At 35.4% G+C, this 72089-nt stretch overlaps 1 protein-coding gene across 3 annotated transcripts; it reads right to left on the reverse strand.

Moving 5' to 3' along the window:
• Nucleotides 1-6506: 6506 nt before the first annotated feature.
• Fam174a (family with sequence similarity 174 member A) lies at nucleotides 6507-34684 on the reverse strand. 3 transcript variants are annotated; one of them, XM_070030942.1, is made up of 4 exons: nucleotides 34086-34684; nucleotides 14836-14970; nucleotides 9554-9599; nucleotides 6507-7051 (listed from the first exon to the last, which is right to left on the reverse strand). In XM_070030942.1, exons 1-3 carry the CDS (start codon nucleotides 34517-34519, stop codon nucleotides 9587-9589), a joined length of 582 nt encoding a protein of 193 aa, XP_069887043.1. In that variant the 5' UTR covers nucleotides 34520-34684; the 3' UTR covers nucleotides 6507-7051; nucleotides 9554-9586. The 3 variants fall into 3 exon arrangements, with proteins under 3 accessions (XP_069887043.1, XP_069887044.1, XP_069887045.1); XM_070030943.1 differs by lacking the exon at nucleotides 9554-9599 and having other exon boundaries at nucleotides 6513-7051; nucleotides 34086-34679; XM_070030944.1 differs by lacking the exons at nucleotides 6507-7051; nucleotides 9554-9599 and having other exon boundaries at nucleotides 14832-14970.
• Nucleotides 34685-72089: the final 37405 nt, after the last annotated feature.

Below are 72089 nucleotides of genomic sequence, written 5' to 3' on the forward strand. Positions count from 1 at the left end.
CAGGAAAACTAACAATAAATGCTGGCGGGGATGTGGCCAAAAGGGAACCTTATTACAATGTTAGTGGAAATACAGACCAGGAATATTTCTAGGTAGAATGTTAAATGTGTCAATTGCTATCAGATCCCTAGAAGAAAATACAGAAAGAATGCATTTTTAAAGACAGTATATAATATTTTATAGAATAGTAGAAAAAGAATGCAGTGCTTACTGTGTTCTAAAATAGAATACTTCGTGATCCCTTTTGCTTCCTAAGAAGCAAAAGTTTTCTCAAAATAAGAAATAGCCTCAGGGTAAAACTCAATCTTCTGTATTTCCAGTAACATAAACATCAGGGTAAAGTTCATTTCAATAGTGCAGTTGGACAGTACTTTTTGGGTGCCTCAGAAGCATTTGTGGAAGACCAAAGGGGAGATGGCTTCTGTGCATATCAAGGAGTGTTTCCTAGACTTTCTCCACAAGATGTGAAAAGCTTTGGCGAATCTCAAGGCTGTGATCCTGCAACATCAACACTAATCCCCAAGACAAGAGAATCTTTGTGGGAAAAGTCCTGAGGATAGTAGTAAACTACAATAAGACAAATAAGACAAATAAAAAGCATAGAAACAGATCATCCATAGAGTCACATACACACAAATACAATATTGAGAACTCAAAATGTATTTCAGTAAGCTCAGATAGGTTGTTCAGCAGCAGACATTGGCTATCAGTAATGGAAAGCAAAAGTGTTCACTTGTAGTAGCTTATGCCTGACTCTGTAGGCCACTAGGAGTAAGGGATCAAGGAAGTGGTGACAGGTGCTCCGCTTGCAGTATGGAGGACACAGATAATAACTGAGTCTTGCACATGTCAATATCACTAGAAGAGCATAGTTTAAGTGTTTCCATCACACGAATGTGTAATATCTAATATTAGTTATTAGAGGTGATAATATAAGTTTGATTGCTATTCTATATTATATTTAAAATCTTTTTTTGGGGGGGTCCAGTTGTGGGGCCTGAACTCTGGGCCTGGGCGCTGTCCCTCAGCTCTTCAGCTCAAGGCTAGCACTCTACTACTTGAGCCACAGCGCCACTTGCGGCTTTTTCCTTTTTGCTTATATGGTGCTAAGGAATAGAACCCAAGGCCTCAGGCATGCAAGGCAAGCGCTCTACCACTGAGCCACCTTCCCAGCTCTATATTTAAAATCTTAATGTCATTTTGTATCCCATAAATTAATGCAACTGTAATTTATCAAAATGCAATAAAAGAATTGCTATAACTGACACTCACTTCCTGTCAGAATTTTTTTGTTGATTTCAAATACTTTTATTATCATGAAATATTGAGGGTGTTGATTGTTTCTTTAATTAATATTTCTCCTGTCATCTTTCCCGGAACTTTAATTTACATACTGTAGTCTTCAAACCAGTGCCATCATGGATTATAATTAGGAATACATTGAAGAGGATTAGCCTGTTTTGCATATATGGGGATTGACACCCCAAGAGTAAATATTTCATGTGTGCAAAAATGGGAACTAGAAATTCTGTGTCTATACATGTTGCTCATCATGTGATCAATTAGGGCCTAATTTTCTTCTCTCCACTGCCCATTAACCTCAGGGTGATTGAATAACAGAATGTAATGACCTTCTTCATCTCTTCTCGCTAATTTTAATTTGAAGTCTCTTTTATATGATATTAGGATTGCAACTCCTGCCTGTTTATGGGGGCCATTTGCTTGGTAGAATTCATTCCAGTCTTTCATTTTCAGAATATGTTTTTGTGGGCAGCTACAAGGATCTTGCTTTTTGATCCAACTATACAGTCTATGTTGCTAAATTAGAGAGTTAAGTCCATTAATATTGAGAGTTAGGACAGAGAGGTATTTGGTAGTTCCTACCATGCTATCCACCTTCTTGGGGGCTGTGCCAACTGAATTCTTCCTATGATTCTAGGATTCCCTGTTTGGGTGCTGTTTCTTGGCCTTTATTGTGCTCTTTTCGGTTTTCTATGTGTAGGATATCTTTAAGTATCTTTTGTAGTGCTGGTTTGGTGGAGATATAGTGTTTCTATTTTTCTTTGCTGTGGAAGGTTTTTATTTGACCTTCTTTTATGAAGGAGAGTTTAGCTGGGTACAGTATTCTTGCTTGATAGTTGTTTGTCTTTAGATCTTTGCATACATCATTCCAGGCTTGTCTTGTTTTCGTTGTCTTTGCTGAGAAATCTAAAGTTATTCTAATTGGTTTCCCTTTACAGATTATTGATCTTTTTATCCTGACAGCTTTAAGGATACTTTCCTTGGTCTCAATTGATCCTGTGAGGATTATAATGTGAGGATTAAAATGTGCTGGTGGGATGTCCTGTTCTGGTCTGGTATATGTCTAGGACAAGCAGAAAAGGTCATAAGCTGTGTTCATATGACCGTATAAGTTGATACTAAGTGAAATGAACCCCAAGATAGGGAGACAAGGCCTTTTATCTTTGTTGCTGTTTTGTTTTTATTTTTTTGTTAGTCATGGGGATTGAAATCTGGGCCTGGGCACTGTCCTTCAGCTCTTCAGTTCAAAGTGAGTGCTCTACTGCCTAAGCTACAATGCCACTTCCAGTTTTCTAGTTGTTTACTGGAGATAAGAGTCTCACAGCCTTTCCTGCCTGGGCTGGCTTTGAAGCATGATATTAGATCTCAGCCTCCTGGGTAGCTAGGATTACAGGAGTGAGCCACCAGTGTCCAGCTTGTTGCTGTTGTTATTAATGTACTTAAAATGTACTGTGTATTTTTTTTTATTTTTTATGTTCTTCTCCCATGGTATAACCCATTTTCACTGTATTTGATTCTGGTGCCCTGCATCATGCATATACATTTTTTTCTAATTTGGGGAGGGGTAGGGAAATAACAAAAAGCTGAAATAAGGATACAGGATGACCCATCGTAACAATAAGATGTACAAGACACTGTTGAAAATGAACTTTACACCTTCGGGGTGGGTGGGAAGTGGGGGGGAAGGGATGGTAGGGGATAAACAAAAGAGAAGGTAACAATGCTCGATAGGAAGTGTACTCATTACCTTACTCTTGTAACTGTAACCTCTGTACAGTATCTTTACAATAAAATATATATTAAAAAAACAGAATGTGACAAGGCTAATGTTTTCTAAACATTTGAAATGACATAAGAGGCCTAGTTTTCACATTCATTTTAATTCACTTTTGACTTTGGCTCCTCCTTAAATAGTTTGAAAACTTTTTAAGGGTTCCCTTTGTAGAAGTCATACACTTTTGTATTGGATCCTCTTGGTCCTTCCTGGTTCAGCTCTGCCAGTGGAAGGCACCAATTGGTAGTCTACATCTAAGAACAAGAAACAATAATTTTTAAAAAAGAGTATGTCCAAATTTAGAGAAGGATGGTTCGGTTTTTTATTTGAGAAGGATCGTTTTGCATGAATAAAAAACACATTCAATGAGAAAAAATAAAACATAAAACAAGGTGGGTAAGAGCAAATCCTGGTGCTGAAGGACTGACAGCCGTGCATAGGAAATAAAGGATTAGAAAAAGACCAGTCTAACCTGTATTCTATTCTATACTTTTTTTTTCCAGAAAAGAAAAGAAAAGCAGAATTGTGCTTCTTGAGAAATTTCTTGAGCAAATGTTTCTCAGGAAGTTATTGCTACTGCTCAAAACATTTTGGAAGCTTTCCCTATAAAAAGAAGATGGTTCATATGATAGTTCTATTTTTATTTACTTATATTTGTGGAGCATTCTCAATCAGTACGCACCAACAGATGAAAAAAGAAAATTTGGTTTATTAACTATGTGTATGTGTGTGTGTTCTTCAACTATGAAGAAAAATGAAACATGTTGTTTGAAGGATAATCAAAGTTGAGATCATCATGTTAATCAAAACAAACCAGGCTTGAAGAATCACATGATTTAACTTGTGTGGGGAATTTATATCTTAAAAATAATTGACATGAATGAGTCAGGTACCAGTGGCTCCTAGCTTCTCAGGAAGCTGAGTCTGAGGATTATGGTGGACAAACAGATTGGGCAGAAAAGTCTGATACTCTTATCTCCAATTAACCATATACACACATACACACACACACACACACACACACACACACACACACACACAGAAAGAATAGAAGTGGAGTTGTGGTTCAAGTGGCTGAGAATTAACCTTGAACAAAAAAGCACAAGGACAAGAACCCAGGCTCTGAGCTCAAACCCCAGGACTGGCACAATAACAACAAAAAAAATTAACCTGCAAATAAAATGGGTCCAATCTAAGGACTAACCAATGGGATTGGACAGGGAAAGTACAGAAGAATTACTCAAAATGCATACATAAAGATGTCATTATGAAATCCACATTAGAAAATACTTTTATTTCCTTCTCAGAAAGTTTTACCTTTGGTAACTTTAACTTCCAGTAAAGTTTTGATGCAAAAGTGAATTTAGAAATAATAGCAGTTATTCAATGAACTTCATGTTAGGTATTGGAATAAATTCAATAAAAAAATACCTTCTCTGTTGTTGATACATTTTTATTTTTGATAATAATGGGGTTTAAAGTAAATAACTTGGCAATATCTAGGTAGGCCCTAAGTACTTATTGATTTACTTGTTTATTAGGAGGTTCTCACATTTATTTCTGGCCTGGCTTGAATTCTGATCGCCTTGAGTAACTGGAATGACAGAGGTACCACCATGCCCAGCTTTTATTGAGATGGAGGTGGGGAGGGGTCTCAAAAACTTTACTTGAACTGGCTTTTATCGTGATATTCCCAATCTTTTTTTTTTTTTAACTGTATTTTTTTTTGTCTTTTCTTTTTTGGTACTGGGGATCGAACCCAGGACGTTGCACTTGCTAGGCAAGCGCTTTGCCACTGAGCTACATCCCAGCCCGATATTCCCAATCTTGACTCCCATGTAGCTAGGAATTACAGGTGTGAGCCACCATACCCAGTTCTGAAACAATTTGAAAATATGGTAATTCAAATATTAAGAATACTTATTAAGTCATATTTTCAAAGGACTGGACTGCCACCCTGATAACCATTTTTTGTAATGATTGGTATTTGTGTGAAGAAACTTGTTGGGAAGCAGCACACATCCCTCTACAGTATTTTCAGTTTTATTATAAAAATGAACACATCATGAAGATTGTCATTACATCATTAAAAAAAGAATCTTGACTTCTCTTGGAAATTAAGAATTAATGGAAAAAAGTACATTTCCTCTTAGTAAATGTTGAATAGCATTCATCCTCTGCTAACACATGCTCATGTGTGTAGTTATAAAGATGAACTGATGCATTTGTGAAAGCCAGCTGGCATGAAATTTGTCTTTCAGTTTTGTTGAGGATTGAATTTAGGGCCTCAAGTGTATAAACAAATATTCTGCTGCTGTTTGGCACTTTGAAGAGACAAATAGTATAAATTTTGTCCTACAGGATTCTTGCCTAGTTGAATACTGGAGCCGACTTAGGATTTGATTTGGTCAATAAAATGAATATAAATTGACATGTATCCATCTGAGGCAGAAGCCTAAGAGACAATGTACAGTTCTTCGTGTGGATGGTTTCTGCTGAGACAGTGTTCAAAAGGTACAGCCTTTTTTAAAGAGCAAAAACAGAATCTATAAACTCCATGGATGGGTGCAATGTACAGCCTTGTAACCCACAGTAACTGGAAAATTTTTTGTTGTTGTTTGGTTTTTGTTTTTGTCAGTCTTGGGGCTTGAACTCTGAGCTTGGGTGCTGTCTCTGACCAGTTCAGCTAAAGGTGAGCACTCTACCACTTGAGCCACAGTGTCACTTCCAGTTTTCTGGTGGTTAATTGGAGATGAGTCTCCCGGACATTCCTGCCTGGGCTGGCTTTGAACTACAGTCCTCAGATCTCAGCCTCTTAAGTAGCTAGGATTACAGGAGTGAGCCACCAGCACCTGGATTGGAAAGCATTTTTATATGTCCCAACTCATCCACTGAAACACATTAATGATTTCAGAGATAACGAAGTTGGTATCTGCTTACGGCTTCTAAGTTTTTAACCTTTATTTGCCTATCTCTAACATAACTGAACCAGAACTGTACTGCTTTGTCACTGTTTCCACAATTCATGTGTTTCTAACATAGCTAATAAAAAAAAGTAAACTTTAGGGCTGGGAAGGTGGCTCAGTGGTAGAGTGCTTGCCTTGCATGCCTGAGGCCCTGGGTTCGATTCCTCAGCACCACATAAGCAAAAAGAAAAAAAAGCTGGAAGTGGCGCTGTGGCTCAAGTGGTAGAGCGCTAGCCTTGAGCTGAAAAGCTGAGGGACAGCGTCCAGGCCGAGTTCAGGCCCCACGACCGGACCCCCCCCCCCCCCAAAAAAAAGTAAACTTTACTCTACAATATGTGTCATATGTTTGATGTGGAAGTTGCTAAAATGAAAAACATTTCTGACAGATTATTTTAGAAATCATAAAAATATGTCTTTTAATTGTAATTCTTTCTTGTTCAGATAAGTGTATCGTAGCCATAACACTTAAAAATAATTTAAAATCATTTATTATTTTGCATACAATAGCAGACATTTATTAATATTTTAAAAACCTCCAAAGAGCATTATAAATTTGGCTTCTTTTCCCCACATAACTGGGAAATATATTTCAACAAAGGAAAATTTTAATTATTTTTACACACCATTTGTTGTGGTTTACAGTTTTAAAATTACAACACAGCAAAAATAACTAATACTAATTGATTAGTACTTAAAGAAAAAAGTTTACAATAATATGGTAAGCAAAAAACAAAGTCACCATTTTAATATAACTGTCAAACAAATAAACTATTACAGTACACTTTACTTCAAGAATATATTGAGCTCATTACAGAGCACTTCTATACACAAATATAAAACAAAGTAATAGAATATTTACTGCAGCAGTTACAAATTAAAAGTTGTCATAATGTATACAAATTAAATACTCCCTCCCCCCTTGACATAGTGGCTTCTTATTCCTTAAATGTAGAAACTCTGCTCTTCATAGTAGAAAGCTGAAATCTTTTCATCAAAAGGCACATCTTATCTGTAAGGAAAAAATATGTAAATAACTTTTGAAACAAATATAAATACACTTACCTAATCAAAAGACTCATGCTTAATTTTTTCAGAATTAAAAAAAATTGTAATTCTAATTTTCAGGGAGAAATTAACTGCTATGGATAATTGAAAACCACATTATAGCCATAATAGTCACACTTGTATGTAATATTAATAAACAACTTTAATTGACTTAAATGCAGTAGTTGTTTCTACAACTTTAATAAATATAGTTTTCCAAATGATTCCATTTCTAAGGCTTCATTTCTAAGAATAAACTAAATGAGTAAGCCTGAAATGACAAAAACATGTGGGGTATGTGAAGTATGGTAACAAAAATTATCAATAAAAACAGAAAGGTCTCAATAAATGCAAAGGGATATGTTTGCTCATTTTTCTCTTGTTGCATAGTTTATGGTAATATAAAATTATATTTTCAATCACACAATTTTACAGACCTTAATTCTAATTATGCAACTTGCTTTACTATTTCTTAATTCAAATATAGGCTTTTAATAAAAGAGATCGCAATTACAAACAATTATCCAAAGCAAAGAATAGCCTAAGTTTTTTATATTTTAGTAAATTAATAATCTTTCATTATCATTATTCACAGCTCTTGGAAAAGCTTGTTTTCATGTTGCTGTTTAATCACTTATATTTAGTCAGTTATAGATCTCTAAGTAATTAGTGTAAGATATTGTATTTTAACATTTTCAAAAATATACTGAAGATCATGTAAAAAAGTAACATTAACAATCATTTTGCTAATGAATTAATGCAACTCAAATACCACTTCCTCAGTGTGATTGTCTAAGTTGCTATTCTTAACTCATATTTGTTTATCTTTTTATTTTTAATTAATTTTTTGTTGGATAAGGATAAAAAGTCCTTTTAGTGGAAACAGTTTGGGGATGTGTTAAAACACAGATATGATGGCTCAATTGACAGTAGCCATGCAGCCAGGACAGGACAAACATAGGGTATGATTTCAGATATTGAAAAGCTTCAGACTTTGTCATCCAAAGGCATCTGAACTAATAAGAGCTGCCCATCACTCCAGATGTGTAAAGGCATGAGACTTTTTTTTCCTGCTTATAGCTGTGAGGATTAAACTCAGACCCCTGAATATTTGGTAAGCCAGTTATTATAAAATCTGCATACTGTGATGTTTAGTTATTAATGAAGCAAAGGAAATTCTGTCCTATGGATTAATGTCCACAGAAGAATAAAACATGGGAAAAAAACTGTATATGAATCTTTTCTTTTGTTACCTGTTTAAATAATGACAAGCATGACATAGTCCCTAACAGCAAAATATCAATTTATCCTGCAAATAACATACCATTAGACATTCTAGAAAAAAATAATTTTTATAATGAACATTAGCATTAAAAAATTCCTACTTTTAATTACTCTGAATATCTTTAATGTTCATTCCGATAATATGAAATAATTCAGTGTTTTAGAAATGAGAACAACTTTCAACTAGATAATGTTTGATGAAAATCGTAATTTGGATTTATTCTTAAACAATAACATTACATCTGTTGTTGATTCAGATGTATTGATGCTAATGGCCAGAAAATGTTTTATGGCCAAGTAACCCTGAGCACAAAATATAATGAACACATATAATATGATATTACATTCAATAACCCAGAGTAAAAATAGCCAAAAAGTAAAATTAGAGCTTCAAAAAGTACATACTTAAGAGGAATTACTAGAGTAGCCTTCAAATGATAGACAGACTACCTTTTAGAAGCTGTTACTGTAATTTAAAAAAAATGTCCTCTGGTATACATCATTGTAAATAATAATTCTACTGTTTAGTGGAAGTCAAACATAATAGCACAGATGTTGTTTACATTTGTTGTATTTGTCATGAAGCTGTTTTAAACTTTTTTTAAAGACTGGTTACCATTTTCTCCAGCATTTTTCTTTGAGCAAAATAAAATAGCTGGGCGCCGGTGGCTCATGCCTGTAATCCTAGCTACTAAGGAGGCTGAGATCTGGGAATCACGGTTCAAAGCCAGCCTAGGCAGGAAAAGTCTATGAGACTCTTATCTCCAATAAACCACCAGAAAACTGGAAGAGGCACTGTGGCTCAAGTGGTAGCATGCTTGCCTTGAGCTGAAGAGCTGAGGGACAGTGCTTAAGATCAGAGTTCAAGCCCTACAACCACCACAAACAACAGCAAATTTAGCCAGCTTCTGCTGCCTCTGAGTCATCCATGAGTCAATAGGAACTGAAAACCCCATAAAGCAGTTCAAGAAACCTGAGCTTTATTTTAGTTTTGTGATTTCTTTGTACAAAATGTGTCAGTATCTAAATATAAACAAAATTAAGATACACATGGCACTTTCAAGAGAAATTATACTAATCAAGAAATTTACTTCATATGCTTACAAATTTTCTGCTTGTATTAACAGCTATATTTTAAGCATCATCAGTATATAGTCACTCCAAATGATAACTCTGGTCTTACCATCTTCTTTCTCAGGTTTGGTTTGCAATGCTGTCATGATCTAATTCTAGCAGATAAAATGAAAAAGATAAAAATAAGAAACAATTCTAAAAGAATGTTCTGGGTAAAGATAATGGAATTCTATGCTTCCATCAATAAGAATGGCATTGCCCCAGTGGAAATGGAAAGATTTGGAAAAAATTATACTAATCAAAGTATGACAGACCCAAAGAAACAAAGTTTGCATCGCTTTCTTCATTTGTAACAATTAGAATGTGCCTATAAATCTACAAATAAACCCAATGGGTAGTAAAAGACAATTACACCTGGATATGGTTAATTAAACAGCAGTCTAAACATTCACAGAGAGGAAAAAGGAGGATATTCTTAGGAGAGAATCACAAAGGCTCAATAGCTATGTGTATATGGTCATAGAAAATAATGTTTGTCAAAATAAATGCAAAGAAATGGAAGCAAGAAAAAATTTATTGCACTGTTTGCACTCCTCCTCCTCCTCCTCTTTTCTTCATTCTCTTCTTCTTTGTTATCTTTGGTTAATTCCTTTCTGTCTCTGTTTTATATTTCTGTACCCTTTGTCTTGTATATAAGTTTATCTCATTTAGGGAGGGGAAGGGGAACCAATTCACTGCTGAACTAATTCAGCAGTGAAACCCACTAGATACTATGTTGAAAATGAACTATACAGCTTGGTGGGGAGGCATGTCAGGAGGGGAAAAACTGGGAGAGAATATGGGGGGGGGGGTGACACTGTTCAAAAGGAAATCTACCCATTATCTGACTTATGTAACTGTAACCTCTCTGTACATCACCTTTACAATGACATTTAAGAAGAAGAAGAAGAGGAGGGAGAAGGAGGAGGAGGAGGAGGAGGGGGGAGGAGGGGGAAGGAGGAGGAGGAGGAAGAGGAGGAGGAGGAGGAGGAGGGGACAGGGGGACAGGGGGACAGGGGGACGGGGGGGAAGGAGGATGAAGACGGAAAAAACAACTGACCAGGTAAATCAGATTCAGCAAAGCAATCATCTTCTTTTTGGAATAATGATAAATTCCAAATTGCAATAAATTTTGTTTTCTAAAATCCTTTCATGTTTGGCTTTAATTTGCTCTGGTTGATAAAATATATGTCTAATATAATCAGTATAGCAACACAGACGCACAACCACAGTGCCACCATCTCTGGTGTAAAAGTGATGGTAAAAACTACTCCTTCCACTGTAGGGTATTCATAACAATCTTGACAAATGAAAGCAGTAATTTACAATAATATTACACCAGCACAAAGAAAGCCACATTTCCAACTCTTCTTCTACTTTCTTCAATGCAAGATTGTTCTCTGACTTGTTCTTTCACTAAGATAATTGCAATGTCACATTATTCATAAGCAGTATTTCTTTTCTATTACTTTTGTTTTTTAATGTTTTCCCAATCAATCTTTCTCCCTCTATTTCTTATTTGCTTCCTCTCTACTCCCTTGACTCTTGAAAGCAAGCCTGCTTGCTTGATAGTTTCAGATAGACTCCACTATACCAGCCACATACATGAGCATGATTAGATTTCATATATTACTAAAATAGTGCTGTATTTGTGTTTCTACATCTCGATTATTTCATTCAACATAAAGTCCTTCAGCCTCATACAAACTTCAGGACTTGTTTGTCTTTATAAGGCTAAGCTGCACAAAGTACATAAAAATGTTCAACCAACAGTTAAACTTTAGAGTTTACTACATGTATTATCATATCATTGCAAACAGAAATAATTTTACTTTTTCACGTATAATGTTTCCATTGGCTAAAAGTTACAATGTGAAGTTGAACAGAAGGAGCATCCTTGCCTAGCAACAGGTTCCTTAGTTATTTTCCTAGTTGTGACATTAGTGGTTTTTTTTTACAGTCATGCCCTTATAAATTTGTTAAATTCTTTTTTATTAAACCAGTTTCATTGAGTTTTTTTAAATTTTTATCATGAATAGATGTTCAATTCTGTCAAAAGTTTTCTTTTCTGTGTTTATTAAGATAACCATATGTATATTTTTCTTTGTTTTTATAGTGTGGTGCTTCCCATGGGTTTCTTTATATTATGAAATATCCTTGCATGACAGAAAAAAAAATCTCACTCTGCTATATAGTATCAACATTTTAATATCCTGCTGAATTTCATTCTTAATAGGATTTTATTGAGAACTTTTACATTTATGCTCACAAGGTATTAACTTGTAGTTTTTTTTCATTGTGTATCTTTGTTAGATTGTGGTATCATGGTAATACTAGACTCAAAATAAATGATAAAATGTTCCTTCATTTGCTTTTTCAACATGTTTGATAAGGACTGGTATTAAATCTTATTTGAATGTTGGACAAAATTCACCTGAGAAGCAAGCTAGTTCTGGGCTCTTCTTTGTTGTTGTTTTGTTACTCATTTGTGGGGATCAAACTTAGAGCTTCATCTACTAACAGGTGAATGATACCTCTAGCTCTGTTGGGGAGTTTAATTACTAATTCAGTCTTCTTTGTTATTGCTGTATTTAGTGAAGCTTTAATTTCTTCTTGATTCAAGGTTAGTGAGATTCATGTTACTAAGAATCTATTCATTTTTCACCAGATTATCAAGTTCCTTGGCAAATTATTATGCCTGAGAGTTTCTTGCTTTTTTATATTTGAATTGTCACCTGCTACAACTATTCAAAACTGGATAGTTGTTACTTTCTATTACAACCTTTAAAGAACTGCCTGAAATAGATGACCTGGAGTTGAAATTTGGATCTTCTTAAATTGTTAACTGTTTCATTTTTTGTATTCCCTTTCTGTGTAGGTATATATATAGGAGATACTTCATATGTCTCAAGCATATTTACTTATAATTATAATAGCTTTGCAAAAAATACAATAATAATGTAAAACGGTGATACTCCATTGCTGTTAAATTTAATAAGCACTTTCTTAGAGTAAGCCCAAGATTCTGTCATTGTGCCTCCAATTCCAAATTCATTTTGTATTATTCTTTCTTTGATTCTAATGCATAATCAATGATATATATTTGTAGTTATATATCAATATGTATATAAATATATAAATTTATATGATACATATTCATTTATATCATATATATTTGTATCTATATTATATATAATGACTCAAATATAAATCAACAAATGTATGTTTTCTATCTAAAAGCTGATAAATCAGTATTAGTCTTAATGAGTAGTCTACAATATTTTATAGATAATTTATACACATCAATGGGACAAAATCCCATGTTATAAACTTTTTATGAATTTTGATCATGGTGTTTTCATTATGACACTAAATCTTTGCTGGGTGCAGGCTGCTCATGCCTATAGTCTTTGCCACCTGGGAAGCTGAGAACAGAGAGGACTATGGTTTGAGGCCAGTCTAGACAGAAAAGGTCACAAGACTCTAGTTCGGTGCCATGATATGTGCCTTCTTTAACCTAGAGTTAGGTGCCACGATGTGTTCCTATCATCCTAAGCTACGTGGAAGACTGAAATTGGAGGCCCTGGATATTCCAGACAGAAAAGTCTGTGAGAAACTATCTCAACTGCGGGAAGTTGGGTGCAATGACACATATTTGTCATCCTAGCAACTACAGGAAGCCTAAAATAGGCAGATAATCATACATGTACATATGCTTAGGAGGGAAGCAAGATTCTATCCCAAAACTAACCAGTGAAAAAAGGTTTGGATGCATCCTTCAAAACGAAAATGCTTAAATAGAAAGTGAAAGTCCCTGAGACCCTAGTATCACCATGAGAAAGGAAAGAGAAAGGGAAAGAGAAAAAGGAAAAGGAAAAGGAAAAGGAAAGGGAAAGGAAAAGAGAGAAAGAATGAAAGAAAGGAAGGTTGGGCTGGGAGGTTGGCTCAGTAGTATCATGCTTGCCTTGCATGCATGAGGCCCTGGGTTTGATTCCTCAGCACCACATAAACAGAAAAAGCCAGAAGTGGTGCTGTGGCTGAAGTAGCAGGGTGCTAGCCTTGAGCTTTGAATTGCTGAGGGACAGCACCTAGGCCCAGAGTTCAGGCCCAGGATGGACCAAAACAAAAAAAAAAGGAGGGGGGAGGGAGGGAGGAAGGAAGGGAGGGAGGGGGGAAGAAAGGAAGGAAGCAAGGAAGGAAGGAAGGAAGGAAGGAAGGAAGGAAGGAAGGAAAAGAGAAAATTGGAAGAACAAGAGAAAGTTAGAAGAAAGGAAGAAGAAAAACAGAGACATCAATACAGAGATAGAGAGAGGGGCTGAGGTTATTTTTTGTTTGCCCAACCCCTACTATTAATACAATTATATGATTATTTTATTTTATTAAATAAATGCATTGCCAGTATTAATAAATGCTCCCTTTATACTTATAGTATTATATATAAGAGAAATGATGATAAATCATCCATTTATATAAGTATGTATGTATGTGTAATACAATAGCACCATTTTTGTTGCTTTTTACTACCAAGATTTCTGTAGTAACTGCATTTATATCTAATTCTGTATTCTAATTTTTTTTCACCCAAAAAATTCCATTCTACCTAATGTGCCTTTTCTTACAGGGTGTAATTTTAGTTGTCCTTTTCCTAAATTGCATGTACACTGAAACAAATTCTATAGCCTCATAAAAAATTTTATCAAAACATTTTTGGAAAGGTCTCAACCTTTAGTGTCTGACAAGACAATATAGTTATAACATCAGACCAGTGACTATATTCTGCTAAAAAGCATTATTTATAAATCAAATGATTCAAATAGAAAAAAAGAAATTAAAATCAAGCTTATCAACTTCATCCCCAGAGAAATGTATAATCAAGATTCTTCACATTGACAATAAAATGAAATTAAAAATGATTTTTTAGGCTAGGTGCAAGCTATTATTTCTTTTCTTTTCTTTTTTTTTTTTTGTGGGTCATGGGTCTTGAACTCTAGGCCTGAGCTCTGTCCCTCAGCTCTTCAGCTCAAGGCTAGCACTCTACCACTTGAGCTAAAACACCACTACCGGTTTTCTGGCGGTTTATTGGAGATAAGTGTTTCACGAACTTTCCTGCCCCAGCAGGCTTTGAACTGCAGTCCTTAGATCTCAGCCTCCTGAGTAGCTAGGATTACAGGCATGAGCCCCTGGCGCCTGGCGCAATCTATTATTTCTTATGTTTATTTCAACAAAGCAATGTGAATGTGAGCTACTAGATAGGTTTGTTAAAAAGAACCAAATAAAAGTTGTTAGATAAAATCTTAGATGGTACTTTACTTCATGTTTCTGGGATATCCTTCCTGATAACTAAGTATTTACCTTCTAGGATGATTGGCATCAAACAATGTGTTGTCATCATCCTCATCATCTTGTTCTAAAGGTGTCAACTCCATGTTTTCTATGTTAGTATCCAAAACTCCATATCTCCTTGTCTTTCGGTTTCTTCTTCTCATCCTATAAATAATTAAAAATGAATAAAATTATTTAAATGTAATACAGACAATATTTTCAGATTGTATGTATTTATTACAATTATCACTTCTGACAAATAGTTACATCCCAGGCAATCAATTTATTATCAAGGTTTACTTACATTTCATGAAACAAAACCTACATTGCTTGCAGGATAATATTTCTATTTCTTGACATACTGTTTTCCTTCTGTCAAAAGATTATGTTAGAAAATAATTCTCTAAACCTCAGATCAGGAAAAACATCTTCAATGAAGCCAGTCTTTGTACATATCCTCCATGCCTTCTGATGATATATAAAAGTACTCCACTTTGGAGCTCTGTGTACATGTGTGTATGATATAATTTATGTTTTGTGTGTGTATATGTATGTGCATGTGCATGTGTATCAAACTCATAACAACCTTGTGTATACATCAGAATAATTTGGGTATGCCCATGCTCAGGCCATAATTAAATCAAAGTTCTCAGGGACAGGAGCTAAGCATCACTAAGCTTGTAATTCCCACCTCAAAGTATAGAATTGCAATCAATGCCCAAGTCAACCCTTATGCAACAAGAAAAAAGTATCTATAGGAGATTAAAAACAAAACAGAACGTATTTCAGGAAGTGATCACAAATAAAACTCAGTTAAATTGTTTCACTTTGCTTGATGCAGTAAGGTTGATAAGTATTCAGATTTCAGAGTCAGCTGTACAGATCAATGGGAGTGTGAACCACTGGAACATGAAGTATGCTTTATGTACATGCATACAGGCAACAAATTATTAGACCATTATTAAGCATCAGACTCTATACTAGCTTCTGAGTAGTAATCAAAACTTGCAAAATATGACTAACACTGGGTAAAAACCAAGATAGTTTCCAGTAATCACTGCTATTTATATAGCTACTGGCTTAGTGGCAGAGTGCTTCCCTATCATGTATGAAACCCTGGGTTTGATTCCTCAGTACCAAATAAATAGAAAAGGCCAGAAGTGACATTATGGCTCAAGTGGTAGAGTGCTAGACTTGAGCAAAAGAAGCTCAGGGACTGTGGCCAGGCCTAAGTTCAAGCCCCAAGACTGACCAAAAAAAACCCAAAACAACAACAGAAAAGTGATGGTATAAAAACCAGTGATTTAATGATAGTCACAAATGGAATCATTCAGTCAATAATAGTTTAACTGCAAAAGCAAAGTAGCATGAAGTCTAAGGTGCTATTTTTATAAATGAGTAGATTGTTGAACAAGTATAAATATACATGTATGAATACCTTTACGCATATACTTTCTCCAACACACAGAACATGGAGATGAGAGATCTAAATTGTTTTCTGTATAAAGTATAACAAAATTTAGGTTTTGTGGTCCTTATATGGTCTCTATCACAGTATATGTCTTAAGGATTGGTGTGTGTGTGTGTGTGTGTGTGTGTGTGTGTGTGTGTGTGTGTGTGTGTGTGTGTGTGTGTGTGTGTGCTTTGCTTGCAGTACTTTAAAATATGCTTAACATACCCTTCACTTTTGACTTAACAGAAACATCAACAGATAGAATTTACTCTATTTACCAAGCTCAATTCAGACTTGTTAGTTAACAGAAAATCTGAGAACAGAAAAGGGCAAAAGTTCTGCCACTAGAAAAAAGTAATAAAAAACATAAAGAAGTTAGTTTTGGCCTTTTAGCACAACATGACTTGATAAATAATATTCTCCTTAATTACTTGAATAAGGAGTCATGTTCCTGTGCTTTCCTGGATTAAAAAAAAAAATGAATGTACAAGAGACAAGAAAACCTTATAGAAGCATAGGTTATGGTTATTGAGAATTACACTTCTCTTTTCAAGTCCTGTGCTTAATTTTCCAAGCTATATGGCATCCCAAAAATTCTGGCATTTTTAGTCTAAATTTTAGAAAAATTTAGTTATGTAAAAGCATTTCTGGAAATAAACTAGATTCTTTCAGGTCATATATATCAAATCATCCATATGCTAATACCATGAAATTGCAGTAAAACAGTAAGTTGGGAAATCTCAAAAACAGAGAACATAGAACTTAAGAATTTTAAGTTTAATAACAACTAATATTCTTTACTCCCAAGGTCATCAAACCTTCAGTGAATTCCTAACCTTCCAATAAATAGTCAAATTAACTGGCCTAATGAGACTATTTTCCCTTATTGTGAATAGAGTAATCATTTAACTTCCCTGGTTTGCTATTTTATTCTTTGTTCTAGCAAATGTTATTAGTATGCATATTCTTTAAATATTTTACATCCTAGTTTTATTTAATTATAGATGTAAACACTATCTTCCAAACAGAAATCTCTTTGAAATAAGACTACAGAAATAAGACTGCAGATACAAAGAATATTGTTAAACTCTAAATAAGTCAAATCAAATTAGTGAATTTAATATCATATACACTAACTTAAAGCAAACTTTAAAAGCCTTCGTATTATTAAACAGAATTTGAAGCTTATGTTTCTCTAAAAATGTCTTTCCTCAGACCAAAAAGATTTAACCAGTGATGGCTACATGGTCATGACAACTACTTGACTATAAAAACAACAAATAAAACCATATATATATATATATATATATATATATATATATATATATATATGTATACATATATACACACATATATATGGACATGTGGTAATTTCTTTCAAGGAAGTCTAAACATCATTAGGAAGCTTTAAAATCATTATGTTAATATAATGAACTGCCAGTGGAGTAAATATAAAATATACCTTAAAATAAACTATAATTTAAAGTGAAACAGCCAATTTTATCTTTCAAGATCCAGATTGCATTATTTTTAAACAAAAGAAATAGGGCTTTAAAATCCATGACATTTTAAAAGCAAAGTTTTTATTTTGCTTTATTTATTTTATTTTATTTTTACAAAATGATTTTTGTTCATGACACCCAAACTTGGCTATTCATGTGCTGATTATGTACACATAATTTTTATTGTGCACTTTCCTATCAGAAGTCATCCTGTTGATTCCCACTGAATATAGAAAGTTTTTATACAAAGTATGGAAGTTTGAGTGAGCCAAAAAAAGATGCTGAACAATCATTTACATTGAATTACACTCACTCATCACCAGGCATGCTCAAATGTACAATATTAATCCTATCTTTTCTAGGATGTCATTTCAGTGTCTGTCCTAATACAATGCAGATTCCTTAATGCTCCATTATATTCAGATTAGAAAGGACTATTTCTTCTCCAAAGGCATGTATAAGTTATAGTATCAAAATAAAATCACTGAAGTATGCTTGATAAAATTTTATGTAAAATTTCTGATATCACATAAAATAAGCACAACAAAATAAAACTCATTTTTACTACTCTATGAGAGAATACCAATAGATTTAATTTCCTGTAACATGCTGCATTTGATTTATATTTCTCTTTTCCTTTTAGTTTAATAGAACATCTATAGTGAATGTATTAAGTGTGTTAATATTATTTCCTAATTTATTCTATGGGACATGCAAGCCAGAGTTGGGAATAGGTAATTTATACACACACACACACACACACACACACACACACACACACACACACACACACACACACACACCTATTCAATATATAGTTAGAAATAACAAAGCAGTAAGAGATTAAATCATTATATATACATATATGTATATATATATATATATGATATAAAATAAACCTGAAACTCTTTTTTGCCATAGTATCATACGCAAACAGCTAATGAGCTAGGTTAGTTGTCTATAATTTTCATTTGAATTTCAGACAAACTAGAAACATTATAGCAAAAATTGTTTTGGCTAATTTGACATCTGTCGTTTCAACCCTGACTCTTAGTCCAATCTAGCAGGTACCACTTCAAGAAACAGAATATATTGAAATATGAGTATTAGTAAGGGTTAGAGTGAGCTATGGGTTGGATTGTGTCTTTCAAAGTTTTTAGGTTGAGGTCTTCACTCCCAGAACTGTAAAATGTGATATTATTATTATATTAGAGGTAGGGTCTTCACAAAGCTAATTAAGTTAAATTAGGGTCAATATTCAATTAGGATAAGTGGACTATATTCCATCATGGTAAGTGGTCTTACAAAAGAAATAAAAGGGAAGACCCATATGAATACTGGCAGAATATCACACTAACAGGAAGACAGGAAAACCAAGGAGAAAAACCTTAGAGGTCTTTTCCTCATCTCTCAGAATTAAAGAACCCAAGTACCTTGAGTTTGGATTGCAAACCTTCAGAACTGTAAGACAAAAATTTTCTTTTGTCTAAGCCCCTTTCCATTTGTGGAATGTTGTTACAGCAGCTCTAACAGATTAATCCAGAATGAAAGATATTAGAAAAAACATAGGTTATGATAGAAATAAATAGAGAAGGCAAGGTTTTACAGAGGCGAATGCAGGTCTGACACTCTGCCGTATGAACAGGTACAGCCCAGCAGTACATTTCCACATGAGGCCAATGTCATGGAGTTCTTGGTCAGGATGATCAGGCTCGGCTGTACTCAGTCATTAGTGCAAAAGGTCTATGGATTATAGTCCTGGCATGAAAATTTTGATGGATCCAAAGCTGTGACACCTGGAGATTGTCAGCCATCCATGCTTTCAGCATATTCTTCTTGTAGGTCTGACTAATGGATCTATTCAGCTGCCACATTCACAAGCATTGTTGATTTCTTGAGACATTAAAAGTCTCTTAGCTCCACTGCTATCATCTCTTTTCTTGATTATTAAAATAGACTCTTATTGTCTATTTTTTAGTGTGTATCAATATTCTGACTTGAATCCAAGGCCTCACACTTTTGGTTCAGCTTGCTTGCTTACAGTTGTTGCTCTTCTATTTGGCCATGTTTTCATTCCAGCATTTTGCTGGTTAACTGGAGATAGTTGTAGACTTTTCTGATTGGGTTGGCTTGGAACCTTGACCTTCCTAGCCTACTGAATAATTCAGAATATATGTCTGAGCCATAGAGCCTGGCTTGACTTGCCTACTTCCATCAGCTCTGCTAACCTAGAAACATCGTCTTCATCTGCTCAGTTACAACAGATGTCTATTCCTCAGCATTAGGTAATTAATCTGTAATATAATCTACAGGATTAGAACAGGACGTCTCATGCTAATTATCTCCAGATTCCCTTTGCTGTTCATTATTTATTCCACTTTCTAATTCACTTTCTTTACTGCAGTCACATAACCTTCTCTCAGTCCCATATGGTGGTCATCCTTTCTCCAACATTGGCATCACAATTCTCATATTCACAATATGTCTGTGTAATGCTTGTTTACCTTTTAGTTTTCAGGACAACAGTATCACTTCTTTAGACAAATCTTCCCTGATTTACCTAGCAAGTTCACAAATCCTATAGGATTTGTGCCGTTTGTCTTTCTTTCAAAGTATTCACAACTGCTCATCTACTGGACTATTAGTTCCATATATGCAGGAACAGTAGCTACTCAGAACTGTACTCTATGCACATAGGTTCTGCTATAGAATAGTTAATAGTTGTTAACAGAAACATAGAGATTAATAATATATTTTGTACTTTATCTGTAAAAACAAATTGTATTTTTATATGCAGATCTTCACCACTGGGATAAGAGAAGTGTATATAACCTCATATAAAACACAGCACAGCAAAACCTAAGGGAGCCACATGTTTTTAGAGCTTATTATGGATCTCAGAAGGTAAGCAATCCTCTTAGTATAGTATAGAACTGTACTCTATGCACATAGGTTCTGCTATAGAATAGTTAATAGTTGTTAACAGAAACATAGAGATTAATAATATATTTTGTACTTTATCTGTAAAAACAAATTGTATTTTTATATGCAGATCTTCACCACTGGGATAAGAGAAGTGTATATAACCTCATATAAAACACAGCACAGCAAAACCTAAGGGAGCCACATGTTTTTAGAGCTTATTATGGATCTCAGAAGGTAAGCAATCCTCTTAGTATAGAATATTTAAGTGTGGTAGAAACATATTCCTTCTAAGACCTTTAAGATGTTCTAAGTATAACTTAGATGACTGTCACACTCCATTCAAATTACTATTAATACTGACTTTATCTTGTGCTGAAGAGTTGTGTATTTCTCTTTGGGATATGTGAATTTACCATATTGTAACATAATTATCCTTTACTGTAAATAATTAAAATATATCCCTTGAAACACCAAAGTAGCTCTTCTTTCTTTTAAATTTTCTGCATTCCACATGGAACCACTTCCAATGTTAGGGATGTTTTTGCCTTCTTGTACTAGATAAAGTAAGTGTGTAATCTTCTTGAATCTCAGTAAAAAAATTATTCCACTCTGGCAGGAAGTGATAATATTCTCAGGAACTGCTGAGATGTGAGTGATTTCATGTGGAAGTCCTTATATCATTATGCTTTTGAATTCCAGTGGCTTCCCTTTCATAATTTTTCTTGGGTCCTGTCTACTAGCCTGACAGTTTCCCAGTTTTGTCACTATCACAAGCTTGACCAAGGTTATCATTAAATACAAGGTCTCCCCAATAAAATATTCTACTGCTGTTCAATAAAATGTACACAGCTAGCATCCAGCAGGGCAAAAATGTAAGCCTTTATCTGAACAAATAAAGCAGAAAGGACTGGGGAAATGGTTCAATGGTTCAAACTGCAGAGCGCTTATCTTAGAAGGAATGAGGCCTGGATGGAGTTCAAATCCGAGTACAGGCAAAAAAAAAAAAAAGAACAATGTAAAATATTTCATCACAGAGCACATAATCATGTACTGCTTAAGACTATTAATTTCAGTAATCATACACTGTTCTTCAATAAACTACATCCAAAACTTTATTGATGTGGTAACTCATTTGCAATTTTAATAATTTTAAATGCCTTAACATCAGGTTTTATATAAGCATAAATACATGTATTTTACACACATTTATCATACATCAGTTGTATACAGGTTTCACTGTTTCATTTCATACATGTTACAATATATCAAATTCAACCTTTGATTACTACCCACCCCTACTGTCTTCTTAAAACAATTTTAATAAGTTTTATTGTTCTGTTTTCATGTATTTTAATAAATTACACTTTATAGGATAGGATGTTCATATGGTATATTTATAATATATATTTAAAATATCTAAAATACATGATTATATACTTAGAATGTTTTATAAATACTAAAAATTTAAATATCAAAGTAAAAATAATAACATTTTATAATATATGGGTAGGCATTAGAAAACATAAAGTAAAATCTTCTAAACTATATTAAATTCCAATTTGAGATACAAGTCCAGTAAGAAGAGCTAATATTTATTATGCATTCCAGGGACTGAGCTAAACAACATAAAGGCATTACCTATTATAATTGTCACAATAATCTAGCCTATAAAGTACTTTCCTTTTATATACAAAAGACAGGGTTTGCAGAAAAGTAAAGATGGAACTAAAAATGGTAAAGCTAAGAATTATATACAAATAATTGACTGCACAGCTTTAGTTTTATAGTGCCTTAATAATAAATCAAAGTGGCTTTACTTTAAGGTCACAAAATAACTTGACAAAAAGTGTTGTCATCCTCAGTATTATGACCTCGCAATATATCAGAATATATAATTCGAAATTTAAATATATATTCTTGATCATCCATTTTTGAAAAACTAATGACTTGGCATCCATTGGCATTAACTAGTAAAACGATGTTGCTCTGATTAGTCCATGTCTTAGATCTGATTACTGTTAACAATATTCTTTTTGTTTAGTAACAATCCTTTTTTTTTAAATTTAATTTTATTTTATTTGTGAACATATTGTACAGAGGAGTTACAATTACATGGGCAGGATAATGCGTACATTTCTTACCAAGCATTGCAGTCTCCTCCTTTGTTTACCCTTCACATCCCTTCCCAGCCTTCCCCCTCCCCCCCAATCCCAATCCTTCTCCTTCCCCCTCCCTCCCCCCCCCACACCGACATTGTAAAGCTCATTTTGGACATGACAACTTGTACTTCTCATTGTTGCAACAGGTCCACTTGTATCCTTAAACAACTGGTTTTTCCCCATCTCCTCCACAAGTTATACTGACATCAAATATAGTGAAAGCAGGGGTTATACTGTGGGGGAGGGACATACAAAGCAACAATCCTTTTCTTACAGTTTAAAACACTCATATTTTTCATTTAGACAGCAATAAAGTCTAGCTCTAAGAAGTACATAATAATTATAATAATTGGTATAAATCAAACATCATAATACAATTTTTGTTTTGCCATTCATTGTCTACGCATGAGGAAATTAATTCAGACAAATGAAGTATTAAGATATGTCTCTTGTGGGTTTTCTAAGAAGATCTCTCTCCTTGATGTGCTTTCTTCCTGAAAACACCAAGATAGAAATAGGAAGAGATCTCTTTTCAGGAGACAACACAGTTGTGTGGAACATTTGTTTAACAGAGCTCAAGTAGCTTGCTCTACAGACAAAGATGAAGCATTCAAAATTCTTGATAATGCAAAGGCTCTGAATCAGTCCTAGTTGTATGCATAAAACTGGTCATTATATTAAAGCAATGTTTAATGACATACAATATTCTGTTACTTAGAGGTAAAACCTAAAGTAATAAAAGCATTTAGTAACTTAGCTTTGCATCACATGGTATACACACAAATTTCCTTCTAATATTCTTTATAAGAATCTTTAAGGTAAGTTCTACTAGAAAGATCACTACTCTGAATAGGTAACTCATGATTTCTGGGCAGCTTTCAACTGAAAAAGAAATTACTGGGCCACAGAAAATTCTCCCTAGTTTTTCATAGCTCTGTGTATTTGCTTGTTTCAGCTTATCAGATGGTCTCACTGACACCTACATCATCAATTACTTTCCATCACATCCTATGTGGTACACCAACTAGGATAATTTTAAAAACAGGGTCCCTTAGAGCCCTAGAATTCCAGGGTGGTATGGGCAAACAGTGCAATGTTACTTTTAGCTACCTTACATATTGTAATCTCACCACAAGATAGAAATATGTATCATTAGAGTAATCTAAAAGACATACTAACATTGCACCTATCATGTCCATTGTTTCTAATCCTTCCAAAGAAAATTTGCTATCAACTATTGTTAGAAGCAAAAATCTTGTTTTCTATAATGCAAACTGCTTACTCTTATACACAAAAAATTAGATAAAAACCTTTTCTAAAACTTTTTCTAAAACCAGGAGTGTCAATCTTTAGGTTTGAGACCTATGCTGAGCTCTAGCTTATAACAATATAGTCAGAATATATGTTTTAGGAAGTCAATACAGGAGAAAATGCATGCATATATATGCATACATGAGAGTAAAGCAGCCTGAATGAGCAATAAAGATTATACCATGTAATATGGAAATTAAAAATTTCAGAAAACTATAAACTATGGAGTAAAAATATATTCAGGGAGGAAGAACGTTAGAAGATAAATCAATTAAAAAACATTTTGCTGATTTTCTATGGCATCATTGCTTTATTTTTATTAACATGAATTAATTGTATGGGGGGCTGGTGGTGGTGTTCATTTTGACATATCCATATATGTGTATATGTACTCTGATCAGATTCACCTCTTCCATTACCCTCTCTCATTCCCTTCCCCCTTTCAAAACAATCTCAACAAGCATCATTATTCCACTTTCCACACACACATATAAAGTATTTTGATCTTCTTCATCTTCTTTTACCCTCTTTCTTACTCCCTCCTTTTAGTAGTCATAATAGCTGTGTTTTTTGTTTTTGTTTCTTTTGTTTTTTCCCCCTGAAAACTCAGGGCCTTACACTCTCACTTGGCTTTCTTGCTCACCAACTGCTGGCACTCTCTCAATTGAGCCACCTCTTTAGCCTGGTGTTTCACTGGTCAACTGGAGATAGAATAGGCTTGATCCTGCAGTTCTCAGCTTCTTGAGTGGCCAGGATTATAGGAGTGAGCCATAGGTGCCCAGGCTCTGTAAAAAGGTTTCATCGCAGCATCTTCTATGTGCACGTGGTACTTTAATCATTTTGACTGCTTGATTAATCTCACCTCACCACACTCCTTATTATTCAACAACTTTTAGTGAGTTTCACTATGCCATTTTTTTAGTTAGGACAGTTTTGAAATAGAATTAATGTATAGCTATATAATTTATAGAAAACCATGAAAAATAATGTAAATCAAAAATAATGTAAATCAAGGTAATTACAAAAATATTACTTGTGTATTTTTTTCAGTCACAATCAGAATTTGTTCTACTCTTCTATATAATACAAATTCATCTCAACAGATTGATTATAGTTAATCAGTCAATCACACTAAGAACTTACAACATAAAATTGATGGGATGACAAAAGTAAATTTAAACTAGATTCTAAAGAAGCTTGAATATTTTTCCAGATAGTACGACCTTTTATATAACTTTGTACAACAGACATTTACTAGTGCTCACCAAATCTCACCTCCCTCCCTCTACTCATACCACACACACACACTTACTTTCCAGATTTCCCTATAATAGGATTGTGTTTAGTTCTAGTCAAGTCACTGTCATTTCTAGGCTCAGTATCACAAGCTGTGTATTTCCTGGCCTCTTACCAAGTTCTGAGAACTGTGTAAGACTTGCAGTGAAATTTAAGTTACTACACAAAAGATAAGGTGTTCTAGTAGGTAATGAAAACCTATAGCTGGAATTTCATAAGTAAGGATAAACCTTATTCTAAGAGTAATTCTGGAACTGTACCACCCAAGAGAACTTTCTGCAATGATGAAATTATTCTTCATTGTTCTGTTCCATAATGCCACCACTACCGATTAGTGAACCCTAAAAATGTGGCTAGTGCATCTAAAGGATCAGTTACTAGTTTTATTTAAATTTAAGGTTTGAAATAGCCACATGAGGCTACCACACTGGATACTACATAGTTTAGCCTTAGGGATTATAAACACACACACACACACACAAATTGCAAATGACATATTATTCTTCCTGATAGATGAATAAAATTTGATTGTATAGATATACCACATTTTCTTGCTCCATCTGTCATATGAGTTGAAGGGCATTTGGGTTATTTCCACAACGTGGCTACTGTGAAAATCGTGCAGTAAGAGTTTGCCCAGGGGTAAAAATAATGCTTTGAGGCCAGGTATAGTGACTCATACCAGCAATCCCTGCTCAGGAGACCAGAGCACGTGCAGCCATGAAAAAAATAAGTGCACAAATGGGTAAATTCAATGCAGAACCTCTTTCTCATCCTGCATATGCTATTCTTACTAAGTTTTTTAAAAAGATTATTTCTTTATGCCTCTTCAGATTCCTTTCCTATACCTTCAAAATTTCCTATTACACCAGCTCATCTCCTATTACTAGCATTTAAACATAATTTTGGGTATTACAATAAATCCCAAATTTCTTATGCATTATACAATTAAGATTGCTGTCAGTGGCAAATATATGTCTAAGAAATAAAGGTCAATTGAAAGCAAATTTAGTCAAAGCCAAGCTTGGAGATCTTATGTTGATGAAAGGCAAGAACTCATATTTTAGACAAATAGTTTCTGAGATGATATTAAGTGGCTTTTCAAATGGTCTTGACATAAGAATGAACTTTCTGAACAGTTTCCTCCAACTAGCATCATTTCTTGCTGCCAGATTCCTCTAAGTTCAATACTCTTTCACAGGATGGCAAGCTCCTTGAGGACATGCATGATTCTTTGTTAACTTTGGAGTTCCAGTATTCAGCACAGTTTGAGAAATGTGAGGGTCTCAAGTATATGATGTATGATCTGTATAAAGGTGGCTCACATAACTAGTTTGACTTTTTTTGTAGGTCAAATTTAACACTATTCTACAAAAGCTACCTAAAGAACATGTTACACATGCAAGTGGTACTTGACTTATTCAAAGTTCCCCTTAGCCCTTAAGGTTGTGTATAAGGCAGATCATATAATGAAATATAATCTCATTGATGAAGCTCATATGGATAACACCTTCTATATCCATCATCACATGGAAGTAGTTGGGAAACACTGTCTGGGCCTTCATACTGCCAACAAATTAGAATCTCTTGTATCTTTCACAAATGCACACAAAATATTGCTTTAATATCGAAAATCTTATTATTACATCTGGAAAGACACAGGCAATATGTATCAAAAACTGGGCTTTATGTAGATTATATTATTTCTCTGTTCTAGAAAACATGAGGTAAACCTTAGAAATGACTAAGAAGTTTCATGTGAAGATGCTAATTTCCTATTAGGGTCCACTAAAATGGGATCAGAATATAATAATGGAAAATAAGTCAACAGAGGTAAATAGCGTAAGAATAAAGCTTTGGCTGGGCACTAGTGGCTTACTCCCGTAATCCTAGCTACTCAGGAGACAGACTTGAGAATCCCAGCTCAAAGCCAGCATGGGCAGGAAAATCCAGGCCAATTAGCCATCAGAAAACTAAACTATGGCTCCAAGTAATAGAGCACTAGCCTTGAGCAACAGTACTCAGAACAGCACACATGCCCTGAGTTCAAGCCCCATTGCTGATCCCAACTCTTCCCCCCAAAAAAGAAACTAGAGCTGGTGGCTCATCCCTATAATCAATCCTAGCTTCTCAGGTAGCTGAGACCTGAGAATTATGGTACAAAACTGGTCCAGGCAAAAAAGCTTTGAATAGTCCATCTCTAACTAGCAAAATGCCATGGTTCAGGTAGTAGAGCACTAGCCATGGAGCTAGAAAGTGGAGCAGGAACTTAAGGCCCTGACTTCAATCCCTATACACCAAATGAAGTAAAATGATCATCAGCTACAAATGTCAAAGAACTATTCTTAGTAGATTCTTACTAGAGTTAAGGGTACCTCGTAATGTAGACTTGATCAATGACTATAAACTACTAGGGCTGAGCTTTAAGAAGATTTCAAGGTTCCTCTGTTCTTCAACTTGCCTCTACTTTTAACAGGACAGCAATAATTTTTTTGTTGATCATGGGGCTTGAACTCTGGGCCTCAGCTCTTCAGCTCAAGGCGAGTGCTCTACCACTTGAGCTACAGAGCCACTTCTGGTTTTTAGTGGTTTATTGGAGATAGGAGTCTCACAGTCTTTCCTGCCCAGGCTGGCTTTGAACCGCAATCCTCAGATCTCAGCCTCCTGAGTAGCTATGAATACAGGCGTGAGCCACCGGCGCCCAGCTAACAATAATCTTAACTAATCAAACTGCAAGAAACTCTTTGGTCCAACCCCAAAGACTGGAATTTTCATTGTTAGATTAAAATCTGTACATTATCATGAGAGAGATAAATAACATATACCTGGTAGCCTTAATGACTAGAGAAAAGACAGGGCAAGGAGGTGAAAACTTGCTGTGCAGGGTGACAGCATCTCCTTTCCTGCTAGTACCCTATATTCCTTAATTGGTACTGTATTTCTTATCTCATGAAATAATATTTATTCTTGCTAATAGGTAAGCAAAATTCATTTCTTTACTAGAATTTTACTTCTGAGATTGGGAATAAAAAAAATCTGAAAATAACTATTACATAAACACATTCTGGAATGCTTCTATAAACACTCAATGTACTGGCTTCTTGTCTCCTAAGCTTCCATGGTTCCTGCTGGTTTCCACAGCCCTGTTGTTCAGCTTTTGTCTGACTTTCTGAACTCTCAAAATTCTCCTAATGTATTTCCTTAAGTTAGAATTTTTCATATACTTATCCAAATAAGTAACTGAGAAAACAATAATACATAGTATTATTTAATTTTACAAGAAAACATCAGAAAGATATATAAGAAAGAGGGAGGATAATCCTGTTTAATGCAGGATGTATTTCCTCAACCTAATCAAACCTACTGTTTACAGTGTAAACACTGTTCTATAAAAAACGGCAAGTCAAATAGCATCTGTTATTAAGTTTCTCTTTGTCTGTTCTAGAAAATGTAACTTCAAATTAATCCCTGACCAGATGGTCTGGCACACCACTGATATGATCAATAGTCATTATCTTGAGATTCTTGCTGTAGACCATATACATATCTTAACACTAATATTTTCAGTGGATACTTGGGGAAGGTAGATTCCATCTCTACAAAGAATGCTAATTCCTTAAGAATTTGTTCTTATTAAAATATAATCTAGTTCTGGACTCTCTCTACATAATATACTCGATATATATTGCCTGGCAGAATAAATGGCAGCACACTGATTTGTGCTTGGTAAGAAAACAGCACTTTCCAACGATATATAAACAAGTAGAAGAAAAGTTTCAAAACTGTACTATCTTATGTACTGCTAATCTTTACCATATGGCCTACTATTGTCAGGTGAAGGGTTCAATATATTTTTAGTTACTAAGCTGGGCTAAGTGCATCCTCCACGTAACCCTAGCTACTTGGGAGACGGAGATAAGGAGGATTGCATTTCAAGGCCTTGCTGAGCAAAAAAGTTCAAAAGATTCCATCTCAATCAAAGTCTGAGTGTGGTGGCACACATTCTTATCCCATATGTTATGTGGAAAGCGTAAATGGGAGGGTTGCGCTCCAGGCCAGCCTTGGCGTAAATGTAAGGCCATATCTCAAAAATAGCCAAAGAAAAAAGAGATTCAGGACATGGCTGATGTAGCAGAGTGTCCTAAAGTTCTGAGCTGAAATGTCAATACTGCCAAAAATAATAAGCAATCAATATGCTAAATTAGATTACAAAATACTAAATTAATGGTAGTAGGAAAAAATATAAAGTATTTCTATTTTTGACCAAACTGAACAATTTATATCGGTATCACTGATTTTATCATCATATACCCTCTGTGAGAAAAATAAATTTCCAAATATATTATTAAGTTATCAGGTGGAAGAGTGATAGTTATCAACCGAACCTACAAAATTCATTGGGTTTTGGCTTCAGAAAGAGTTAAAAAGAAATATGTGTGATCAGATTAACAGAGGATGCTGTACAATATCACACTCTGACTACATAGCAAGTGAAGAAAATATTTGAGGGGGGGGAGGGGATGCAAAGGGTTGAGGCAGCACACTAAGTTACTTTAGTTCAGCACATATACATTGTTGAATAAATACTAGGGCTGTTTTACATTTGTGTATATGCATGTCTTCTCCTAAGAAGTTTGTATATATGTTTATTACTCATCTCTTTATTACTCTATCTCCTGTCCCTCCTTCTAAACAGTTTTAATGGGTTACATTATCCTATTTTCTTATATGCATACAAATCAATTTGATCATAACTGGCCCCCAACTGCCCTGCCATTTCCCATGAGTTCTCCTGCCACATAGTCCTTAGACTGTTTGGAGGTTTAGTATTAATATCATATTTAATAAATTTATGATGTATTTACCTCATAAATCACATCATATATTACAGCCAAAAAGCCATCCTGTATGCTGCTATACACTAGAAGTTACTCCTGCTATTTAAGAGCACATGATGGTTAAAGAAATAAGCCAGACACAGGAAAATAAATAGAATATATTGTCACTCATCTGTAAAAGTTAAAGACAAACTGATATCAAAGAAGAGGTGATCACTACAGGCAAGGAAAAGGGGAAGGGGGTGTAAGGAGAAGGGCAAGGAGTCTGAACTGGAGAGCCTTCATTCTGATGTTCTTACATGTTTTATCTGCTCCTCCAGTCTCTAACTGCCTCTAGGCTGAAATTTTGCTTTACTCACACTATATTGCCAGTTCTCAGTATTGGACAACTGAATAAATACCTACTGCCTGAATGCAGGCTATCAGTGCTAAATTTCATACCCATCTCTACCATATCAAATAGCCTTTTATCCCATTTCATAGTGGGGGTTAGAAGCAAAAAAAAAAAAAAAAAATGTGGAAAGGCTGGAATCTAAGAATTAGCTTCCTTCCAACACATCATGCTAAGTAAGAAAGCAAAACATAGCAATGTGTGGTGTACTAAAACAAATTATTTTCTGCTCTTAAGGCAAGGACAATGATTCACTAACTTATACCAGAAATTAGTAACAGACTTGTAAAGCACTGTTTTGTTTTGCTTTGTTTTGTTTTCCTGCTCTATACAGTTTACTTTGGGATGAATATCCCAGAGAAGAAAGATGTCGAAAGAAGTCTAAGTATTAATTGAGATCTTCACAGTTCTTTATTCTATAAGCAAGTAGTAATTATCTTTACATTTCTAATTGCCACCACCTACTTTCAGCAATATAAGGAATTAACCATGAATGCTCACTCATTCTGCAGCTACATATTCAATAAAATTATACATGACATCCAGCACTGATCAAACAGTTATGAGTAAGACAAACCTCTTCACATAGAGATTTTAAGTTCGATTTAGGAAACCTACTCTGTCCCTGCTACATTCTTTGCATATATTTTTTTCAATTTCTGCAGAAAGAATCTGATCATTCTTTTTAATATTTCTAGACTTGAAGTGGAAGTTACATGAAGAAACATGAGTCCATTATAACTAAGTTAGATTAACCAATTTGGAAGTCTCATGGAGTTTGATACAATTTTACAAGTAAAATATTTTAAATTCCATTCTTATCAGTAGAGGAAATAATAGATTTAGCCCATTCTCACCCCCCCCCACACACACACACCCTTTGCTACAAATTACTACCATGCCGCATTATACATATTTTGGTAGTGGAGGCCAAAATTAGCATCCACCAAATTAACTAAGAGCATGATCTGACAGCAAAAAGTATAGATTCTGAAAGTTGCCCAGACAGATTCTTAGCATCAAAAAAGCTTTGGACATTAGGTAGCTAACTAAATTTAGAACTTGGACTGCATGAGTATGTTAGATATTGACTAAAGAATAGTTAGTAGTCATAGTTCAGAATTTGGCAGTTCTCAATACTGAGTCATCCAAAAGAATCTTATTGAAAAGTTGAATTCTCCCAAGTTTTGCATGACATTAAATATTTGTATATAAGATTATAAATGAGACCAAACCTAAAAGAGAAATGAGGCATACCAAGAAAATTATATTCCCACTCAAAATTTATGCTTAAGAAATATGACACTATTCTGGTTCTTCATAAGATTATACCAATAGCATTACTTATTTAGTGAGAAAAATAATGTTTCTACTTTCTATTAATCTTTCTTTATATCAAGAAGTCAGTCTCAGGAGGGCGCAGTGGCCCATGAGTTACCCTAATTACTCAGGAAGCTGAGATCTGAAGAACATAGTTACAAGCCAGCCCAGCAAAAGAACTTCCTAGACTTCATCACCAAAGTAAATAGCAAAAAACAGAGCTGGAGATGTGATGCAAGAAGTAAAGCATAAGCCTAGCAAGCAAAAGGCCCAGAGCTCAAACCTCAGTATCACCAAAAATAATAAAGAACATCTCAATTTCATGACAATTTCCTTTTAATATCTTTGTAACATATTCTAATTTCCTATGAAACAGAAAATGGGCTTGGATTAGCTGGCTTTTACTGATCAATAGTATCAAGCTCAGTAATACTGTTGATATCAGTGACTCTCAACTGCTTTCAGTTCTTTTACATTCTCAAAAATTATCCAGGGTTCCCCAAAAACTTTTATGTATATGAATTACATACATTGATTTAATATAATATTTAATCAATTTATCAACTAATTTAAGAAGTTTCAAGTACTGATTGATTTAAAATAATAACACATTAGTAAGCTTTTATAAAAAATAAGAAAAATGATGAAAACTGGCACTTACTTAGATGTTTTCTAAATCTGCTTAATATTTGGCCTCAAATAATAGAAAACAAAAATGGAAAAAGGCTACATTCAACCATAATGATGCAATTTTTTTTTTTTGGGGGGGGGTTGAAGAAAAGGAAGAAAACCCAGCTTGGAAAAAGGAACAATTTTTTTAAATCGTCTTTTCAAAAAACAGTAATTCTTTTTTTTTTTTTTTGATACTGCACTCAAACTTGAGAAGATATATTTTCCTAGTGTTAGATGCAATGTAAAAGATGAAATGTCATGGAATGCTTTACACTCTGTATAATTATAAGTCAATGCATTATTTGGAGAAACATGTCTCAGAGAAACCAAATCCTCAAGTTCCTTGGACCATACTCACAAAAAATAATGGTGTACACTGTGCCTTTTAATCAAATTCATACTTTAGCCAGGTGATACTGTTTCCCATTCAAAAAAAATTTCAAAAGGAAAATTTTGCTTTAAACAATGAAGGATGGGGAATGTTAAAAGAGGTGCCATTGATCAAGATGCACTGTATTTATAAACTGCTTGTTGAATGGCAACTCCTTTGAACAACTACTTGTAGATAATTGTAAAAACCTTAAAAAATAATATAATGAAATAAAGTATCTGCTAAATGTAGAGAAGGCGATTACAGCAAAGTATGTAGTTATGATGAATAAACCAGTATAGTCCTGGAAACCTCCAGGACTTTATGAAGGAGGAAACAGCTAGACATTTTCTGCCCAGCTTTACACTCAGCTGGTTCCCACTAATGAGGTTTTGGCTCCATATGTCAACTCCTCAGAGAAGTGGTCCTTAACTAGTTAGGGGCATCCTGATTATTAAGCTGCAGGCTAACAACACCAAGAAACACTGATGGCAAGGAAGAAAATTTCTTTTAAATTTTATAAAAATAAAAGATCTACAAAAGGCCCATCTGCATCAGTACTACTGAGCAACAACAACAACAAAAAAGTTGACTGCATTCATAAACTGCTTTGCTAAATGGCAATTCCTCTGTACAACTACTTAAAGATAATTTTAAAAATAAGAAAAAATAAGATAGGCTGTCCTTAAAGAATCTGTATTCCAAATAGGCAAAAACTTGACAAGTTAGTTGCACACACAAAAAAGAAAAGAAAAAAAAAGCATATACCAAAGAAAGGTGTGGCAAGGTAAGTGCTATCAAACTTCAAAGAACTATGAGATTATTTCCAGAATGGTGACACTTTAAATGAAAGCAGCAACTTGTTAGTTTAAATTCCCCCCCAAGTAACCCACGCCATTAAAACAGCTACCCCTCACCACGTCCCTTGGGTGGGGGGCCTCTGATGCTGGGGAATAAAGCTGGTCACAGAAAACCACCATGCTAAGGAGGTCACAGGTCGTCCCAAGTCAGACCCTGGGGTGCACAAAGAGGCTAGGCCTCACCTGACCGTCCTGACCACGAAGTACACCAGCACCGCGCCGCTCACCACCATCAACACGGTCAGGGCCCGCTGGGTCATGGGTTTGTCGCCGGGGTTGGGGCTCACGGCCAAGCCGCTACCCACCGAACCTTCCCCGGCCTGGCCTCCGAGCCCGTCCGCCGCAGGCCCCGCCCCGGGGCTGCTGCCATTGCCGCCCCCCGAGCCTCGCGGCTGGGTGGTGGCTTCAGCCTGAGCACGGCCCGGGGCAGGAGCCGCGGTGGGGCCTGGAGACAGGGGCAGCAGGGTCCGAGGAGCAGGGTCCGGGGGCCTGGGGCCCGGCGCGGCTTCGGCCGCCGGCCACAGCACCGCCCAGGGCCCGCTCAGCGCCGGCAGCAGGAGCAGGAGGACCGAGGCCCCGAGACAGCCGAGACCGCGGCCACCGGGCGGGGCCCTCATCGTCCGCGGACTGCCCTCTCAGTACGCCGGAGCCTCCGGGCCGCACGCCCTGGCTCCCAGAGGTGGCATGGGTGCGCCCGGGAGAGAAGAGCAGGCGGCGGCGGGTCCCGGGCCCCACGCGGCAGGCGGCAGTGACTGCAGCTGCCACAGGGATGGCAGCTGCTGGGGGAACCGGAAGTTCGTACATCTCAGCAGCCACTGCTGCTACGGACGCCTTCGGTTGCTAATATGTGGAGGTGGGGCGCACGCGCTGACGTCAGACCCCCGAGACGTCAGACGTCAGCCAGCCGACTGCACATGCGTTCTGATGGAAGACTGGAAAGGCTTTTCTGTATGCGGCTGTACCTAGTAGTTATAGTCACATAAATATCTGATATATTTATGTGTATATAACCACTTATATGAGATTTATAAGATGTGTTTAAAAGAGATATATGAGATTTATAAGATCTATTAAAAAGATATAAGATTTATATAATTTGTATATGTGTGTGCTATAGATAAAATATAATTTTCTAATGCATGACATGAAAATACATTCAAATATATCAAAAATTAGAGAAAATAGTGTATTTGGCTTCTGCAATGTAGAAATGTCAATTTTGAGCACATATATCTATTTCAAATACAGGCTGGGAAAAAAGGCACATCTTCACTGCAATTGGTTATTTCTCAATTTTTCTATTATTGTTAACATATTGCTTATTTTGTGCTCACTGACTTATGAACAAGTTATAAGTATTAATGCTTGAAATACATTGGGGGAGAAAAAAGTTTAGATCAAGAAATGCATATCAAATTTCTTATATTCATCTGTATAATGGGAATAGGCAAACATGGTTCAACTAAATAATGGCATACAATATCTCATGTGCGAAAATGTCTTTTAATTAAACACTGAGCTTCTATCAAACAAAACTTAAAAGCTGTCAACCTGAATTGAATAATAATGGTGAACACAAACTCTGTACCAAGTATGTACCAGATATCATGCTAACATGAAATTAGATTATTTTATCATTAAAAAACATAATTTTCCCTGTTTTGCAACTGAGAAAATCAAGATACAAGATGATTCACTAGCCTAAAATCCATGTGATTAAACACAATTAAACATAATGGTACTGCATTCTGGGCCTCTACCAGCAGAAATAGATTATTAATTGCTCTTATAGCATTCTCCTAATTAAATGTTCTATTGATCTTATAGTTTTGCTAGAATAATACTGGATGACCAATAACTAGAAAAATAAAAAAAAACCTGATGAGGCATAGTAAACATTGTTTTTCTTACATATGTCTTACCAAACTATTATTGATCAGATCAAACCTTAACTTGTCTGTGCTTGATTGCAGGCCATAGGTTTAGATCACAGTCTTTCCTACATGGTGGGATATAGTGCTCATGTTATTCTTTCTCCAGGCTAAGGTTAAATCTTACTGATTAGGGAAAGTAAGTAAAAAATGATGAGGAATAGGCATAAAGAGAAGGCATTTGTAGGCTTTTGGGTGTAGGGATGATGCTCATTTTTCCAATCAGTGATACAATGATTTATCCAAAAGCTCTAGTCAATGACATTGACATAGACCTGGTTGTTAAGGTCTATATATTTATGTATATTTAACCACCTATATGAGATACATAAGATTTGTTTAAGATATATATGAGATATATAAAATGTATATTAAAAAGATATAAGATTTATATAATATGTATGTGTTGTCTTTATAAAATATAACTTTCTAATGCATGACATGAAAATGCATTCAAATACAAATGTCAATTTGAGCACATGTATCTATTTCAAATACAGGTTGGGAAAAAGGGCACATATTTAGGTATCTGGAATTTTATTATTTAAATTGAGTTGCCAACAAAATTACATTTATATTAGTATGGAAAGAAAGCAAACTCACGATTGAAAGAACCTTTTAAATGCCATGTATTTTAGGACAAAGCTTAGCAAGTATTCTCTGAGGCCAAGATCTTTCTTTCCCATTAATGACAAAGCCCAAGTAATGATTATTTACTAATACACATCGTGGAACAAAATCTCATGGAAGAAAACTTGCACAGTAGGTAACTGAAATTCAATAGGAAACAGCTCAACAGTCCAGAAAAGAGATTATGAAGTGATCACAAATTCAGGAAGTTGAAAAAGCATATCAAAAACGTGTTGCAGATGATTGGAATATAGGAGAGAGAACTAAAGGGCAAGAGAAAAAGAATGATGTTGGAGTATGCGTAGCATAAACAAGTAGACATATGGGTGAAATCAGGATAAAAATGTCTATAAAAGAAAACCACCCTTGTATATCACTTTTATAATAACAATAAAATGCATATAAAAGGAAATGACCACTAATAATGTCTATGGTTATTAAGATGAATGTATGAGGGAAGCCCATACTTATCCTGGATCCCTGCAGACCAAATTGCCAGATAGTGACAGAGATCTGATGTTCAATCAGAATATCTCATTCTTTCAGCAAAAGATCAGTGTTATGCATTTGAATAGGAAGAATCTGTGGATCAGTGTATTCAGAGAAGAAATATGTGGCCAGGCATGATTGCCTATCATCCTAGTTCACAGGACACATAGGCAGAACCAGGAGTCTGAGGCAGAATACTGGGAAATATAATCATGGGTCCTTTCTATACTGATTTTACCAGTTCAAAATAAAGCCCTAGAAAGCTTCTTAGAAGAAACAGAACTTACAGATTGCCTTTATCAATTTAGTGGAAGTGTGGACATTCACAAAACAGATTCACAGGAATTAAAGAACAGAGAAATATAAAGATTCTAGTACTTAAAGGAATAATTGTACCTAGTTAAGTGTATGTTTAATTATGTATCAAATTCATTAGAGTATGATCAGATAACAGAATATTTCTGAAGACTGTTAGAAGATAAATTTTTACTTCAAATTTTAAGGCCAGAGAACAAAATGCAATATAAGTAAAAGGAAAAACACATTTTGGACTAACAGAGTCATTTGCAGAGTTGTATATTATCTGATTCCAAATCAGAAATTTCTTCAAAGCACCCAGTGAAAAGAGATATATTATATAGGAGAGCTATAACACAAATGAAGGAATGTTCCCCCCTCCATCGGAAACAATGGACAACAGAAGACAATGCAGCAACATTTTTAGGGTGTTAAAAAAAAGAAAGAAAAACACATCTGTTTTTAACTACACCCAGTACACTGTTCTGAAGGTCTATAAATCTCCTTCAATGAAATGCATGCTGAATGTTTATGAGATTAAGTTCAGCTTGAATTTAATCTACAAAATCAAAATACACATATCTGAGAAGACTACTAATTTTATTTTGTAAAACAGAAGAGGTGAAAAATCCTCTTACAAATTACAGATGAAGCATCATTTCCAGGAACACTGTATCACTGAAGAGTAGTTGTGAGGGAAGAAATGCTTCTGTCTTTACAGAAATGTACAGAATTTCTGCTTTATAGTGACATATCTGAATTGCTGCAGTTTGCAGACACTTGCAAATCTGCTTGACATATGCAAATCACTTAAAAGAAAAATGAGTGAACTCAAGGTACTTGTTTGCTGTATAACCATTGCTAGGCCTCAGCACTGAAAAGAAACTTATAGTAAGTTTTTCATATTTATTACCAGGCACCCGTGGCTCTTGCCTGAAATCTGAGGATCACGATTTGAAGCTAACCTAGACAGGAAAGTCTGTGAGACTCTTATCTCCAATTAACCACCAGAAAACAGGAAGTGCAGCTGTGGCTCAAAAGTGCTAGAGTGCCAGCCTTGAGCAAAAACGCTCAGGGACAGAACTCAGTGTGCAAGCCCCAGGGCCACAAAGAAAGATGGAAGGAAGGGAGTGAGGGAATGAAGGAGAAGGGGAAGGAAGGAAATGAGAGATTGAGAAGGGTGGGGGGAGAGGGAGGGAGGGAGAAAAGAGAGAGAAAGAAAACCAACACCACCAGAACTGAACTTTTCTTGCAGGTCACTAGGACAATCAGGTACATTTACTGAAGGTAAAATATATGTCTTTCTGGGCTCTGGTGGCTCATGCCTATAGTCCTAGCTATTCAGAGACTGAGATCTGAGGATCATGGTTCAAAGCTAGCCCAGGCAGGAAAGTCCATGACACTCTTATTTCCAATTAACCACCAGAAAACTAGAAGTGGTGCTTTGGCTCAAGTGGTAGAGTGCTCACCTTGAGCTGAAGAACTCAGGCACAGTGTCCAAGCCCAGAGTTCAAGCTCCACAACCAGAAAAAAAAAAGTATATGTCTAGTGGGCATCTTAGTGAGATTTTAGAATCAGACTTTATATCTTTATATCATTCAATTGCCTATGGAGAATATTTCTTATCACCTGAAATGTACAGTAAAAAAATGAATCTTAATTCACTGGTTTAATGTTTAAAACTAGTTACAAATGAAAAATCGAACATACTAGTCTACATAATAATCAGTACACATTAAAAAATTCATAAGATTTTTCAGGAGATACAAATCTAGAGCAGATTTGATACAACAGACTTTTTGAGGGATTAAAGGCTGAGGAATTACTATTGAGCCCCAGGTGCTCCTCCTTGCCTTCAAATGGTGTTTCTATCACAATCTAACAACTTCCATTCTCCATGCCCTGCCTTGTCCAGGAACAAAGATAATTGCATTTTAGAATGAACTTTATTGAAAACTAGAAGTAAAGAGTAAGAAGTTGATTTGTTCATAGTCAGTTTACAGGAATTAGAGGATTTATTTTTAGACTCAATATCAATGTATACATTCTCATGGAATTGTTTCTTAGTCTACTGTCCAAATCGAACTCAACTATTTCAGTATTTTCTCATACAGTGAAACTTACCTTTTTTTCCTCTTTCAGTAAAATCTTTCCATTGAAGAAACATTTAGTTTTAAAGAGCAACAATATCAAAAGAAATAAATGTGTATCCACAGAATGTCTTGTTGAAATTGTAATATTTGCAGAAATGGAAATGAGGTAAAAGTATGAATGCAAAAAGGAGAAGTTTTTCTTTCTACATTATTTTTACAGGACCTTCTATTATCCAGGGCAAAAGTGTAAGAACCACCAGACTCAGGGAAATGGAGAGGACATATTAAGGAGATAAAATATTGGCCACTTATATACCTTCCAATTACCTTTGTTGATTTCTCTTTGGAATCTTACTTATAATTAGAAATTTCATTTTTAAAGACAATTTTTTTCATTCTCCCCAGATTGTTTTAGGCTGACTTAAAAAATATTTATATTCATAGGCTCCTTGGGATGACAAAATACTGAATCAGATGGATGATTTTATTGGGTTGTGTTTTTGTTTGTGTGTGTGTGCACTGTACTGGATTTGAACTCAGAACATTGAGCTTTTGCTTACCCTTTTCACTCAAGGATGGCACTCTACCATGTGAAGCACAACTCTACTCCAGCTTTTTTTTCCCACCCATTTTCCTTTGATTCTGTACCCTCCTCCTAGCTTTCCTCTTATGTGCACATGTATATATCATATGTGGGGCCAAGAACATAAAATCATCTAAAAACAATGTGACAAATTAAGAGGTCCTTTGTTTCTTGAGTCCTGTTTACTTTGTCATACCTTGTTGCATTTTGAATTTAACATCCACATATCAGGGAGACCATGTGCTGTTTGTCTCTGATCTTGGCTTATTTCACTCAACATGATTTGTTCTAGTTCCATCCATTTCCTGCTAATGTCATTATTTGTTTAATCAAATATGTCCCTTATATTATTTAAATGTATTTTTTTATCAAATATGTCCCTTATATTATTTGATTTTTTTTAATTCACATTTTCCTTGTAGTGCCTTTTACTACTTTCAGACATTTTTATTGTTACAAATTTTAGGTATGTGATATCTTTCCATCCCTTTATTATAAGTTGTTTTTACATTTCTGAGATCTTTTAAGAACTCTTCAGTTTTACAGGTACTCTCTGAAATGCTACTGGACAATACTATGGTGGAGGTATTGCATGTCTCATTGACACATGGTAATTTACAAAAATTATAGTTGTTCCAATTATTCAGCCTTCCAATGATTTCAAAACTTCACTCATTGATGTATCAACTTTCTCTTATTCTCTCACTATGAATATGAATCAAATATTTCAATCTCAGTTTTATGTGGAAGAAATTCTAGATGATAGGGTCCTGGAAAAAAAAGAGGATTGTGAAAATCATTATTGACTGGTGTGACAACTTGACAATTTATTTTGTGAGACAGACACATAATTAAATTAAACTATTTCAATATAAATATATTTTTGATGGTTTCAGTAAGGGAAAAAAGTAAGGACAGAAGGAAGATGATGAGCAGAGAGATAAGGGAAGGTAGGAAAAATGACTAGCATGTTCATCCAAACTAATAACCCAAACTAAAGGACAAGTGACTGAGTGGTACAGAAACAACTTGAAACCTCAGTGGATCTGTGATTGGAAGATTGGAATTTTGCCTCTACACAATTAGAATAATAAAGGGAAAGATCCTGAAAGTTATAGTTTCAGGTAATGGTGTAGAAGATGACTGAAAAAGAAGAGGACACATTTTTGTGAATATGAGAGTAGAAAAGAAAATGAGAGCCGGAAATAATCTTTTTTATTATAAAGGTGATATACAGAGGGGTAAGAGTTACATTAATCAGGTACTGAGTACATTCCTTTTTGAACAGTGTCACCTCTTCCTTCATTTTCTCCCAGATTTTTCCCCTCTGTGCTCCCTTCCCCAACTAGTTGAATAGTTCAATTTCAATACAATGTCTATTGAGTATCATTGGCTGCATTAGTTCACTTCTTGTCCCACCAAATCTTTGCTTCCCTTTCTGCTTTAAATCAGATAAACTTACGTGCAAGAGAAAAGATACAGAAATCAATAACAGCAACAAAAGGATAAAAACACGCAAAAAATAAAAACCACAAAAAGTAAGTTAAAAACTTCTTGTTTCCATTTCTTGGAGTTCGTTTCAATAAGCATATCATTTTATATGATCATATTCACATAACTATTGAGCCCTTGTGATCCTCTCCCATGAATATCCTCCTTTGGTCTCACTATGTGTTTAAAGTCCTGTTTTATTTATCATGTCTAAGTGTCTTTTTGTCTTTTACTATCCATTGAGTTTATTTGTATCTTTATAGGCACATTCTAAATATTACAAATGAGAGAACCATGCAACCTATGTTTCTTTGGGCCTGGCTTACTTCGATTAATATAATATTTTCTTTTTCTTCCAAATGGGATAATACCATTCTTTCTGATGGAAGCATAGAATTCCATTGTGTACATATACCAAATTTTCTTGATCCATTCATCCACTAAGGGGCATGTGGGTTGATTCATATCTTGGCTATGGTAAACAATTTACTTTAAAATCAGGAATGAGACAAAGATGTCTGCTCACCTCACTCCTCTTAAATATAGTCCTGGAATTCCTAGCTACAGCAATAAGACAAGACACAAACATAAAGGGAATCCAAATAGGGAAAGACGAAGTAAATCTCTCTCTTTGCAGATGACATGATCCTAAATTTAAAGAATCCTGTAGATTCTTCTCCCAAGTTACTTGAGCTAATCTTAAACTTTGGCATAGTAGCAGGGTACAAATTTAACCCACAAAAATCAGTATCTTTGATGTATGCCAACAATGAGAACAGTGTGACTAAAATCAGGAAAGCAACTCCATTTGTAATAGCCTCAAAAAAAAAAAAGAATACCTAAGAATTAACTTAACCAAAGAGGTGAAGGACCTCTATGATGGAAATGTTTTAAACCTGAAACCTGAAAAAGGAAATCAAAGTATAAAACATTCCATGCCCCTGGACAGGAAGGATTAACATTGTGAAAATGGAAATACTTCCCAAAACTATCTACAAATTCGATGCAGTCCCCATAAAAATCCCAACAACCTTCTTCAATGATTAGAAGAACCAATCCAAAATTCATATGGACTAATAGAAGATCCTGAATCACAAAATTCATCTTTAGTAGGAAGAAGAGTGCTGGAGAAATATCAATACCAAACTTCAAATTCTATTACAAAGCCATAATGATATAAAACAGCTTGGTACTGGCATAAGAATCGGTTTGAAGAACAATGGAATAGAAGACCCAGAAAAGGGTAAATCTTTAAAGATATTTTTGCAGCCATTTATATCAAGTCATAAGCAAATGATTGTGTATAATATTGATGATGAAGTGCACTCTGTTAGATTTAAGCATGAGTGATTGTTAGATGATGCTGAAGTTATTAATTGCCTACCTAATTTGGGGAAGTAAAATTAGCAGGCAATTACTTTGAATTAAATAAATTATTGTTGTCCTCATTGACTTTTTATAATTGTTTACATTTAGTTCATATATTTATTGTTCATTTTCTTCATAGTAAAACATCAGAGTCATTTCCTATCCAAAGGTCAATATGTAGCCAGGCACAAGTGTCTCATGACTGTAATCCTTTCAACTCATGAGGCTGAGATCTGATGGTATCCATTCATAGCCACTGGGGCAGGAAAATCCATAAGACGCTTATTTACAACTAATCACCCCTAAAAAGGAACCGTTGCTAAAGTGGTAGAGTGCTAGCATTGAGCAAAGAAAATTCAAGAACAATGCCCAGGCCCAGAGCTTTTTCAAATCTAGAAATAGCCCTCCACCAAAAAAAGGTGGTTATGATTTCACCATATGTTACTATTTTTAATCAGTAATGATGTACCTTTTTATTTTTTACTTTTTTGGTCCGGTCGTGGGGCCTTAACTCTGGGCCTGGGCGCTGTCCCTCAGCTCTTCACCTCAAGGCTAGCACTCTACCAGTTGAGCCACAGTGCCACTTCCAGCTTTTTTTTTTTTTCCTGCTTATGTGGTGCTAAGGAATCAAACCCAGGGCCTCATGCATGCAAGGCAAGCACTCTACCACTGAGCCACCTTCCCAGCCCTGATGTACTGTTTTTCTATAATAAAATTTTAATTTCTAGTAGAGAATCTCATAAAAGTTCCAATCACAGCATCTGAATCAAAATAAATAATCAGAATTGGGTTTAATATTGAAAATAATTGAGAGAAGCCTGATTGGAAATCATGACAGAAACAAAGATATTCATTTATAGACAACAGATGATATGAAAAACTACATACATTAAAGCATAAAGACAAAGCAAATTATCCTGTTAGTTAAGCTTAAGAGAGGATCAGAAATAAAACAAGTCAGTTGACACTTTAAGATCTATTTAACAGTCAAGATATGGAACCAGCCCAGATGCCCCTCAGTAGATGAATGGATCAAGAAAATGTGGTATATATACACAATGGAATTCTACACCTCCATCAGAAAGAATGACATTGTCCCATTTGTTAAGAAATGGAAAAGCTTGGAAAAAATTATATTAAGTGAAGTAAGCCAGGCCCAAAGAAACATAGGTCCCATGGTTTCCCTTATTTGCAATATCTAGTATATGTCTGAGTTAAGCAGAAAAGGTCAGATAAAGTGATTTTAGGGAAATGAACCCTAAGATATGTATTTAAATGTTTTTTTTCTTTCATGCAATTGTTTCTAATGCATTTATAAGATTATTTCTGCATTGCTTTGTATGTCCCTCCCCACACAGTATAACCCTTGCTTTCAATGTATTTGATGTCGGTATAATTTGTGGAGGAGAAGGGGAAAAACAAATCATTTAAATAGGGATACAGGTGGACCCATTGCAACAATGAGATGTAGAAGTTGTTATGTCGAAAAATGAACTTTACAACTTTGGTGCGGGGTGTGGGGGGGGGAGGGAGTAGGGAGGATTGGGTGAGGTGGGGGAGAATGGGAAGGGATGGGAAGGGAAACAAAGGAGGAGGCTACAATGCTTGATAAGAAATGTACTCATTATCTTGTCCATGTAATTGCAAAACCTCTGTACAGTATTTTCACAATAAAAAAAAGAATATTGATCTAACATGTAAAAAAAATAAAAAAAATAAAAAAGAAATGTACTCATTACCTTGCTCATGTAATTCTAACCCCTCTGTACGGTATTTTCACAATAAAAAAATAATGTTTTAGTATCCATTAAAACAAAAACAAACAAACAAAAAGAGATCTATTTAACAGTCTAGAGAATAGTTGACAGATTATGTTAATGGACTGCTGGAGGAAGAAACACAATTCAATAGTTTCAAAACTACATGCCTAACAGTGGGATAGTAATTATATAGTATTAGACCAACCAAAACCAAAAATATTGACACCACCAAATGTAGACAAAGGCATGAACTAACAAAAAAAAAACCTGTCAGCCCCTTGCTGATGGAAATGCAAAATCATACAGGTACTTTGGAAGATATTTTACAGTTTCTTAAAAGATACTACTTAGTCCAGCAATTCTGCTCATTGATATTTAAGCAAAAAGATATGAATACTTATTTCTACTTATACTAAAGCCTGAACACTTATTTCCATACTAAAATTTGTCAGAGTAGTCTTATGTTCTAATTGTAAAACTTAGAAGCAACAGAGATGTATTTTAGTAGCTGAACAGATAAACTGTGGCACATCCAGACAATAGAGTAGTTTCCAGTTGATGGAATAGAAACGTGCTATTAAGTCATAAAGGACATTTACCTAAATCACCTGACCCCTGTTTTGGGGTGGCCAGTGCTGAGTCTTGAACTCAAAGCCAGAACATTATTCCTTAGCTCTTTACTCGAGGCACACATTCTACCATTTGAACCAGAGCTTTACTCCTGACTTTCTGGACTCAGAGAATTTTCTCTCTAGGATGTCTTCAAACTGGAATCCTTAGAATTTGGCCTTTTGAGTAACTAGGATTACAGACGTGTGCCAGTGCCACCCAAGTTTAACTGAATCTTAATTGCATAAAAGCCAGTCTGAAAAGTCCCATATAGTCCAATATTAAGCACATGACATTCTACATAAGGAAAAACTGTAATGACAATAAAAATGTTGTACCCTCATGGATTTGAAAGGAAGGGAGAAGACGAGCATGCAGGGCACAGAAGATATTTGCAGAAGTGAAACTACTCTAACTGATGCTATCATGTTAGATTCCACCATTATAAACTTGTCCAAGCCAGAGAATAAAATATCAGGAGCAAATTCAAGTAGAAAATTACCTATGGACGTTGATTAATAATAATGTCAGGTTAGATTCATGAATTGTACAAATGTACTCTTGTTTTGGGGACTGTTGATAAGGAAAGGCTAGGTATGTGTAAAGGCAGGGAAATATGTGACATCTCTATCTTGTACCTATTTTTAATGTGCCATATAAGTAGATTAGAAACATGGTAAATATAATGTACAATGTACAATGGCTTTTGCCATGAGTGGATGAAAAACTCAACTAAATGGCAATTACTACCCTAGATAATATTGGTCTTGTCAAGTAGGAAGGAAGATATTATCTGAGAAAAGAATAAAGAAAATTGGTGCTGGGCACTGGTGGCTTATGACTGTAATCCTAGATACTCAAGAGGCTGAGATCTGAGGATTGTGGTTCAAAGCCAGCCCAGGCAGGAAAGTCTGTGAGACTCTTATCTCCAGTTAACCCCCAGAAGACTAGAAGTGGCATTGTGGCTGAAGTGGTAATGCACTTGCCCAGAGTTCAAGCCCTATGACTGACAAAAACAAACCAGCAAACAAAACAAAACCACTCAGCTAAGAGAGCAGTTCATGAAATCAGGTCCTTTTGTTGCTTCTGGAACAGTAAAATTATTTTCTCTATAATAATAGAAGACAATCTGTGATTTTATTGTTGGACATTTCTGTTGTGTTTGTTTTTAGCTTGTCCCTGCACTTTAAAATGTCAGAAGTAGCGCTCGCTTGAAGTGTACAAAACTCTCCTCACAAGTAGTGAGCTGTAATGATGCAAAATGTTTCAATTCAATAGTCTTGTCATATTTGGTCAATAGCCAACTATTATTTTAGTAAGAAGCAAAACACCTACACGAAGTGCCAAGTCAGTAGGAGAAACAAATCATAAGGAGATAAAGTGATCTGTAATGAGCAGAGAGAAATCAATAAGGGATAAAGGAGCCCATCTCTTAAAATGAATGAAGAAGAGATTGCCTGATGCTTCAACTACTCTTGTTCCATTGAAGGACTTGCAGGAGGAAGTAAAGCCAAGAACAAGAATACTTCTCACTTGATTCAATTTTCTATGATTGTAAGGCTATTCTAAAATGTATAGATTTACTGTACCTGATAAAAAATTGAAAAGTATGTATCCTCTTTTATTCATCATGCTTAAAGAGGTAAATCTAGAACAAAACCTACACTATACAACCTCTTTTCTCTATATGTGATTTTTATTCCAGGCAACATCACTACTATTAGATGGGATGGAATATGGTGCATTGTGTGAATTCTAGTGTGTAAGTTAGGGTGTAGCTGCAAAGCTAACTTAATTCAGTATTTTTCTGAAACATATGGAAAATTTCTCAGGAAAACATCAAATAAAAATCCATAAGGCCTTGAAGAGATAAACCATTTCATGGATCCCAAGAGGATCTCTGACCTAGAATACAGAATACTGAAAGAAGCTGAACAGATTACAGCCTTAAACCTAGAGATGTAGATTTAAGGCTGTGCCACTCTGTTCAGCTTCTTCCATTAAATAGATGGTACCAGTTTCTACTTAAGAATAAACTTTTTTTAGAATGACCATTGAGTTAACTGCCAGTGTGTGTGTGTGTGTGTGTGTGTGTGTGTGTGTATGTGTGTGTGTGTGTGTGTGTGTGTGTGTGTGTGTGTGTGTGCGCGCGCGCATGTTTGCTATCCCTGAGTTTCTTTTTGGCTCAAAGCTAGCTAGCCCTCTACCATTTGAACCACAGCTCCACTTCTGACTTATTTTTAGTAGTCAATTGGAGATAGGAGTCTCAAGGACTTTCCTGCCAAGGCTGGCTCTGAATGACTATCCCCAAATCTCAGCCTTCTGAGTGGTTAGGATTACAGGCATGAACTACCCATGCCTGGCATTTTAAAGGGGCATTTGGTGCATCTTTGCTGCAAGATAGGAGTTCAAGGCCAGCTCTGGCAAAAAAGCCATTGGGACTCTTACTTTAAATAACCAGCAAAAAACAAGGCTGAAGGCATGCACTTAACAGTAGAAGAGTAGAAGCTCTAGAAAAAGTAAACAATTAATAAAAAACATTCTTTAATATCATTGCCATCAAATTGGATATTCAAGTTTCCTCAGTTCAATAAAAGCCACTTTTCACAAACTAATTACATACTACTGAAAAGTTAATGTAATTCCTCTAAGATCAGGAAGGATGCTAGGATGTCTAATCTTATTAGGTCATTTCAGTTTGTTACTAGATATTCTAGCCAGAGCAAACAGGCAAAATTCATTCAAGTTTAACAAGAAAAACAGGTTGTCTCTATAAAACCTACTATTTTATAATCAGAAAACCTCAAAGGCCTCACCAAAACATTGAAATAATAAAAGTGCAGCACAAAAAAATCAACAACAATCAGTTGTGTTTCTATAAACTAATGATAAAAAATTAGAAAAATAAAATAATCCCTTTATAAGATAATAGTGTCAAAAAGATAAAAAAAAAAGACTAGCATTAAGGAATAAAACTTCAAAGAAAACGTGTTCCTATTCGGATCTGTAGAATTTTCAATGATTTTATTTACTTCAAGGTGTCTAGAACACATAGTAATTCTAAAGATCTAGGACTATGTATAGGTTTATGTGGGCATTTTTTTTTCTTTTCTTCAAGTTTCCTGACTTCTTCCAGTAGTTAATTTTGTGTGAATTAAACATAATGTCACTAGACTGTGGAAAGAAAAAAATGGCTGAATATTTGTAAACTATTCAACAATGTCTAGAATTTTGTAATTATTATGCTCATACCCCTTTCTAGATTTCTCCTTTCTCTTATCCTGACACCCAGGGAAATTATCAGGAAGATTTAAAACTGTTGATATGATCTCTATTTCTAATTCAGAGTTTATTGTCATCAATTTTGTTGTTGTTGTTGTTGGTCATGGGGCTTTGAACTCTGGGCCTAGGTGCTGTCCCTTAGCTCTTCGGTCAAGGCTAGTGCTCTACCACTTCCAGCTTTTGCTGTTCATGTGGTGCTAAGGAATTGAACCCAGGGCCTCATGTCTGCAGGCAAGCACTTTACCACTGAGCCACCTTCCAATGCCTGTCCTCACATATTTTCATATTCACTTTTATAATAATCTTTGTGTTTTTTAGTGTATTCTGCTAAACATCTCAGATTTTTTTGAGTCTATCTCTTAACAGCCTGAATATATTAGATAGCATTCAAATGCAAATATAGCCTATCAACTAAGAGAGCATTTCAAACTATTTTAAACACAAAAATGAAATGTCAATAATCATTGATTTCTCAGTTAACACTAAAGGACAAACTGGTTGATTTAAGAGCTACAGTGTCCATTAATCCCAGAGTTAGACGGGAGCATTAGCAAAGCAAGTCTGAATGCATACTGTGTCACATAAGCACAAAGTCAGAATATCACCAATGCTTATTATAGTTACTATTAGGATTATATATGTTTATATATATATATATTTATCTATATAAATTTATATATATTTATCTATATAAATATATAATATATATAATATAATGACTTAATAAATATACTTTCTTAATACATAGCCTTTGTCATAGTAGAAGGACATTTAGCATTATAATCAAACAAAAATCATTAAGTATGGCTCAGGGCATAGCTCAAAGGTACAGCAGTTGCTTAGCATGTATAGAGCCCTGGATTGCATCCCCACCCAGCACCAAAAACAACCAAAAAAGGATAACAATAAGAAAGACTAAGAAAGTGAAGTTATAACAATATAACATCACAAAATTCAAGATACTCCATAAAATTGAGGAAATAAATATAAATAATAAGGAAATAAAAATACTCTTCCAATTAAAGCAATGATATTATGGTTGCCTGTCAAATAATTATTTTAAATTATATTACATATTTGGCTCAGATATTCTTGCATCATCTTTATATGAGGTGCTGACTGGATTGATTCCTTTTTTGATTGATGCATGTACACGCTCCTTATAATATCTGTTGAAATTATAAATGCACTCATGATTTTTTTTTAATTTTGAGACACATTCAGCATTTTTAATACATATTCTCAGACAATTACCTGTCAACTATGCTACCACATCCCAACAAATTTATGGCAAATCTAGTTTAAATTCCAAATGATGAGGGTGTTATAACAAAATGAGCATCATTTTGCATTTAGTAGGGAAAAGAATTGATACAAGGAATTTCAATGGAGACAACTTAATGAAAAAAATAGAATGACTTGGAAAATATTTTAAGGCCAACAAGTTATATAGAAGTAGTGAGACACAGAAATTAGCTACTAAATCTGACTCTTTGAGGGATAGGGAAATGAGTCAGAATGTTATTTAAACATGTGAACCAGGGTACATGGCAGATATTGGAATCCTGGTGAGATGTCTTGTTGGAGCTGGAGCCATGGAGGGCTCTTCTGGAGAAACTTTCTACAGTAAGAAGAGAAAGAGACAACTTGCATTTCCCTCCCACTGTTCCAGGAACTCGCATGAGCCTTCTGTCAGTTCAAGCAATAACTGGCAAGATGCCTAGGAAATGCAGTTTGCATATTCAGCAAAATGAATAAAAGGTTAGCAATAGACCTGAACCAAAACACACAGTATTCTCACACTACATGTATTTTAAAGCTAATTAAAAAACATTTTCTATGTCACTATCCCTATTTCTATGATAAATGTGTTCAAATAATGCATACTATCTTATAAGTGCTCTTTTTATATTCACAACATATCTTGAATCCCTAAGTCTATCAATACAGTTTATTTGTCTTTTCTTTTTGGCTGTACGAGCATTATTTGGACAGAATTTATTAGAGACTCATACAAATATGCACCTCTATAAGATTTTACTATTTTGGTAGGGTTTTGCACAATGAACAGTTCTTTTTCTTCTTATAAAGCACTAGGCACTTAAAAACTGGTTAGTATTTGGAAACAAAGATTCAGTCAGTAAGATTGAATATAAGGGAAACCATGGACACAGGTTTTTTCTTTGTTGCTGTTGTTTTAATGACTAATTTTTTTGTTTCTTTTGTATGTTCCCTCCCCCACCCCATGGTATAACCCCTCTTGTCACTGTGTTTGATTCTGGAGCTCTGTATACATTTTTCTAATGGGGAAGGGAAATAAAAACTGAAACAAGGATACAGGTAGACACATTGTAACAATAAGAAAATGTTGAAAAGGAACTACAACTTGGAGGGTTAGGGAAAGAGGAGTTGGAGAAGTGGTGAAAGAAGAGATAGTAGGAAAAAAACAAATGAGGAGGTAACAATGCTCTATAGGAAATGTACTCATTACCTTACTCTGTGCAGTATTTTTACAATAAAAAAAGTTTACAAAAGAGATTCAGCCAAGTGCTGCTGCCTTATGCTGTAATTGTAGTCACCCAGGAAGATGAGGCCTAAGCCAGCCCAGATAACAAAATCTGAGTGACTCCCATCTCCAATTATCAGTAAAAATGCTGGACTGGGGGCATGGTTCATGTTGTAGAGCATCATCTGTAAGGGAAAGGAATACCACACAATTTCAAGCTCCCCCAATGCTGCTATGAAAAAAATCAATTTTTCTTTTCTTTTTTTTTTGGGGGGGGGTCTGGTTGTGGGGCCTGAACTCTGGGCCTGGGCTCTGTCCCTCAGCTCTTCAGCTCAAGGCTAGCGCTCTACCACTTGAGCCACAGCACCACTTCTGGCTTTTTTCTTTTTGCTAATGTGGTGCTGAGGAATCGAATCCAGGGCCTCATGCATGCAAGGCAAGCTCTCTACCACTGAGCCACCTTCCCAGCCCCAAAATAAATTTTTCTATCAGTGGAAATTCTAAGTTTGTATTTTAGACCCATATTTCATTGTATTCTGTATTTCCGCATGCCAAGTGCTGATTGGTTACTTGAATGAGCTAGTTGAACTTTTAACTTTACTATTATTTGTTACCAAATGGGTTTTATTACAACTCTTGGTATTGAAACTATATACAGGGTACATCTGGCATACAACATGTACTCAATACATAGTAATCTACCTTCTACAGCAGCAGTATTAAATAATTCCAGAATATTTATCTTGTATATTCTTCTTTAAACAAAAGATATATATTTTAACTAAATCACTCACGGTGCCTTCTCACCTTCTTGAGTTCTGATAAAATTTAATACACCAAGGAACAAATAAACTAATAAATTTGGTCCACAAAAGAAATAATTTGTTCTACCGAAGTTGTTTATCAAAAGAAGATGAATTGTGGATTTCAGTTTCATTAAGACTCGATGATAGTGTACCTAACCATGCTTTGTTTTAATTCCAGGGCTCCAGAACTCAAAATGGGTTATTCAATTTCAATGCATTTGTTCATTAATTTAATAAGTGCATTTCATGTCACTCAGTACACTGTTTTGTATACTGTATAATGGAACTTTGTTCCTTAAAAGCAAATAAAAAGGAAAGAAGAAAAGTAAATGCCACATAGTATTAAAACAAACAACTTACAGAATTTGGTGATGGTGTTTTAAAATAATTTTACAGACATTTAAGAATGTAATTCATAATAAAAATTCTATATTGAAAATAAAATTAGAGTTTAACAAGAGTTGTGGTTTCATTAGGCAAATGAAGAAAAGTTTTTTTTTTGTTTTTATAAAAAAAAAACATTTAAAAGAAGACCTGGAAAGTGGGTAACAGTTAATAAGGCATAATGGAGTAAAAAATCAGATAGAATAATTAACTAGACATTCTATTATGCAGGCTTGTATTCCCATCAATTATGCTCTTAACTTAGAGTTATTCCTTCTAAAATATTTGGCAAAATCTACTCTTACAATTAGTAATTAGGTTTTTGCATTTCAACATTTTTAATACAAGTAAGCTTGTGTAAAAACAGATTTTATTGTTGGACTGCTAATTTACTCATCACTCTGTAGAGTCATCTGTTAAGGATAATATTAACAATGTGTAAATCCAACTAATCTTACATTGATCTTTTCCAAAGAGTCTTGGCAGTATATATCTGTACTATTCAACAGAAGAGCCAATACTCAACTAAAAGGTAAGTTATAATTTTATTTCCATTCATTATTCTTGACTGAACAGATCTAGGAAGTCAAAAATATCAGTATTCTTTATTTCAACTTTACAGTAATAGAAAAAAAAGCTAAGAATAGAACTCTTTGGAATCCACATGTTCACCATAGGCAGAGTAAGCCCTATGTTTTTATGGTTCCATTTCTGTGCCTATAGACACAACAGAGTGTGGATCAAAAACATTGTTGTATACATCCTGCTTTCCTTTCATTAGTCCCCAAAATATTACAGGCTAATAACTATTTCATGACATTTACAAAGTGTTGGGCTTATAAGCTATCTAGAAAGCATGTAAAGTACACAGGGGTGTGTGTGTGTAAAGGTTATCTTCAACATCCATGGCATAGGGGAATGCTGTGCACACAAAAATCCACCCTGTGGATACCAAGGGCCAACTAAGTTTGCTTTTTTCTTTGTCAGTTATGGGGCTTGAACTCAGGGCTTGGTTGCTGTTTCTCAACTTTTTCACTCAAGGCTAGCACTTTACCACTTTGAGCCACAGCACCACTTCAGTTTCCTGGTGGTAAATTGAAGATAAGTGTTATGGGGACTTTCTTGTCCAGGCTGTCCTGGACCACAAGCTTCAGATCACAGGATCCTGAATATAGAAGTACAGGCAAATGCCATCAATACCTGGCTCTATGCTTCCATTTTAATAGTTAACAAATTTGTTTGTAAGAAAATAACAACTTGCTGCCATTTTTATAAGAACTGGAAAAACCGTCTTTCAAAAAGAACATAGGAATATATTCTTCTTCATGCAGTTCATAGGAATATATTTTTAAATCTAAAAATCAATTATACAATATCTGTCAAGATAAATGATTTTCAGATCAGCTCTTTCAAGACTGAAGTTATAGTTATATTTTTACTTTTGGTAGATGTCTTGCAATAATTCCCTGCTTTACAGAAATTACATGACATATTAAAGTATTACCTATGATCTTTCATAGTGAAGTATGTGTAGGTATCTTATAGGTGAATGCACACACATACAAATAAAAACACCTACTTAAATAGGCTTTGTACATTTTCTAGCCTAAAACTTTTGTAATCAGCAGTCTTACTACAGATCTTTAGAAAGTTTACTGTGTATGGATTCATTAAAGGCCCTATAGAACCTGGATCAGCACATCACAAGTAATACTTACAAGGGATTTCCTGAAAAGTAAGTTGCCTATCATTTTTTCTCAGTCTTAGCTTTTATGGACTAAAAATATAAAATTCTTAAAATTACAAAGATGTATTAAGTATACATCCTTAATGAATAGTCTACCTTTTTTTTTTTTTTTTTTTTTTTTTTTTTTAATTGTATTTTATTTTATTTGAGAACATACTGTACAGAGGGGCTACAATTACATGGGCAGAATAATGCATACATTTCTTACCAATTAGCTAGTCCAAATGGATTATAACTAATAATTAGTTAGGAATTTAAGCCTCTCACTTAATTTTCATTTTTTTCTATTAATAATATTTAACTATAGTATCTGGATAAGAAGAGACAACTAACCTATTTCCATATTATGGAAGCTAAGACCTAAGTAACTACTTGTTTTCCTACTTTCTATTTTATTTTATTTTTAATTTTCTTTTATTGTAAAGGTGATGTACATAAGGGTTACTAAGAAAGGCAATGAGTACATTTCTTTTCAAACAGTGTTAACCCCTCTCTGGTTTTCCCCTATTTCTCTTCCCCCCACTTCCCTCCCTGAAGGTTGTAAAGTTCATTTCCAACATAGTGTCTAGTGAGTATTGTTATTTCATTGGTTGACCCTTTTCCCACCATTTCTGTGATTCCCTATTCCTTTCCCAAATCAGTTAAACTGATAATGTGTACCTAAATCAGAAACAATGACTTTGAGGATAAACCAGAGAAGAAAAAACAAGGCAAAAGAAATAACTGCAAACAGTACAAACACACACACACACACACACACACACACACACACACACACACACACACACACACACAAACACACAAACACACACACAGTAACAAAAAAATAAGCCTCTTGTTTCCACATTGTAGAGATCTTTTCAATTAGCATCATTTCATATGGTCATATGTACATTGCTATTGGGGTATTGTGAACCTCTACTAGGACTGAAAACAAATAATAATGCTGACAGGGACATGGCCAAAAGGGACCACTACTACACTGTTAGTAAGAATGTAAACTTGTTTAATCACTTTGGAAAGCAGTATGGAGGACCCTCAAAATACTAAATATACAGCTCCCCTATGATCCAGCAACCCCACTCCTGGGCATTTACCCAACTAATCACAAACAAGGCCACACTAAAGCTACCAGTACAATTATGTTCATTTCAGCATTATTTAGCATAGCTAAGATATGGAAGATGTCCCTCAGTAAATGAATGTATCAAGAAAATGTGCTATACATACAAAATGGAATTCTATGCTTCCATCAGAAAGAATAATATTGTCCTATTTGCAAGGAAATGGAAAGACTTGGAAAAAAAATAGATTAAGTGAAGTAAGCCAGACCCAAAGAAATGTAAGCTCCATGGTTTGTCTCATTTTTCCTTAATGCAGCACAGTCACAACTTAGAGACTGTTCATTAGGACACTCCAGGGCATATATCCTTGCCACTTTTGAATTTATTCAAAAGTGTGTGTGTGTGTGTGTGTGTGTGTGTGTGTGTGTGTGTGTGTGTGTGTGTGTGTGTGTGTGTGTGTGTGTGTATTCTTGTTTACTTTTCCACAATTTTTTTTTGGGGGGTCCGGTTGTGGGATCTGAACTCTGGGCCTGGGCGCTGTCCCTCAGCTCCTCAGCTCAAGGCTAGCACTCTACCACTTGAGCCACAGCGCCACTTCCGGCTTTTTTCTTTTTGCTTATGTGGTGCTGAGGAATTGAACCCAGGGCCTCAGGCATGCAAGGCAAGTGCTCTACCATTGAGCCACCTTCCCAGCCCTTTTCCACAATTCTTAATGTACTTGTGATTTTTTTTTTCAGTTGTGGGGATTGAACTCAGGCACTGTCCATAAACTTCTTTGTGTTCAAGGCCAGCTCTCCACCAATTGAGCCACAGTGCTACTTTCGGTTTCTGAGCAGTTAATTGGATATAAGAGTCTAACAGGGTCTGCCTGGCCTAGCATGGAACCACAATCCTCATAGCTCAGCATCCTGAATAGATCCAATTATAGGCATGAACCACTGGTGCCTGGCCCTGACACATATTTTTGTAAGATACATTTTATAACCTGTCCTTAATCCTTTCCAACAGTATATGATATGCAAACATAAATGAATAAATTAAAAATAGCTAACCATTGAAGTAGCTTATACATATTTTTGCTGTACAATTTCAATGTTTTCCTTGCTTTCAAGGTTTCCATGTTTCCTTTAACAGCACTTTTTTGCACTGCTATTGTCATTATCATTTCAGTTTATAATTTATCTCTAATTATGAAGTATTGAGAAATAAATTCAAAGTATTTTAACTTAAATAAGAAAGATGAAAATTGTTCCTGTGTTTGAAGTTTTAAAATATTTTAGGTATCACTGCTTTTTTGTAAGCATGTTTGCACTCAATTCAGAAAATGTAGCATTGAATATACTGCTTAAAATGTGTAAACACTATATTCCACCAAGCAGAAATATAAGTCTCTATTCCTTCATTGAGATGTATTTTAGGGCACACTGACCCATTTTTGTGTGTATATGCATGTGCCTATGTAAGTGGCACTTTTTATAAAATTGCACTGATATACATGTGTGTGTGTGTGTGTGTGTGTGTATATTCTGCTTTAATTTTTGTTTCAAAAATGCATTTCTAAATAATTGATAAATATTGGTTTATTGCTGCTTTTTGGCTTAATTAGGCTGCAGAATAATATTTTATTACATTGTGGTAGAATGTCTGATAAGTAAAAGGAAAGTAAACAAAGAAAACTGATTTTTCTCTCTTTGTCTTTAGTAGAATTCCTGATCCACAGTGCTATAAATTGAATAGCCATTTTTAGCATACATTAAGTAGGAAAGTGAAAAGATCAAATTGTAGGAATAGCATAGCTAATAATCAAACTCTAGAAATCTGCTGTAATTTATATACAGTCAGATATTCAGTGTACTATAATGGAAATACTGAGCCAGAATAGATACTTTGCTCATGTTATACAAAACTATTTCTGTAAAGGGTTAGGCAGTATTTTAGCAGTCCAATAATTTAGCTTTTAACATCTACAAGAGCTACAACTCCATTCCTTGGGTGTTCTGTGTGCACAAGAGTATGCTATAAACTCCCACAACTGGAGAAGTTCCCTTTCTTTCATGTGTCATCCCAGTCTCTGTCATGGCTAGTTGTTTGATTAGTGTATGGCAAGTGCTTAGGAAAAACTTGAAGAAAAATGGATGTAACTTTAGAGAGGAAAGAAAGCCCTCCTCCTCCATCTACTCCCTTTACCCCCTCTTTCCCACAGTGGACCTGTGACTCAGACACATCTATAGGGAAGAAAAGTGAATTGTTCATGTTGTTAAAAGCAAATTTCTTTTTTTTTTAATTGTATTTTATTTTATTTGAGAACATACTGTACAGAGGGGCTACAATTACATGGGCAGGATAATGCATACATTTCTTACCAAGCATTGCAGCCTCCTCCTTTGTTTACCCTTCACTTCCCTTCCCCGCCTCCCCCCTCCCCCCACCCAATTTTACCCCCCTCCTCCCACCCAATTATACACCCCTCCCCCCCCACACCGACATTGTAAAGCTTGCTTTGACATGACATTTTGTACTTCTCATTGTTGCAACAGGTCCACCTGAATCCTTAAACGACTTGTTTGTCCCCATCTCCTCCACATGTTATACTGACATCAAATATAGTGAAAGCGGGGGTTACACTGTGGGGGAGGGACATACAAAGCAACAAAGAAATAATCTTATAAATGCGTTAGAAACACATGCATGAAAGAAACGAAAACATTAAAATACATATTTAAGGGTTCATTTTCCTAACATCACATTATCTGACCTTTTCCGCTTGACTCATACCTATACTAGATATAAAAGCAAATTTCTTGAAGGAAATGAAATGGCTGTCAGATAGCTCCTAGGCTGAGAGCTTTCAGACCCTGTTCTGTTTTATATTATGGGTGATTTAGCACTAGGACAGAGGACATTGCTACTTGTTCTACTCAGTGACTGCCAGATTCAGGCTGATTTCTAGCATAGAAGATAATGTGAACAATTTCTTCACAAATCTTCAGTGGCAAATAAACTGAGAAAACTTTGCTCTTAGCACACAAAGAGGAAAATTTGTGACAGACATTTTAAAGAGCTGTTAACATAAACTAGAGGTCAAACTCTCCACGTAGTCCACAAGTAGGCTGGGGAAAGAAGAACTAAGATACTTACTGAATGGTCTATCAGGATTAAGAATAAAGATTTGAAGAAATGGAGCTATATTCTAACATTGCAGAAACAGCTTTATTGTATAAAACCTTTGCAATAAAGAAATCAGATCTTCTCTCAATCCGTGGGCTTTCTATTAATCTTGCTAGCTATGTCCTTTGCTATGTAGAAGCTCTGCAATTTCATGCAATCCCATTTGTCCAACTGTTCTTTGATTTGTTGTGTTTCTGGGTACCAAGGAAACCTAGGGTTTCTCCTATTCCTTCCTGCAATGTTTTCAGGGTGTCTGCTTTACCTCCGAGGTCTTTGATCCATTTGGAGTTGATTCTGGTGCAGGGTGATATATAAGGATCTAGCTTTAGTTTTCTACATGTAGTTAACCAAATTTGCCAACACCATTTACTGAAGAGACTGTCTTTCTTCCATTCTATTGTTTTAGCTACCTTATCAAAGATTGAGTGGCTATAGGTCTGTAAGTTCATTTCTAGCCATACAACGGACAAGGGTCTCATATGTAAAATATACCTAGAACACAAAATATTAAATCCCCCAACAACAAATCCTCAAAGAAACAACTGCCCAATAAAATAAGTGGGCTAAAGACTTAAAGAGAAACTTCTCTGAAGAGGAAAGAAGGATGACCAATAGACACATGAAGAAATGCTCAACCTCTCTACCCATAAAAGAAATACAAATCAAAACAACATTGAGATACAACCTCACCCCAGTTAGAATAGCTATAATCAAGAACTCTAATAACAACAGATGCTGGAGGGGATGCGGACAGAAAGGAACCTTACTACATTGTTGGTGGAATGTAAACTTGTTCAACCACTTTGGAAAGTAGTATGGAGGTTCCTCAAAAGACTCCACATAGAGCTCCCCTATGACCCAGCAATCCCACTGTTGGGCATTTACCCAAATGATCACAAACAAGACCATACTAAAGCTACCAGCACAACTATGTTTATTGCAGCATTATTTACCATAGCGAAGATATGGAACCAACCCACATGCCCATTAGTATATGAATGGATCAAGAAAATATGGTATACATATACAATGGAATTCTCTGCCTCCATCAGAAAGAATGACATTGCCCCATTTGTTAGGAAATGGAAAGGCTTGGAAAAAATTATATTAATTGAAGTAAGCCAGGCCCAAAGAAACATAGGTCCCATGGTTTCCCTTATTTGCAATAACTAGTATATGTCTGAGACAAACAGAAAAGGTCAGATAAGTTGATGTTAGGTGAAATGAACCCCAAGATAAGGTCTCAAATGTTTTTTCTTTCTTGCTATTGTTTCTAACATATTTATAAGATGACTTCTTTGTTGCTTTGTATGTCCCTCTCCCATGGTATAACTCCTGTTTTCACTGTATTTGATGTTGGTATAATTTGTGGAGGGGAAAGGCAAAAACAAATCGTTTAAATAGGGATATAGGTGGACCCATTGCAAGAATGAGATGTACAAAGTTGTTATGTCGAAAAATTAACTTTACAACTTTGGCAGGAGGGGGGGGACGGTGTCAGGGGAAGGGGTGATAGGAAGGGCAAACAAAGGTGGAGGCAACAATGCTTGATAAGAAATGTACTCATTATCTTGCCCATGTAATTGTAACCCCTCTGTATGGTATTTTCACAATAAAAAAAGAAAGCAGATTCCATGCAGAGATATGAACTCATCTTTAAAAATATGTATAAAGAAATACTTATAAGTCTGGGGATAATTTGGCATTAAACACTTTAATAAATTTATTTGTTTTGAATTACTGTCATATGTGTCAGGATTTGATCTGAGATTCAAAATCGTTATGAGTGGTGAAAAATAAAATAGTTGTAGTATTTAACCTTATATCATTATGTAAGTCTATGTGACACTGTGGATCATCTGCATGTAGTCAGGAAGGGAAACAGTGAAGAAGAGAACAGAGAAACATTAGCACCCAGGAAGACAAATGGAGACCCATACCTGCCTTCTAATTTCATCAGAAACTGTCATTTGTAAATAGAAAAGAATATTTGATTATCCAAATGGTCTTCAACAATATTTTTATCAGCTTTAAACCAGAATCTATTTAAATTCTCTACCAAACATTCAGAATTTCTCAGAATGTTGAAAAATATGCTATGAAGCCATCATCTAAAATTGAACTGCTTTCATCACAGGAAGCAAGATTCTTTCAGAAGAAATTTCCAGAATGTAAGAAGTTTTCTCAGAGGATAATTTTCAGTGAAGTAAAATGACTCTTTTTCGTACATTTTTAGAATCTGGGCAGAGTAGCAGTTAATAATAAACAAGATTTATTGGTCCTATTTAAAATGATTTTTTTCATTCCTGTTTTCCCAGAATTGATATAGTAATCTCTACAAACACTATGCCTACTAAATTAATCCCATGTCACAAGAAGACTATTCATTTATAGTCATCCAGATGACTTATTCTAAAGTACTATCTATAATTTGTAAGAATTTCATGTTGACTTACACAATGACTGCTGAGAAATGTATTTTTGTTTTTGTTTTTGTTTTTGTTTTTTTGGGTCCGGTCGTGGGGCCTGAACTCTGGGCCTGGGCGCTGTCCCTCAGCTCTTCAGCTCAAGGCTAGCACTCTACCACTTGAGCCACAGCGCCACTTCCGGCTTTTTTCTTTTTGTTTATGTGGTGCTGAGGAATCGAAACCAGGGCCTTGAGGATGCAAGGCAAGCGCTCTACCACTGAGCCACCTTCCAAGCCCATGAGAAATGTATTTTAATATGTAGAATAGTAATACTATTTTCAATCTTTCTCTAGGGAGAAATGTTGGAGGCTGGTGCTTTACAAATAGCCAGTTTAGAAAGAAGTAGCCATATGGTTGATTGCGGTGGTACTTTCCAGTGTGATATACTTTTCACTAAATTAGAATCTGATACTGTAAGAGCTTGTTCATAGAACAACAGGACAATGAGCAGGCACTTCAGACTTAAAATTTATATCTGCATATGAATCTTGAATTTTAAAGATGATGTGAAGGAATAAAATATTAGATGTTTTTGAAATGTTCATACTTACACACTTACTATAAAATTAACTCTAAAATGTTTGGAAGTACAGTTGGCAAAACAGATAATGAATGTATAAAAATTATTACTTAAGAAAGGAATTATTTTGCTTATGTCTGTTATAATTTGTGGAGGGGAAGGGAAAAAACAAATCATTTAAATAGGGATACAGGTGGACCCATTGCAACAATGAGAAGTACAAGTTGTTATGTCAAAAACGAACTTTACAACTTTGGTGGGGGGGGGAGGAGGGTTGGGTGGGGGGTAGGGGGGGAGGATGGGAAGGGGAACAAAGAAGGAGACTACAATGCTTGATAAGAAATGTACTCATTATCTTGCCCATGTAATTGTAACCCCTCTGTACAGTATTTTCGCAATAATAAATAAATAAATAAATAAAAGGAATTTATCAGTCATAATTTACCTAGTGTAGGAGAAACTGGAATGAAACAAAGAGGTACTACATGCTTACACTTTAGAGTTCAGGTCACATTAGTAATGACAGTAGAAGATATTTGGCTACAAAATTAGTAATTCTGATCACTCCTGTCTTTCCATGAATGAATTGCCTTTTGCAAAAATTTGTTGTCTTTTCTTTAGTAGTGACTGTTCATTAAATGAATGGTGTTAAGAATTATAAAAGAACAAAAAGTAAATATCAAATCCTTGCAATGTATGCTTATTTTTGCAATAATGGCCGTGAATTTGCTTCAATCTAATTTGCTCATCTAAATTTGTAATATTATAATATATATTCCCAAATATGAATGTCAAAACAAAGTACAATCACTTGTAGAATAAATGATATTATTAATTTTAATGTTTATTTTAAGTATTTCCTTAAGAAAGACATTACATTAAATCCATATTGTGAGATGAAAATAATACATTATTTTTCTGTGTCAGGTAATGTCTGATATGAAAATAATGAAGTCTTGGTGTTAGATTGTTCAGTGAATAATTTAATTCTTAGACAGGAATATGTCAATTTTTAAGACTTTTTTTATAAAACAAGAAAAAACATTGGGGAAAATAAGATAAATTTGAAGAGAGTTTCACATTTAGGTATTTGATTTAGTGAAAGTTATTTCCATTGCACTTTTTTTTCTTTTGGTCGGTCATGGGGCTTGAACTCTGGGCCTGAGAACTGTCCCTTAGCTCTTTAGCTCAAGACTAGCGCTCTACCACTTAAGCTACAGTGCCATTTCTAGTTTTCTGGTGGTTTTTATTGGAGATAAGAGTTTCATGGACCTTTTCTGCCTGGGCTGGCTTTGAACTGTGATCCTCATATCTCAGCTTCCTGAGTGGCTAGGATTGTAGGCGCGAGCCACCAGCACCCAGCTTACCATTGCATTCTAGATACCAAATGTGCCATCTATGTTTGATTCTGAAAATGTCCTTGAGGAACCCAAGTTTGACATTCTCTGAAAGTCTTAGTCTATCAGGGAATCAATAAATGGCTAAATTGATTGACCAATTCATTGGTCAATTAATTACTTTTTATTCTCCTGCTACTTAGTGGAACATTTTGGTGTGGGAGAGAGCACAAACTTTCTCAGAAAAACAATCAAGTTAATGCAGTGAAGGAAAAAGAAAAAGAAAGGATGGTCAGTGAAACAATGAAATACCCACTCATAGTTTGATAGTTTCAAGTAAGTGAATATCAAGCCACAGTATTAACAACTGGGAATTGTATAATTGTAGACTAAGTAACAGAGTATAATATACAGTGCTAAATCTAACATTCAGTTTAGCTGCTGATATATTGTGTGATCTTTATCAAATAGAGATTTGGTTTCATGTTCATTTAATTATAGGACCACTCCTATGTCTTGTATTCCAGAATTCTGTAATCTTTTTCTTTTCAGCAACCTATGGATCAGTAAGTATCAGTCACCTGCCATACTTTTCTGATGTACTGTGAACCCTTTTAAGTAGCTCACCTCAGTTTGATCATTGTGCAACATTTCCCTCTTTTACAATCAAATTTACAAACAGTGTTGTCAGTGTACATCAAATACATCATTGAGATGAACAGAATCCCACAGACTGAGTATGTAGTAGACAACTCCCCAGCACTGCAATGAATACCTGATATAGCCAAATTCCACAGAGAAAAGGGGTATTTTGGTTCACACTTTGGGAGGCCTCAGCCCATGGTCAATGGATCTGTTACTTTGGGCCAAGCAAATCATACAGAGTAGAAAATCATAGGCCATGACAAAGAAAAAAATAGGATGAATGAAAGATCTAAGTTCTACTACTTCTTTCAAAGTCATCCCTGCAATGATCTCACACTAGGCCACACCATTTTTCTCCCTCCTAATATTTGCAGCACCATTTAATAATGCCAAACTGGGGAACAAGCCTTCAACATTCTGGCTTTTAGGGATATTTAAGACATAAAATATAGCACAGAATAACTTGCTACAGCTAAAAAGTAGAAAGGACAGAATACATTAGTAAGCTATAAAAAATCATACATTTTCCATTGAATATTAGGCCAGTTAATGTTAAGATAATTAAGTTATTGATAGAGTGCTGCAATAGTCAGTGTAAAAACATACGTAATAGTGTGTCTTTGAATGCTTTTAATGAGAATGGTGGTTAAATATTTTATTATAATTACCTTAGAAAAGGTATGGCCTTGGGTCAGAGGAATGTTTCTTTTTTTTTTTCTTTTTCTTTTTTTAAATACAGAGGGGTTACAGTTAAATGAGAATGGTAATGAGTACATTTCCTATTAAGCACTGTTGCTTCTCCTTTGTTTCTCCCCTATCATTCCTTCCCTGCCACTTCCACATCTACACTCTCCCCCCCCCAAGCCCCACCTAAATTGTAAAGTTCATTTTTCAATATAGTCTTGTACATCTCATTGTTACAATGGGTCAACCTGTATCCCTATTTAAGCATTTTGTTTTTTTTTCTTTCCCCTCCCCAAATTAGGGAAGTGTATATACAAGATGCAGGACACTGACATCAAATACAGTGACAACAGGGGTTATATCATGGGGGAAGAACATACAAAGATACAAAAAAAATCACATGGTACATTATAAGTACGTTAGAAACAATAGCAAGAAAGGAAAAAATAAAAGAACACTTGTGTTCCTATCAGGGTTCATTTCACTTAACATCATCTTATTTGATCATATGTACATAAACTTTTGACCTTTTCTGCTTGTCCCAGATATATACTAGTTATTGCAAATAAGGGAAACCATGGGACGTATGTTTCTTTGGGTTTGGCTTACTTCACTTAATATAATTTTTTTTCCAAGTCTTTCCATTTCCTGACAAATGGGGCAATGTCATTCTTTCTTATGGAGGCATAGAATTCCATTGTGTATATATACCACATTTTCTTGATTCATTCATATACTAATGGGCATCTGGGTTAGTTCCATATCTTAGCTATGGTAAATAATGCTATGATAAACATAGTTGTGCTGGTAGCTTTAGGATGGTCTTGTTTGTGATCATTGGGGTAAATGCCCAAAAGTGCGATTGTTGGGTCGTAGGGGAGCTCTATGTGGAGTCTTTTGAGGAAACACCATACTACTTTCCAAAGTGGTTGAACAATTTTACATTCCCACCAACAATGCAGTAAGGTTCCCTTCTGGCCATATCCCCTCCAGCATATGTTGTTATTATAGTTCTTGATTTTAGCCATTCTAACTGGGGTGAGGTGATATCTCAATGTTGTTTTGATTTGCATTTCTTTTATGGTTAGAGAGGTTGAGCATTTCTTTATGTCTATTGGACATTCTTATTTCCTCTTGAGGGAAGTTTCTCTTTAAGTCTTTAGCCCACTTATTAATAGGGCAGTTGTTTCTTTGAAGATTTGTTGTTGGGGGATTTAATTTTTTGAGTTCCAAGTATATTTTAGATGTGAGACCCTTATCAGTTGTATGGCTAGTGAAAATCTTCTCCCAATCTGTGGACTTTCTCTAGATTTTGCTAGCTATATCCTTTGACATGCAGAAGCTCTGCAGCCTCATGCAATCCCATTTGTCCAACCTTTCTTTGATTTATTGTGTTTCTGGGTCTCTATTAAGAAAATTTCTGCCTGTGCGTAGGATACCTGGAATTTCTGCTATTCCTTCCTGTAATGTTTTCAGGGTGTCTGCTTTGACTTCAAGGTCTTTGATCCATTTGGAGTTGATTCTGGTGCAGGATGATATATAAGGATCTAGCTTTAGTTTTCTACAAGTGATTAACCAAGTTTGCCAGCACCATCTACTGAAGAGGCTGTCTTTCTTCCATTCTATTTTTTTTAGCTCCCTTATTGAAGATTAGGTGGCTGTTGGTCTGAGGGTTCATTTTTGGGTTTTCAATTCTATTCCATTGTTTCTCAGGTCTATTCTTGTGCCAATACCAAGTTGTTTTGATTACTATGGCTTTGTAGTAGAGTTTGAAATTTGGTATTGATATTCCTCCAGCACTGTTCTTTCTGCTAAGGATTGTTTTTGCTATTCGGGGTCTTTTATTGTTACATATTAATTTTTGGATTGCCTCTTTTATTTGCTTGAAGAATGAGCCTGGAATATTGATAGGTATTGCATTGAATTTGCAGATAGACTTGGGAAGTATTGCCATTTTCATGATGTTGATCCTTCCAATCCAGGATCATGGGAGGTTTTTCCACTTCCTAAGTTTTACTTTAATTTCCTTTTTCAGGTTTAAAAATTTTCATCCTAGAGGTTCTTCACTTCTTTGGTTAATTCCTAGGTATTTTATTTTATGTGGGGCGATTACAAAAGGAGTTGGTTTCCTGATTTCAGCCGTGCTCTTCTCATTGTTGGCATACTGAAAAACCATTGATTGTTGAGGGTTAATTTTGTGCCCTCCTACTTTGCCAAAGTTTTGAGTCAGCTCGAGTAATTTGGGAGTGGAGTCCATGGGATTCTTTAAATACAAGATCATATCATCTGCAAAGAGGGAGAGTTTTACTTCATCTTTCCCTATTTGGATCCCCTTTATGTTTGCATCTTTTAAAAGGAAAGAGTGAATTTAACCAAGTCTTAATCTCAGAGAGGAAATGAATAGAATGGAATGAAAGGAGAGATATAAAGAAGAAAAATAAAAAAAATTAAATTTAAAAAATGAAACACTTAAAAATTATTTAAATAAAGAAATAATACTGATAGAAGAAAAGGATAGAATGAGAAGAGAGAGATAAAAGGAAAATAAAAAAAATTTAAATGAAATACTTAAAAATTATATGGGTATAAAGAAATAATACTATTATTAAAGAAGTTAAACCTAAGAGGTTGTGAATTGAGAAATCAATATCTGAGTTAAGTATGTGCACAATGAAGGATAAGGTCTAAGAATCAACAAAGGGTCTTTATCTGGGATGAGCAGAACAGCAATTAAGTCATGAAAAAAAAAAAGATCAAAAGGTTAAAAGAGATTTAAACACACACACACACACACACACACACACACACACACACACACACACCCCTAAAATAAAAATTATGAAAGAAAAAAATTAGAAAACATCTTTTTAAATTAAGAACAAAATAGGTAGAAAAAAGAGTTCTTTGATTTTTTTCCATGTGTGGGTGGGGGGGGGAGATCTTGTATCTCTCCTGTGTCTATAACCAGTCTCTTGGTGGCATCTCTGGTTTGCTTGTGGTGTTTGGTTTTCCTGTGGCTTGACTGGTTTCTTAAGTCAGTGTGAGCAGGCAGAAAAAAGCTCTGACTTACCCAGGACTTTGTGATCCTCCTCCCAGGCTAGTTCAGTGGGAGGGAACTCTGCTTTGATGATCACTAAAGAGGGAGATGGCTGTTTCCTCTAGTTTGGAGATGCTGTGATGAGGCTAGGTTCTGGGTAGGGTTGCGGCCTATCAGCAATCCGTAGCTTTTCCCTGAGGGGCTAGCTCCTGAGACATTCACAGTGCCCAGCCTGGAGCCATTCTCAGGATTTATATTTACTGGGTTTCAATTGTTTGTCTTTTACTCCTCCTGCTGGTGAGCGGTTTGGCTTCAGTGGGGAGGGGCAGCCTCTGGCTCTGTTTACCCAGTGAAGAAAGTCATTCCTCTGGAGGCAGAGGAAACTGCCTGGGAAGGGTGACTTTCCCCTGGGTGGAGCTGGGCCTGGCAGGTCAAGTCAGGTTCCTGTGACTGTGGAATAGCTCCTATTGTCTTCTTTCAAGGACTGAGGTGGAGCCAGCTGCTCAAGCAAGGCCTTTGTTAGTATCAAAGATGGAGATCTTTTCCACTGGTGTGGGAGGGGCAACTTTTCCACCACTGCTCCTTGAGAAGGAGTGAGGATGATTGGGGTTACTCACATCAGTCTCTTGGTTTCTGGATTGTCAATGGTCTAGATCAGCAGGATGAAGATTTCTGCTCCTTGTCAGTTCTTACTGGTATTGAGAAGAATCCGTTCATACACCATGCCTGGTGCCTTTATCGCAGGCTCTCTCAGTTGATATGGTGGCCTTGGCGGCAGCTGCTGCCACCACCACTGTCGACACCTGCAAGTGCTCAGATCTGTCTCCTTGACCAAGCTGCCTGGATTTTTCCTCTCTGGCCAAACTCTCTGTACTGTGATGGGACACTTGGTGTGATTCTCTGAGCTAGGACTGTTCACTGGAACACTAAAACTGCTTTCTATGTGAGAGCCTGTTTAGCCTCCAGCTTCTCCTCCACCATCTGCCTCTGGACCCTGGAATGTTTCTTGTGTGGTCCCACCTAATTGTATAGTCACAGAGGTTTAAAAACACAAATGTTTAGAATCTACTCCATAAAACTAGAGTATGAGCTGATTCACAATAAATCCAATGGCTCATGCCAGTAATTCTAGCTACTTGGGAGGCTGAGAAATGAGGATCATGTTCAAAGCCTCCTTGGGAAGGGAAGTCCATGAGACTCTTATCTCTAATAAACTAACCATCAAAAGCTAGAATTTGAGTTGTGGCTCAAGTTGTAGAGCACTATTCTTGAGCCAAAGAAACTCAGGCCTTGAGTTCAAGTCCCAGGACACACACACACACACACACACACACACACACACACACACACACACACACACACACACACACACACACACACACACACACACACACACACACACACACACACACCATACCTAATCAGACTACTCTTCACCCGTCTTGAAAGTAAAAATAAAAGCATCTTTCTAAAAGAAACATGTTAGGGTCACTAGAACTTAGGATAGCATGGCTTTCTGAATTTGTTTTGTTTTTATTTTATTTCTTGGTTTGTTTATATATGTTAAAGAAGGAGAGGTTTTAAATTGTTATATCTTCATTTACACTGTACTCCAATAAATCTTGCCCCTCTATCATACTCCTTTATAGCCTCCCTAGCAGGTTTCACTTTTTCTTTGCACAGTTTCAAATAATTATTTTTAACAGTATTAAGTGCCCCTACTAGTTCAACTTGCCCTCATTAGTCCTCACCCAATAACAGTCTATTTCTCACCCCATTCCACTACTGATCATGAGTTCATGTTGTTTCTCTTTGTTACTATCATATATATTGTAGTATGTTACAAAGTTCTCATTCTCATTCTTTCTTTTATCTGAATTAACATTGAATGAGGATGTACAAAAATCGATGATTGAGTCTAATATTTTATTATAGTATTAAACTTGAGGATTGTGTGAAACAAATTAAAATGCTGAACATATATTCTATTCCTACTCATACTCATCTTTTAAGACCTTTTTTGATAATAAAAACATGTTCCAAGTTTTTAAATTCTTATTAAAATATTAATTAGATGTTTTTGCTTCTGAGATGAATGATCAGTGTGATAAAGTACCTTGGCTTAAAAACAGAGAAATGAATAACATGGATCAAAATATACAGCACTTTTTTGACAGTTTGACATGAAGCCAGAAGCAAGAGTTTACATTAAATGTTGTTTTTAAAATGCAACCTTTGATGTTATTTGACTTTTATCTCCAGGCAAGCTAAGATGTGAAATTTACTAATCCCTTTTTGACTATTTTATAAAAATAGCTGTCATGCTTAATTGATGAGGGCCTCTTCCTCTGCCACCTTCAGGCCTTCAACTGTAAGTCACTGGTACAAAGTTCACAGCCTCTATCCATCAGATCTTTTACTGCATCTGTGTTATTAACCTCTGGGTTGATCTGAGAATGGCACTGCCCTGACTAACTGGTTGTCTTGTCAGTTTGGCAGCTGGGCCTCACATGTTTCCTTTTACTTTGTTCCCCAAGATCCTCTGAACAGATGGAGATGAAGCCATGTAGCCATTTACTGTATAGCTTCCAAATTGCTCAACTTTTCTCTGGAAACAGTGTCAGGGGGGAATAAAAATGTAAAAAAAAAAAAGTTCTAAAAGACACTTGATTCATTAAATATATTGTAGACATCAATACTTGGTTCTATCAAAACTCAGGATTTTAATTATTTTTCAAAATATTCAACCTCACTGTTTCTCACTTGTAAAACAAAGAAAATTATTTTGGGGTAGAGTCAATGAATCTTATAGAATAATTTATTGATTCTTTTCCTTTTAAGCACTGATATTACCTACTAACGATGAAATAATAGGAAAATTATTGTTAGAAAGGTACTATGGTAAATACATTTCTATTTCCCTTACAAAAGAGGCTGTGCAAGTGAAGTGCTCAGAATCTGTGCTTTATTAACTTCAGTAATCTAGTAGTTATGAATAACAAAAGAACATATCTGATCTATGCAAGTTTCAGATTTTATCACTGAATACCCCCATATGTCATTCATGCCTTTCTCTCCCTTTCACTGAGAAGTAGAAGTATCTAAGCCTGGGAGCAGCAGCATCTTGGACTGCAGATGAAACCTCTGCCATGCATCTGTCAGAGACCTCCTTTGGACAATTCCTTCTGAATCAAGAGAGTTATTGCTTCTTCGGAAACCCAAACTCTTGCTTACAGATTGAGAGAAGATCATCAGTAACCATATAACAGACAAGGGCCTCATATCTAAAATATATTTAGAACTCAAAAAATTAAATTCCCCCAAAACAAATCCTCAAAGAAACAACTACCCCATTAGTAAGTGGGCTAAAAACATAGAAAGAAAATTCTGAAGAGGAAATAAGAATGACCAATAGACCCATGAAGAAATGCTTAACTTCTCTGGTCATTTAAGAAATGCAAATTAAAACAACATTGAGATTCCTCCTCACTCCAGTTAGAATAACTATAATCAAGAGATCTGATAACAACAAATGCTAGGGGCATGTGGCCAAAAGAAACCCTACTACACTGTTGGTGGGAGTATAAACTTGTTCAACCATTCTGGAAAGCAATATGGAGGTTTCTCAAAAAACTAAACATAGAGCTCCCCTATGACCCAGCAATCTCACTTCTGGGCATTTACCCAAATGACCACATACAAGGCCACAATAAAGCTACCACTACGACTATTTTTATCACAGCATTATTCACCATAGCTAAGTTATGCAACTGACCCAGATACCCTAAGGAGAGGAATGAATCAAGAAAATGTATATATACATCTTATATATAGAAAGTAAGACCCAAAGAAATATAAGGCCCATGGTTTCCCTTATTTTCAATAATTAACATACATTTAGGATAATCTTATCAGTGAGAAGAAAGGCTCAAAAGTCATGTGCATATGATCATATAAGATGATTCTAAATGAAATGAACCCCAAAATATGGACATAAGAGGTTTAACTTTGTTGTTTTTGTTTTTAACATACTATGCTATTTCTTTCTTTCTTTTTATTGTAAAGATGCTGTACAGAGGGCTTATAGTTACATGACTAAGGTAATGAGTACATTTCTTTTTTTTTTTATGAGTACATTTCTTATCCAACACTATGTTCTTCCTCCTATGATATATTCCCAGTTGTCACTGTCTTTGATTTTGGTATCCTGCATCTTGTATATACATTTATCTAATTTGGGGAGGGAAAGGAGAATAACAAAATGCTGAAACAAGGACACACTTTGACCCATTGCAACAAGACACTATGTTGGAAATGAACTTTACAACTTTGTGGTGAGGGGGGAGTGGGGAAAGTGGGGAAGGGAAGAAATAATAGGAGAAAAACAAAGGAGGGGGTAACAATGTTTTATAAGAATTGTACTCATTACTTTACTCATGTTGTTGTAAGGTGAATCATCCCAGAAAGCCACATTTTAACATATAGAATATTGGATTGTTTATTTATACAGTTAGCAGGCTGCAGGCCACCCATTGTTACAAATGCCTGCAACACGCAAATACACTAACACAGTTAGGAAACATGCTTAGAGGAAAGAAATAACAAAAACAATACCAACAAGCTAATTCAGCTCCAAAGGAGAGCTGAATTGGGATGCCATGATGGCTGGAGATGAGCCAGGAGACAGGACAGAGTACATGATTACAGAGCCACACATGACAATGGCCTCCTGGAAGCTGGGCTGGGCTGGGCCTAAATAGGGTTGGCACAGGGTACAGATCCACAGGAAATTCTCAGTCCCAGGTACTGAACTGACAGATTCAGGAGCCTATCAGCCAAGTGCCCACCCTGTCTCCAGGGATCCAGGCACACACATCACCTGGGAGGCACGTGATGGGCAGGGGCATTTCCTTCCCCCAGTATGAAGAACAATATGCCAGACCCTACCATCTATCATGTGACCAATTTTGCGCAGGCCAGACCTGACCTCCTTACTTCAATGTAACTATATTCCCTCTGTACAGCATCTTTACAATAAAATAAAATTTAGAAAAAGAAACCAAAACTCTGTAAAATTTTCTTTACAGAAAATTCAATGCTTTAATCTGTTGTGTTTTTGCATTTTTAAGTAAAATGTTTTTTACCAGTTCCCAGAAATCTTAGTGTTTCCTCTACCCCCTTTCTGTAATAATTCCATGGTTTCCAGTCTTTTTTAAAAAAAATTATTTATTTATTTTTTGTGAAAATACTGTACAGGGCGGTTACAATTACATGGGCAAGATAATGAG

Source organism: Dipodomys merriami, unplaced genomic scaffold, assembly GCF_024711535.1.
Source record: "Dipodomys merriami isolate MVZ:Mamm:240054 unplaced genomic scaffold, mDipMer1.0.p SCAF_20, whole genome shotgun sequence".
NCBI lineage: Eukaryota > Metazoa > Chordata > Mammalia > Rodentia > Heteromyidae > Dipodomys > Dipodomys merriami.

Bases quoted from the DNA above. Each gene is read 5' to 3' on its own strand.
- Fam174a (XM_070030942.1), bottom strand. From the start codon at position 34,519: ATGAGGGCCCCGCCCGGTGGCCGCGGTCTCGGCTGTCTCGGGGCCTCG. The intron at 14,971-34,085 runs GTGAGGCCTAGC...AATTATTTATAG, and splicing joins TTCGTGGTCAGGACGGTCAG to GATGAGAAGAAGAAACCGAA.